Below are 70,550 nucleotides of genomic sequence, written 5' to 3' on the forward strand. Positions count from 1 at the left end.
CTCCTCAAATCTATCTTTCAAAAGATCTTCATATCTACCCACTTCTCACCACGTCCATTTGGTCTGAATCTCCACTGTCTCTTGACCAAGTGCTACAGTCTGAATATTTATGTCCCCCCAAAATTCAGATGTTGAAATTCTAGCCCCCAAAGTGATGGAATGAGAAGGTGGGGTCTTTGGGGAGGTGAGTAAGTCATGAGAGTGAAGTCCTTATAAATGGGATTAGTGCCCTTACAAAGGAGGCCTCTTACACCATGTGAGGACAAGGCAGGAAGGCAGCCTCTGTGAGCCAGGAAATAGTCCATTACCACACACTGAATCCACCAATGCCTTGATCTTGGAATTCCCAGACTTTGTAACTGTGAGAAGTAAATTCCTGTTGTTCATAAGCCACCCAGTCTATGGCATTTTGTTATAGCTGCCTGAATGGACTAAGATGCCAGGAAATGGAGCAGCCTCCTATAGAGCCCACCTGCTTTCCCTGTTGCTCCGGACAACCCACTCTCCACACAGTAGTCAGAGTGATCTTTGACATCACATCCTTGCTTGAAACCTGACAGAGGTTTCCCATCCCCTTTAGAAGAAAACACAACTCTGACTGTGGCTGACAGAGCTCCACGGTGGTGGAGCCTCTGCCCACCTTACCACCCTCACATCCCACCTCTTGACTCCGGACTCACTGCACTCTGGCTGCTGGCTGGCTTGCTGCTCCTGGGCACACCGTCTCATCCTGCCCAGCACCTGCATTGGCCTTATATGACCTATCCGTAGATCTCTGTAAGGCTGGGTCCTCCTGATCCTTCAGATCTATGCAGCCTTCTCAGAGTGGCCACACTATCAGAGGCATCCCCTTGTCTCTTCTTGTCCCAGGCACTCTTGTCAGATTAACCTGTCCTTTCCTGCCATCCAGCACAGATCTCCTCTTGAAGAATATCTTCTGCCTGGTGCGGTGGCTCATGCCTATAATCCCAGCACTTTGGGAGGCCAAAGCGGGTGGATCTCCTGAGGTCAGGAGTTCGAGACCAGCCTGATCAAAATGGTGAAACCCTGTCTCTACTAAAAATACAAAAATTAGCCAGTCGTGGTTGCAGGCACCTGTAGTCTCAGCTACTTGGGAGGCTGAGACAGGAAAATTGCGTAAACCCAGGAGGCAGGGGTTGCAGTGAGCCGAGATCATGCCACTGCTCTCCAGCCTGGGTGACTGAGTGAGACTCCATCTCAAAAAGAAAAAAAAAAAAAAAAAAGAAAGAAAAATCCTTTTTTTTTTTTTTTTTGAGACGGAGTCTTGCTCTGTCGCCCAGGCTGGAGTGCAGTGGCGGGATCTCGGCTCACTGCAAGCTCCGCCTCCCGGGTCCACGCCATTCTCCTGCCTCAGCCTCCCAAGTAGCTGGGACTACAGGCGCCCGCCACTATGCCCGGCTAATTTTTTGTATTTTTAGTAGAGACGGGGTTTCACCGTTTTAGCCGGGATGGTCTCGATCTCCTGACCTCGTGATCCGCCCGCCTTGGCCTCCCAAAGTGCTGGGATTACAGGCGTGAGCCACCGCGCCCGGCCAGAAAAATACCTTTTCATTGTCTGTTTTGCTCCCACAAGAATGTAAGCTCTGAAAAAGCAAGAATATTTTATTCACTTTGCTGTCACCATTACTTAAAACAGAGTCTAGTGTGAGGTGTTCAGTAAATATTTGTGACTCAATGAAACATGGGCAAATGTAGGAGTGAAGACAAGGCATATTTGTGGAGCATCTACTATATTGAGGCCTCTCTGATCTTCCTTAACTGTAATCCTCCAACAGTGCTAGGTAGTGTCAGCTCACTGGGCACAGTGGAGTAAACTGAGTCTCAGAGAAGCTTACTAATGTGTATAAGGATTTGCAATTCTTAACAAACCCATGGATGGCACATTGACTGGAGTGTCATTCCAGGGCTGGGCTCTTCCACTGCACTGTGCAGCAAATGGCAGCCGGGCAGCAGGTGCCTTTCTTTCCTAGCACATGGATCAGTTAGTACTCATTACTGGAGGAATATGTGTATAGATAAAATGTAACTGTGGTATCTGTGAGAGGACCACCAAAAGCTCATAATACAAACTAACCATAAGGACAAAAACTTTTCAAAAGTGACAAGGCAGCCACTCTCCTGGCTGGCTCAGTTGGTGTATGCCACTCACTCTTAGTAATTTTGGGGGTTAGAATAATACTCAGAATTGTAATCCCAGCTATTTGGGAGGCCAAGGTGGGAGGATTGCTTGAGCCAAGGAGTTCGAGGCTGCAGTGAACTATGATCATGCTACTGCACTCCGGCCTGGGTAACAGAATGAGACTCTGTCTCTAAAAAACTCAACCAACCAACCAACCAACAAAACTTGTAATTGTGGATTAGGATGAAGAAGAGCAAATCCTCTTTCTACCATCACAGCTTTTCTAATACTACCTGCTCAGCAAACATTCGGCTCTTGCTGTGTCCATTCTATTTCTCTTACTAGGCAAGGAATTCCCAGTGCCAGGGGCTGTGCTGAATATCCAGGGTGGTCCCACAGCCTGTCTATCCCCAGAGGCCGACATGGGTAAGCATATGGTATGGTTGTGGGATGACTGGATGACATTTTATCCTGTCTCTAATTTCTTTGAAAATCAGAAAGGAGCATGTGGTTCTTGTCATTTCTTTAAGAATGGACCTCATTTGAATTGGTAGAGAGCCCCAGTGTGGGCGAGATAACCCTGTGAGGATAGCCCTTAATGAGCCACTTCAATAAACATTGTATTCTCCATTGACATCTTAGCCTGGACGAAAATCATTCTTCCCTTTGCCAAATGGTGAGTGCACCAAATGTGGCTCCTGACAAAGGTGGTGTCCATATCTAGGATTTACAAGCTGTAGCACCAAGCTCCTTGCAAATCCTAGGTATGGCAAACCCTAGGTATGGCTCCTTAGCTTGTTGGTTATGTTGCCAGCTTGCAAATCCTAGGAGCGTGGTGGTTATGTCCCCAGCCTGCAAATCCTAGGTATGGTGAAACACTAGGTATGATGAAAATTCATACCTATTGTTATGGGTTGATGTGTGTCCCCAGAAAGATATGTTGAAGCCCCAAACCCCAGGACCTCAGAATACAATGCTATTTGGAAATAAGTTATTGCAAATATCATTACTTACATTAACATAAGGTCATACTGGAGCAGGGTGGTCCCTAATGCAATGTGACTGCTGTCCGCCTAAGAAGAGGAACATTTGAGCCTGGAAATACACAGGGAGGATGGTTCTGTGAAGACAGAACAAAAATTGGAGTTATGCTGCCTAAACCAAGGAATGTCTGGGCCACCAAAAGCTGGAAGGGGCAAGGAAGAATCCTTCCCTAGAGGCTCTGAAAGGAATAAAGACCTTGATTTGGACTTTTAGCCTTCAGACAGAAGGCTAAAAGAACTATGAGACAATAAATTACTGTTGTTTTAAACCACCCAGTTTTATGGAAGCCCTAGAAAATGAACATATCTAGAAATAAAAATTTAGGGATAAATCCTACCACTGGCTGGATTGACTCTTCTAGGCAACTCATTTAATCCACAAAAAATGAATGAGTAAACAAAGAAGGAAGGACCCATCTGTCTGTAGTTCCCCGTGTCCAATGGGCTGAAAGAAGAGTCACTGCTGAGCGATATTCCTAGGTTGAGAAACTGGAGAATCATGGAGTATGACACAGTCCTCTATAGGAGTGGAACTCATTGCTGCCAGCTCACTGGAGTTTGTTCCCAGAATAGCTTCTCCATCTTTGGCCAAATATCAGAACTCTATGCATATTTGTCCATGTTTGATACTACCCTCCCTGCCCACTCACTTGCCAACTTGGTCCAGTCTGGTCTCAACCTCCATCATGCTTCCAGCTCATTCAAATCATTATTCCAAAGCACATTTTTGGTCATCTTCTTACTTGACGTTTTAACATCATTAACCACAACCACCTTCTCGAAGCCCTCTCTTTCCTGGGCTTCCTTACCTGTCTAAGCATTCTTCTATGATGTCTTCAGACCTTGTTCTTAAATGTTGAGCTCCTTGGCTTAATCCCTGGGTCTCTTTTCATCTTCCTACTAGGTCATCTCCTCCACACCCCTGACTCCAGGAGCCATCTACACATGACAAGTCCTCAGGTTTCGAGACCCATTTGTTCAGCTACTCATGTGACACCTCCACTGGGGTGCCACAAAAGCTCCTCAAACTCAACATATGCAACACCAGACTCAGCAATGTTTTCCTTAACTCTGGTCTTCCTTGGGGGTTTACTACCTCAGTGAATGTCTTCATCATCCATTTAAATTTGAAAGCCTTAAACCTTAAGTTCATTTCCAATATCTTTGCTTACTTCCTTCTCTCCATTTTTTTCATACAGTCGGAAAGTGTCATTATCTTGATCTCTCTCTCTCTTTTTTTTTTTTTTGTGAGACAGGGTCTCACTCTGTTCCTTAGGCTGGAGTGCGGTGGTGCCATCATAGCTAACTGCTACCTTGATCTCCCGGGCTTAAATGATCCTTCCACCTCAGCCTCCCAAGTAGCTGGGACTACAGGCATGCACCACTGAACATGGCTAATTTTTTTTTCTTTATTTGTTTCATGTAGAGACAGGGCCTCACTATGTTGCCGAGGCTGGTCTCAAACTCCTGGGCTCAAGCAATTCTCTTACCTTGGCCTCCCAAAGTGCTGGGATTATAAGCATGAGCCACTGCACCTGGCCTTGACTTCTTTCTTATCTCTGGAATTTGCCTTCTTACCTCTAACTTCCCTACCATCACTTCTATTCAAATTATTTTTACCCATCTCCTGCCCTCCCACCTCCAAATCCATTTTGTACGTAATTAGCCAGAGCGATCTCTTAAGAACACAGATATTTTCAAGTCACTCCTCTGCCCAACTCCCTTCAGTGATGGTTCATGTTTAGAGTAGCATCAAATTCTTTACATATCCTATGAGACCTTCCTAATCTGTCCTCTTAAGCTCATCCAGTTTCCTTCCACCTCTCTGCTTTTCTTCCCAATGCTGGCTTCCTTATGGTGTCAAATGGCTGCACAGGTCTTTTAGGCTTTATATCCACCTAGCAGTCTGTCCAGCAGGAGAGTGATAGTGGCTTTTAGTAGCTCCCTTAAAAAAGTATTGACCGGCTGGGCACGGTGGCTCACACCTGTAATCCCAGCACTTTGGGAGGCTGAGGTGAGCGGATCACAAGGTCAGGAGTTCGAGACCAGCCTGACTAACATGGTGAAACTCTGTCTTTACTAAAAATAGAATAATTAGGCTACTCAGTGTGCCTTTAATCCCAGCTACTCAGGAGGCTGAGACAGGAGAATCACTTGAACCTGGGAGACGGAGTTTGCAGTGAGCGGAGATCACGCCAATGCACTCCAGCCTGGGCAACAGAGTGAGAGTCCGTCTCAAAAAAAAAAAAAAAGAGTATTGACTTCAGTCTCCTCTTCTCCTTCTCAAGAAACTATGGCAAATCTCCCTTTAGGTCTCGTTGGCATGTATCGCCAATTCCTGAACGAATACCCTGGCTGAGGAAAAGTCATGAATCATTTACATTGGGCCTAAATTATCTGAATGAATGGCCGGTGCATGGAGAATAAGGTTAGCCTGATTGAATTAAAAATAACCAGCATCCACTCCTGGACTGAGGGATAAGGTGAATCCCTTTTCTCTTCCTCTATCACCACACACAAAACTCAACCACCTGGTTTCTCCAGCCTTGTGGATGGGGTAGAAGGAATGGTGGGGAAGTCACAGTGTTCAGTGCTCCTGGACTGACATCCTTCTCCTTTTTATCTGGGTAACTCCTACTCATTGTTCAAAATTCAGCACATTGCTTACTCAGGGAAATCTTCCCTGAACTATTCTCAACCCTCCCACCCATCACCAGTTACACACTGGACCTCTGTTATATACTGACAGACCTCCCTGATCTGCCCCTTTGCAATACCTACCACCACTGTTGTGGGTAATTGATTGTGAAATTACTGTGATGTCTGTATTTCCCCCACCCACATCATGGAATGCAAGCTCGGAGAGGGCAGGGCCTCTCCTGCCTTTTTCATGGCTGTGCCTTTAGCTTGCAGCATTTGAAACATCATAGGTGCTCATTAAAAAAGCATTGAAAAACCAATCAAAGCAATATATAAAATCTATAGATTATCGAAATGTATAAACAGCAAACCCTTCCCTTGTCATGTCTCTAGCCTAGTCATCAATGACAACAATGTCCTCAAATTTATTCCAGTCCTTTTATTCTGTGAATATTTATTTTTGCATGATTGGGCTTATAACGCATACATAATTTTTTATTCTGGGGCCGGGCAAGGTGGCTCATGCTTGTAATTCCAGCACTTTGGGAGGCAGAGGCAGGCAGATCACCTGAGGTCAGGAGTTCGAGACCAACCTGGCCAGAATGATAACACCTGGTCTCTACTAAAAATACAAAAATCAGCTGGGCTTGGTGGTGGGCACCTGTAATCCCAGCTACTCGGGAGGCTGAGGCAGGAGAATAGCTTGAACCTGGGAGGCAGAGGTTACAGTGAGCCTAGATTGCACCATTGCCCTCTAGCCTGGGAGAAAAGAGTGAAATTCCATTTCAAACAACAACAACAAAAATTTTGTATTCTGGGTTTTTAAAAATTGACATCATTAACGCTGATATATTTACAGAACACTGATATATTTACAGAACCATTAATGGACTTATGCAATCTCCTTTCAATTTATGTGTGTGTGTATTTTTGCTCATAAAAAACACTGCAATGAACATCTTTTTGCATAATACCATGTCTGTATTTCAGGCTGGGAATATTCTCGAAGTGGAATTATAAGAACAAAGGACATAATGTATTTTAAACTTTTTCTGTATAAGACACCAGTCGTGCTACTGGGGCATGAAGCACATGCTGTATTTTAAGCCAGAGCATGAACCCAAGATCTATTTGCAAAGCAAATTTAAACCGTCCTTCAAGAGTAATATCTATTTTTAACCTCTGTCTAAGAGTAATCATGATATTCTAAAAAATCCTTTGTATTTGGTTACTATCAAATTCATTACCAGATTATGCAAATCTGAGATTATTCATTTTGATATTCACTGGGACTATTGGAAGATGTATTACACTAACTGATTATAACAATGCTAAAAATATAGTTTTTTTGCTTCTGTCTTTTAAGAAATGATTTCTCTTTTTCCTTGCCACTTGCAAACCCCAATACTTCCTCACTCTTCCTTTTATTTTTTTCTCTCTTCCTTTTCTTCCATCCACTGTGACAAAGTGTGGACCCCCAAGGGCCAAAGACATTTGGTTGCGTTCTGACTAACAGAAAGTTTGGTATTATTTCACAAAAGAGATACAAATAGATCTTTACTGTAAAACAGATTAGCATTCTGTGGGGCTCTGGATGACAGCTTTCTTTTTTTCCCTTTGCTTTTCCTTTCCATCCCCAGCAAAGTGAACCCACAAAATTGTCCTCTGCTTCATTCTCATCTCTTCCCAGCAGAGCTGCAGGACTTGTAGTTGCATGCAGAATAATTATTTTGCCCAGTAAAATTTCCAAAAGATGCATCCTCCATATTGCAGAAAAGTCATTCATCTACTCATTCTTTCCGGAATGTTTAGTATGTGTGTGTTATCAGCCAGGGCCCATGCCTGGCACTGGAGAGACGGATAGGAAAGATCAGTCCCTACCCTCAGGGAGCCTGCAACCTTGTGGGAAGTGGGTAAGGCTCATAGTTAAGAATTACCTCAAATGAGGCAGCATGCTGTCAGAGGGCTGACAGCAGGGTGAGAGGAGGAGGAGGAGGCTCCTGCGGAAGGTCCCCGAGGCTGCGCCATACACAGAGACAGTAATGCATTCCTGTTCTTTGATATCTGGCCACATGCATTTCTGTGCCACACTGTTGGTGGCACACATCCTTACCACTTCATTCAGAAGCCCAGCTCCGAGTTCTCTGATCAAAACTTTGCAGCGTACACTTGAAGGAGCACAGGTTTGGAGCCAGAAAGTTGTGGGTTGGAAGTTCAGCTCTGCCGTTTTCTTGCCCTGTGATCTCAAACAATTAATTAAATTCTTAGTGCCTCAGTTTCCCCCTCTGTAAAATGGGACTAAGGAGGCTGATGCATACAGAGCACTTTGCACTGTGCCTGGAACCTGAAGCCCTCATTATGGGACATGATCACAATGCTGCTTAGTGTAATCGTGCCATGTTGTACCCTGGGCTGCTTTTCAAAGGCTGCGTGTCTGCGAACACTGCCAAAGGGCTGGAGGGGCAACACGTAAACCCCGCCCTCTGTGAACCGGTGGCCTCTCTGGCCACGGAAGCAGACAGGTCATTTAAAAAATGTAATTTTCGCATTGACATTCTTCATGCTAAGTCCGAGGGCAGGCATGTCCCTTCTGCTCAGGGAGAGCTCGGGGCAGTAACCCAGAAAGAAGAGGCAGCCCTCACTTTGCCATTCTGCGCCTGGGCTGCTGACAAAAGAATTGTGCAAATGAACCTTTAAATCCGTAAATAGTGCCCCCACAATGCCGGGAAGAATGCAGCGGCGACAAAGGGCAATATTCACAGTTTATCTCAGGGTGATGGATCTGAATGGACGCATGAACACGGGTTTGTTAGAGAAAGAGCCGGCCACAGCCCCCCGCCGGGAACCCAGTGGCCGCAGTCTGCAGTGCAAACAGTCAGTCTAAATCCTGAACAATTAGGGGAAACCAAGCTGCCATTATCTGAACTTCAACTTGTTCTCATGATTGATATGGGAAATGAAAAGTTGTACACGGCTCGGGGACGGCTCTCCTCGCCCTCACTGCACGCGGGGCCTCGGAGAAGGTGCATAATGTATATTTCATACACACGACATTAGTGGCCTGTGTGCCACCCAGGTTAGCACAGGGATGAGGGCAGCTCTGAGCATCAGATTGTCCCCAGGTCATTTTCTTTGTATGGTACTGGTCTCTGACCAGTCAAATTTCCCTCTTCTATCTGAGTTTTCTGAAAAAAAATCTCACCTGATAACCTCAGTAAAAACTATCAAACTTTGTTCTTGGATGAGACAGGAGTATTTCTTTGTAAGCGAAAACTGCATTAGATATTAGCTTGGCCTCACATTAGATACGGCCTTGGTCCAGTCAGCTAATCTGTCTGCACCTCGGTTTTGTCAGCTATAAAATGGGGATGGAGCCTACTCCTCATAGACATATGTGACTTAATTAGTTTGGCCCCTGGCAAATGCTGGGTACTCAATAGAAAAAAAGAGCCATATTCCCTCATCCAGTATCTTAGAGACTGAGCATTTTCTAAGCACCAAGCACTGCTGGGTGACGAGGGTGGAGCAACTCTGCTTTTGCAGGGCACGCACTGGGGCTTCTGAGCAAGAAGAGACAGACCGGCGCTCCACAGACTGTTGTAAGCTTTTCGGTGTCAGGGGCTGTGGCTTAGTCACTGTGGAGTCTCTAATTTCTGGGCTCAGAGGAGCAGCTTGATCAAGTGCTTGTTTAATGGAAGTGAGGCATGTGCTGTGGGGCAGAGGTGTGGTGCAAGCTGAATGAAGCCTTCCCATGGGCCTTGAAGGATGTTGGGATTTGAGAGGTTGATATGCAGGAGAGGACATTATTCCAAGCTGAAGCCACAGCACCACGAAGCTGGGAAACTGTGCTGCAGAGAATCCTTTGGCTGGAGTGTGGGGTTCGTGGAAGGGAAAGATAGGAGTTGAGGCTGGAAAAACAGGCCAATCATCGGGGGTCTAGAAAGCGAAGATGAAGAGTTTGCCTTTCACCCTGTAAGCAATAGGGAGAGATGAAATGTTCTGGAGCAAGGGAGTGCCATTTGACTCAAGCTGGCTTGCCTGGGGGCAGTGCAGTGGGGCGGGAGTGGCCTGCAAAAGGCAGGGTCAGCAAGGTCTGTGACTCATGGATGTGGGGAGAGAGAGGTCAAAGGTGACTAAGGTTGTGCGCCTTTGGTTCCTTCTGCACCAATTCATTAATTAATGAAACTCCTCTTACTCCTTTCCATCAGAAAGGAATGTGAGCATTCCACACACTAGCTCTTCAGTTGCCAGGAAATTATATAATCAATCCATTAATTAATCACACACACACATATACTTTCAGGGTGGGAAGCCGAGGGTATGTACTTTTCATTATCATTCAATTTTTGCAGCAGACTCATGCAGGAATCACTCTCGCTTACATTTCACAGAGAGGGGAAACTGAGGCCCTGCTATTCTCACTTCTGTTTTCGCAGATAGGTAAACTGAGGCCTGGGATAATTAAATGACTGATCGGCCCAAGCCTGAGCTGGGATTTGAACCAGGTTCTGTGTGATGACAAAGCCATTCACTGTGCTTTACGCTAAAGCGCCTCTGGTGAGGCTGGCCTGGAGGCATGCATAGATTGCACAAAAAGACCTGCACTGGGGCCACCACAGCTGAAACAGAGACTTCCAAGAACCCTCTTCAAAGCAGCCAGAGGCATTCAGCACTGCTCGGCATTCAGGCTGGAAGTATTTCCCCATTGTCTCCACCATCAGAGGTAAGTGACATCTTGAACGCCTCAAGAAGATTAAATAGCCCGGCTCCGTCGGAAAGCTTAAAAAAAAAAAAGACTGAGAGGGAGAGAGAGAGAGAAGAAAGGGGCCAAGTTGGCCATTATGGAGCTGGTCCTTTTTTGTCGGTGAAAGCGCTTTCAAGGAGCACCATTGGAAGAAGCGGCCCAGATAAGAAGACAATGACAGGAGCGGGAGAACTCCGAGAGGAACCCGGGGCTGGGCGCCGTGAATGCGGATTACTGCGGCTGGGGGCCGCCAAAGAAAAGGGGAATCCTGGTCAGGATGAAAATGAGGAATTACTTTTTTTCCCTTCCCCTCTGAGACTCCAGTTCACTGCGCAGCAACAATGCATGATGGGGGGCACTTGACATGCCCCTCTTCCAGGCCATGTTGGCGCCCCATGTGGGGCTCCCGGGGAACAAGGGCGGTGCAAACCCAAACAAAGCCGATTTTAACCCAATAAACTCACCCCACATTCTCCAATAGAAACGATGAAAGCTTGGGCTGCTGAATATCTGCCACTACCCAAACACACGGGACAAATAAGAAGTTTGGATTTGCAGATGTTTGAACATATGTAAACTTCATCTTCTATAAAATAATTCCTTCCTTCCTTCCTTCTTTCCTTTTAAAGTTTATTTACTTCCGTTTTTTTCTTTCTTTTCTCTCTCTCTCTTTTTTTCTTTCTTTCTAGGCTTTTGATGAGAGGAATACCAGGGGCTTTGGCAGCACTATTTGCAACTTTCTTGAAACAGCTTGTAGAATTCTAGTAGGTGATTAAGGTGGGATCCCCTGAGCAGGAAGAGATCGAATTTGCTCACTTCCTGGGAACATATGAAAAACCATACACTTTTAAAATGTAGTTTGTCTGAAGCTACCTCTGAATCAAGACCTTGTACACTCAACATGTACTTACGTCCAAAGAGATGAGGTGGTGAGAGAGCGTTAGACTCTGTCAGGGGCTCTGGGTTCAAGTCTGCCAACAACTTCCTGGTGGTTTTGGAAGAATCACTTTGATACTCAGTTTCAGGTCTCCTACACGGCCTTGAGTGCCTTGTTTCCCGGATAATGTAGTTAGTTGACACCTTGTGGATGACGCAGTTCACACAATGGATTTTCTACATCTCCATCTTGTATGGCATACAGTAGGTGCTTCATAAATACACGTGTGAATGAATTCTGCTTGATCCTGCCTCCCCACAAGAAAACTGAGTAAAATAATCATTGCAAAATTGGTTTTCAAACTGTAAGTGCATTTTTTCAAATGTGAGATATAATGTTTATTTTTCTATTTTTATGTGAAAGTAATTTTAAAAATATTTAGTAATGAGGATTTATAGAGCCCAAGTCCTTGTATGAAATTGAGCCCAGTGAAAATTAAAAGTAATTTTCATTTACAGAGTCATTAATCGTTTTAAAATCTCATACTATCTTAAATATAAGCACGTGGCAGGTGTTGAAATAAGAAATGCAGTGGCAACCTAAGTGATGAACGTGGGAAATCCTCATCTCTCTACAGACCTATGCAGGTATACAGGCATTTGGTGTCTCATGCATCCCGGAATAATATCAGCTTTTATATCTAGTTTTCACTTGTCTTTTTAAATTTGGATTATCGGCTGGGCGCGGTGGCTCATGCCTGTAATCCCAGCACTTTGGGAAGCCAAGGCGGGCAGATCACCTGAGGTCGGGAGTTCAAGACCAGCCTGACCAACATGGAGAAACCCCATCTCTAATAAAAATACAAAATTAGCCGGTGTGGTGGCGCATGCCTGTAATCCCAGCTACTGGGGAGGCTGAGGCAGAAGAATCGCTTGAACCCGGGAGGCAGAGGTTGCGGTGAGCCGAGATCACGCCATCGCACTCTAGCCTGGGCAACAAGAGCGAAACTTTGTCTCAAAATAAATAAATAATAAACAAATAAATAAATTTGGATTATTCTTTTTTTTTTCTTCCCTGCTCTTCCCTTTCCTCCTCTTCCTTTCCCTTCCTGCTCCTTTCTCATTTCCTCCCTCCTTTCCTTCTTTAACTGTTAGAATTAGAGCCCGCATGCCTATCAGTATTTAAGATCATGGAGGAAAGACAGTTGGGCAACTTCATGTGAAGCACGTTTCCCTCACTTCAGAATCCCTCCCTCTTGGAAGTGAACACAAGGACTTGGATGGTTCAGCTTCACTCTGAGGGTCTCTTGCCAGGAATGTCTGTCCTTCCCAGGTAGAGGAGAACAGCCTCACAGCTGCTCCGGGAGGCCCTGGATTTGCTCTCACAGGAATTCAAGGCTGGGATCCTCCTGAAACAGGCAACCATGTGGCTAGGGGAAGGGGAAATGAGCTGTATCAGAACCAGCATCTCATTGCACCCCTCTAGCTGAGGCCCTGAGTGGGAGACCCAGAACTACTTTGGGCTCGGTTTCCTAGGATAAGAATACCAATGCCTCAGGAGAGGACAAGTGAGCTGGTGTTTCTGAAAGCTCTGCGGAGTGCTCACTAAAACAAGAGCGACGTGTGGAACAGGCGGTGTGGCTATCTCATCCTCAGCACAAGTGCTCATGCATGGTGTCTGTGGATCTGAATCTGGCCCCACCACTTAACTAGGTACTGAGTCTCCTGTGCCCCAGTCTCTTCAACTGTGCAGTGAGCTACTAACAGCATTCTCTTCACGACTGCAGGAAGGGTGTAGAGATAACACAAGTAAGGATCTTAGTAGAGTGCCTGGCACCCTCAACATGAATGTTAGTCATTTAAAAAAATTCCTTGACCAAGTAGTAAGGAGGAAAGTGGGAGAAAGGGCAGTATCCAGGAGAGAAGATTAGCTGAAAAAAATGGACTTCTCTCAGTTGAGATCTCCTAAAGAAGACTTTCCCAAGGATGCTCAGGATTTCATTGGCTCTCAAATGCTGCTGCAAGGGGAAATAGAGTATCTCATCTTCCCCGGCTCCCACCCCATGCTCTAGAATTGTAGGTGGAATCACTGAAGAAAGAAGGACTTTGTGCCCATTCCTGACTCAGATGAGGTGGGTCTAGGCTGTACGAGCGTTGGGAGAGGACAAGAAGAGGGAGGATCATCTCTATTAAAATTTTAAAATGTTTCACTAGGTTTGTTTTGAAAATTCCTTTCCCTTTGATATTCAGCATGTTTAGCTGTTGGCTTTCCCTAGGTTAGGCAGTGGAGACAAACACTGCCCCTCCCTAAATCCCAAGAGCTCACACCAGCTAAGACTCATTGCTCACTCATATTTACTGTGGGCAACAGGTTTGCTAGAATTCTACTTTGCTCCATGTATCTTTAAAAAAAAGCTTTCTGTTTTTTTGTTGACCAAATTTTACAATGGTAAAAATATTAATCTTACAACCAGGAGGTATTGAGCACTTGTTATGTAGAAATCAACCTTGAGTTTCAAATGTTGCCGCCACTGGTGAAACTTCTCATGGGAAACTCCTATTACAGTTGATGTTCCAGGTGACATGTTAAATAGCAAGAACCAATCTACTGTGCTTCCAGATTACTATATTTTACACTAAGTACACTACCTACAAATTAAATAAAATGGAAGCAGTTAACTTATAAGATTCATATTTTATACTCTACACTTCTAACATATTATACTAACAATTATAGCCTATCATGTTTCTAATTGAGCCATTGTATAATCTCTTAATAGAATAATACTAAAAAGACACAATAAACACACATTTTTGTGGAGAGAGACAAAAAACATCTTGCAGTTGTCCTGGATCTTCAAAGTGGACACAATGGAAGGTGGATCAACTTGGATGGGGAGCCGCTTCTGTTTCCAGGTGGTGTGGACACAAGATGGAAGCTAGCAGCTGCTGCTGAGGTGTTGCTGGTTGCCATGGGATCCTAGTGCCAGGCCAGAAAGGACCCTTTGTAGAGGAAACTTTGGGGGATCTTTGTCTTTGCTATTAGAAGAAGGGGAAGCACTGGTTGTCCTTATCTGAGGAACTTCTCTCTGGAACCTCATGGAATATCAGAACCCGGCTGCTCCCCTCGCATGTAAGGTGGTTGAATCAAGAGCAGCAGTTGAGCTTCTGCCTGTACAAGGAGCACCATGACAAGCTGAGAACCTGCTTGTTGAGAGACCTCAAAGGGTGGCAAGTGGTCAGCACTGGGCACCAGACCACGTGTTCCACATCACAGCCTGATGCTGTCCTTTACCAGGGATCTCGCCATGGCAAGTAGTGTGTAGTGTGCCCTTGGGCCTCTGCCAAATGCCTCATTGGTAATTTCAAGGATGGAAGGATACTTTTACAGATCTTTACATTCTTGCTCAATCAATTTCTTTCTTTCATTTTTTTTTTTTTTTTTTTTTTGAGATGGAGTCTTGCTCTGTTGCTTAGGCTGGAGGGCAGTAGTGCAATCTCGGCTCACTGCAACCTCCGCCTCCCGGGTTCAAGTGATTCTCATGCATCAACCTCCCCAGTAGCTGGGATTACAAGCATGCACTACCACGCCCAGTTAATTTTTTGTATTTTTAGTAGAGACGGGGTTTTGCCACATTGGCCAGGCTGGTCTTGAACTCCTGACCTCAGATGATCCACCTGCCTCGGCATCCCAAAGTGCTGGGATTACAGATGTGAGCAGCCACACCCGGCCTCAATCGATTCCTTTGTGATATATCTATATTTATTTATTTATTTATTTATTTATTTATTTATTTATTTATTTTTGAGACGGAGTCTCGCTCCTTCACCCAGGCCGGAGTGCAGTGGCGGGATCTCGGCTCACTGCAAGCTCCGCCTCCCGGGTTCACGCCATTCTCCTGCTTCAGCCTCCCGAGTAGCTGGGACTACAGGCGCCCGCCACTGCGCCCGGCTAATTTTTTGTATTTTTAGTAGAGACGGGGTTTCATCGTGTTAGCCAGGATGGTCTCTATCTCCTGACCTTGTGATCCGCCCGCCTCGGCCTTCCAAAGTGCTGGGATAACAGGCGTGAGCCACCGCGCCTGGCCTATTTTCTTTTCTTATGTTATTGTGGTTTTTCAGCTAACAAAGCTCTCATCCCAAAATCATGAACTTTTCTTTCTTGGGAAATAAGAAGGTTTTCATAATAGTTATTCTTCCAAATTTTTCTGAAATAATGTTGGCTTGAATTTTATAGGTACATAACTCTTCAGATGCATTCTAATGTTTTCTTCTGCATTGGAAAGATTCTTTTTTATTTTTACAGGGCAAATTCTCTATAGATTGGATATGGGGTAAACATTTCTTTTTCTCAATGAGATTTAGAAAGAAACAGATGTTTTTGCAGGAGCTTTTGTGACTCCTTTTCTGACTGTTTACTGGCTGCACTGAAGCTTTCTTGGTTTGGGACTTTGCATGTGCTCTTTAAGTGCATTGATTATTTTGGTTTCTTTAGTTAATTTCATGTACATTTTGTTTATTTTGTTTTGCAGAGTTTAAAAATAAGTATATATACTCCACCCCATAAATTAGTTCCTTCGAAACACTTCTGGAATTATCTTGTAAGAGATCACCATTAGATGCCATTCATATATTCAATTCCAGGTTCTCATGATCTGTGTTGTCTTGCTCAAGAACAGCAGCCCATTTGTTTATCACTAGCAAGTGTTCACTTAGAATCTTGACATGATTCTTTTTGTTAAGAACTTGCTCCACAGGCAGTCTAGAGATTTTTTTAAATTAAATTTTTTTTTTTTAAATTTTTTGGGAGACAAGTTCTCACTCTGCTGCCCAGGTTGGAGTGCAGTGGCATGATTGCAGCTCACTTCAGCTTTGACATCCCAGGCTTAAGTGATTCCCCGACCTCAGCCTCCCAGGCAGCTGGGACCACAGGTGTGTACCACCACTCCTGGCTAATTTTTCTATTTTTTGTAGAGTTTAGATCTTGCCATGTTGCCCAGCCTGGTCTTAAACTCCCGAGATCAGGTGATCCTCCCACTTTGGCCTCCCAAAGTGCTGGGATTATAGGCTTGAGCCACCGCTCCCAGCCCAGTCTAGAGTTTTCCGAGATTTTTTTTTCTCTTTAGTAACTTTGTTCACTCCATTTTTGAGATTCTTGTGAAAGCAGCTTCATGCGTCTTTGAAGACTGGAATTTTCCTCCAAAGTCTCTGTTAGTGCTCCTGAAGCTGTTCTCCATACTTCTGAGGGATTTTGAAGAATGTTTTGCTTGTAGCCACTTGTTAGATTTGCTTAGTTGAGTCTTCTAAGGACTGGGACTTGCTTGTAATCTCAGTCATCAGCTGAACTTCCTGTAAACATGTAGATTTCTGTTCTTTTTCATGTTTCTCTGTAATAATCTATTCTAAGACCAAGTAGAGAGTTAGAGCTTTCCAACTCTTTATTCGTGGTTTTCACATTTGCTATTTATGATAGTTTGTTCTTGAGTCTGACATCTAGGATAGTGGATTTAAGGTCTCCAAATTCTCTTGCAATGTGGCAAAACCTTTCAAAAATATGATGCCTTTCTTTTGAAAGGACAGAGACTCCAGTGGCCAGTTCTTTGTCTCCCCTAGCATAGAAACTCAAAGTTTTAAGCATAGGAACTCCCACTATGATGATAAAAGCTGTCATCTCCCATACAGCCTCCTTGGGGATGCTGCATTGTCTGGCATAGAGTCTCCAGGCCAAGCATCACACAGAGGATCAAGGCCAAAGAGGATCCTCTGGGGCTCTCAAGATCTCTGCCATATCTCCTCCGGTTGCCAGGACCCTGCTGGCCATAACAGATGTCAGAGCTAGCTCCATGGTGAGCACACTGTGCAGGACCCCCTCAGTCCTGGCACTAGGGATGACTTCAGTGGAGGTGAGGGAGGAGACACGAAAAACAGTGTCCCCCGCCTTCCCATATCCTGACTCACAGGACAGTGATCATATCACATGACCTTAGGGATACATTCTAGGTTTGGCAGGCCAGAGGGAATGGCAGGTGGCTCCAGCCATCTTTGGCCTTTGGCTCTGAGAAATAAAAAAAGACTGATATGTTTTCACACCAGTAATCATTCTGGGTCTTCACTGCTCCTCTTTCTCATCTCTCCTTTTTAAAATTGAGATGACATTCTATAATATATGGCCAGGTGCAGTGGCTCACATCTGTAATCCCAGCATTTTGGGAGTCTGAGGTGGGAGAACCTTCAGGCCAGGAGTTCAAGACCAACCTGGGCAACATAGTGAGACCCTGTCTCTACATAAAAAAAATAAAAAATAAAAAAAGACATTTATATAACATAATGTTATATTATATATATGTTAAATATTAAAGTGAACAATGTAGTGGCATTTAATACATTCACGGTGCTGTACAACCACCACCTCCATCTAGTTGGAGAACATTTTCATCATAACAAAAGAAAAACCCCAAACCCATTAATAGTTGATCCCTATTCCCCTCTTCCCTCACCCCCTGGCAGCCACTGATCTGTGATCTGTCTCTGTGGATTTCCCTATTCTGAATATTTCACATAAAAGAAATCATACAATACATGATCTTCTGTGTTTGGCTTCTTTCATTTAACATTAGTTTTGAGATTCATTCACTTTGTAGCCCATATCAGCACTTCCTTTCTTTTATGGCTAAATAATACTCCATTACATGTGTATTATTTGTTTATCCATCCATTCATTGGTGAACATACCTGCTGTTTCTACCTTTTGGCTATTCTAAATAGTGCTGCTATAAGCATGTGTGTATATGTATTTGTTTTAGTACTAGTTTTTAATATTTGGACCAGGGATGTCCTGGTGGAACTGCTGGGTCATAGGATAATTCTACATTAATTTTTTTGAGGAATCACAAAATTATTTTTCACAGTGGCTATATCAGTTTATAACTTCACCAGCAATATACCAGTGTTCCAATCTTTCCACATCTTTACTAACACTTTCTATTTTTTATTTTACTTATTTTTTTTTTTGAGAAGGAATTTCACTCTTGTTGCCCAAGTTGGAGTGCAATGGCGCGATCTCAGCTCACTGCAACCTCCGCCTCCCAGGTTCAAACGATTCTCCTGCTTCACTCTCCCCAGTAGCTGGGATTACAGGCTGCACCACCACACCTGGCTAATTTTTTTTGTATTTTTAATAGAGACGAGGTGTCACCATGTTGGACAGGCTGGTCTCGAACTCCTGACCTCAGGTGATCTGCCCACCTCAGCCTCCCAAAGTGCTGGGATTACAAGCATGAGCCACCACTCCCAGGCTTTATTTTCTATTTTTTAATTACAGCCATCCTAGTGAATGTGAAGTAGTATCTCACTGAGGTTTTGATTTGCATTTTTCTATGACAATGAACAATGTTTCATGTGCTTGTTGGCTGTTTGTATATCCTTTTTGGAGAAATACCAATTCATGTCCTTTGCCCATTTTTAAAGTGGATTGCATGTCTTTTTGTTGTTTAGTTGTAAAGATGTGGGTTTTTCTTTTGAGACGGAGTCTCGCTGTCGCCTAGGCTGGAGTGCAGAGGCATGATCTCGGCTGACTGCAATCCCCACCTCCTGGCATCAAGAAGTTCTCCTGCCTCAGCCTTCCAAGTAGCTGGGTTTACAGATGCCCACCACCATGCCTGGCTGGTTTTTGTATTTTTAGTAGACACGGGGTTTTACCATGTTGGCCGGGCTGGTCTGGAACTCCTAACCTTAAGTGATCTACCTGTCTCTGCCTCTCAAAGTGCTGGGATTGCAGGCATAAGCCGCCATGCCCGGCCCAAAGTTTCTTTATATGTGCTGGATACTAGGCCCGTAACAGATATACAATTTGTAAATATTTTCTCTCATTTTGAAGATTTTCTTTTCACTTTCTTGATAATGTCCTTTGTGTATTTTTTGATAATGTCCTTTGATACACAAAAGTTTTTAAGTTTGATGAAGTTCAATTTACCTATTATTTTCTTTTGTTGTTCATTCATTTTGTGTCCTATGTAGGAATCTATTGCCAAATTCAAGGTGATAAAGATTTACCCCTATGTTTCCTTCTAAGAGTTTTATTGTTTTAGCCCTGATATTTAGCTAAACTTAATTGATTTATTAAGTTTAATTTTCCTATGTGGTATGAAGTCATTTATCTTCTTTAGTTCAGGATCCAAGTGAAAGGGGCATCTTCTATCTGGGACATGCCATTCTCATGACAGAGGAAAAAGACAAAAAACTGACACATACAATGACTTTAAAACTTCACTCAGAGGTGGTATATAGTGTATCTGCTCTCACTGCACTGGCAAAGTCTGAGGTCAATGAGGCATTGGCTATTCTCCTCCCTAAGGGAATTATTGAAACCCCCCCAGGCAATGGCAAGAATGAAACATCTCTTACAGGGGAGAGAGAAACAGATATTTGGGAACAATAATAAAATCTACTATAGATGCCCTAGAAATTATAAAACATGGATCAGAAAACTAGAATTCAGAGTACAAATATCTACAGGGAACTTTTGAACATTGCACATCTAGCTCTATAATCCATTTTCTGAAACTGCTGGGGTCAGATGGCTTCGTAGTTCAATTTTTTTTTTTATTTTTAGAAGAGAAATATAGTCCATACGTATAATATACCGTATAACACTCCCAGCGGGATCCAGGCCAGTATCTTGTAATTAATACATTATTATTTTTTGCAGTAAAACAGACAACTCTCTACTAAGTAAAATTTTGCTGCTAAAATTGTAAAAGTACATTTAGATCAAGTCAGATCTTGCTGCCAAATAAGCTTAAAAAGCAACAAAAAAAATTCTTCTTCCCCTGATTTTTTTTTTTTTTTTGGACAGAGCCTCACCTGTTGCCTAGGCTGGAGTACAGTGGTGCGAGGCTGGAGTACAGTGGTGCGAGCATGGCTCATTGCAGCCTTGACCTACTGGGCTAAAGAGACCCTGCTCCCTCATGCTCCTGTGTAACTGGGACCACAGGCATGTGCCACCACGCCTGGCTAATTTTTTGTTTTGGTGGAGATTGGTGGTGGTGGGAGGGGTTTGTCTCACTATCTTGTCTAAGCTGGTCTTGAACTCCTGGGCCCAAGGGATCCTCCTGCCTTGGCCTTCCAAAATGCTGGGGTTACATTCTCCTCTTTTTTTTTTTTTTTTTTTTTTTTGAGACAAGGTCTCGCTCTGTCACTCAGGCTGGAATGCAGTGGCATGATCAAGGCTCCCTGCAGACTTGACCTCGTGGGCTCAACTGATCCTCCCACCTCAGCCTCCCCAGTAGTTTGGACTAGAAACGGGTTTTCATCATGTTGCGCAGGCTGATCTCAAGCTCTTGGGCTCAAGCGATATGCATGCTTCCACCTCCCAAAGTACTGGGATTACAAGGTCTCCAGCTTTTTACTATTTATTTATTTATTTATTTATTTATTTTGACAGAGTCTTGCTCTGTTGCCCAGGCTGGAGTGCAGTGGCATGATGTCAGCTCACTGCAACCTCTGCCTCCCAGGTTCAAGTGATTCTCCTGCCTCAGCCTCCCGAGTAGCTGGGATTACAAGCATGTACCACCACGCCCAGCTAATTTTTGTATTTTTAGTAGAGACAGGGTTTCACCATGTTGGCCAGGCTGGTCTTGAAATGCTGACTTCAAGTGACCCGCCCTTCTCAGGCCCCCAAAGTGCTGGGATTACAGGCATGAGCCACCTCGCCCGGCCTCCTGCTTTTTTAAAGGGCTTTTTGGACTTCAAATTGTACGTGAGGAATTGTCGGCTTGTATTTTGGAGAGCCAGGCACATTTCTTAAAATAATTTAGGAGAACCAATCAACAACCACATACCTTCTTTTTTCTAGATGGTAATCAGACAAAACTTCTTCTAGATAGCTGAATGACTTATAAGACATCCTTTTTTTGTCAGGTACTATTTGTCAGCAGTTGGACATTTTAGGTGGCCCTGTGTTTCTACCCTGCACAAAGCTCTCTGTAAGGGGTCTTTGGGGAAGACCAAGAAGCATGTGGCCTGCTCCTTGTCCTCACTCATGACCTGCTTGGTGAGAGCAGATAGTGACAAGCAAGGTTGTTTTATGGCACGTGGGTGGGTAGCTGGGGCTATGAGAAAACTTCAGATGGGTGAAGGCTGATCAGGGAAGGTTCCTGGAGGAGGGCAGAGAGGCTCTCTGAGCATTCCAGGTGGGGAGAAACCCCTGGAGAAAAAGTCTGGAAGCAGGAGGACCCAGGCAGGCACCTGCAGGGAGGCTGAGGCTGTGGAGTGGAGAAGCTCCAGTGCTGCCAGCCTGGCTCAGGAGCCTGTTTGTCTGTTTTCAATGTTTATGGGATAGAACAGCTTCTTTACAGTGATCTCTTTTTAATGGAGTTATTATAGAGCAAAAGACGTGTTTACCGGAAAGTTTAATTAAAATGTACTTCCTTGGGAATTATGTCCCAGGAGCAAATGAGTTTAAGCAGGTCACTTGGCACACACCCGTCCGGAGGTGCTGATCTCATTCCGGACTCCAGGGAGAGGTGTGGGAGGGGGTCTGAGCAAGGCAGGAGAGGAAGTGAGGTGGGGGCAGGGGAGGCAGCGAAGGGCAAGTGTGTTTGCTGTTCCTGTAGGAGCTTGTCTCGGGCAGACTTTCCAGGCTGTGGGGAAGCAATTGCTCCTCCTGCCTGGGAGCCAGCCTTCTGCAAGGGGCTTGAGACACAGTAGACAGCTGCTTCTGTGATCTCCAAGTGAATTTTCCAGACAAATGATTCCTGCCTGCCTGATGATAAGTCAGGCTCTTCCACCTTGTTACCTAGGGTACCTTCTTCAGCCCTGCAGGGGCCTTTGAAATTTGAAAATTGCTACTAAAGCTGTCAAAGAGTTCACTCTGGTGGAGGATGAGATGAGAAAGACAAGACAGCCCCAGCAAATGAATCCATCAGCAGGGCCTTGCTGGGTGTGAAGAGGTCCTTGGTCCTAACCAAGGTACAAGGAGATATAAGGCACAGCTTTTGCCCTTGATTCTCTCTCTTGTTGGAAAAGCAAGAAGGTCTAGAAACATTTATTAAGTCCTCAACATGGTCTGGCCCTCTTCAGCATGATAGTGGTCTAAACCCCAAAATAACTGCCAAACGATTGGTTTAGCATCCGTGGTGCCATTTTGGAGAATTCTGAACAAGGCACGATGGGTGCAAAGTGATGGGGTTGGCGAGTGGTGGGTCTGAGCCTGGATCTCGGGTTCTTTGATGTGAGTTTGCACCATGATCTCCCAGCAGGATTTCCAAATGGGAACTGAGGCACAGGAAACATGTTTCCTTACTTGGATGTTTTTAGGCTTTACATACTCTGTTTTTCCTGCAGAAAGTCCTCCCCTGCCTTCTCTTTCTAAGGACTCGTGGACAAAGGCCCGCCTTCCAGAAGAATTCTGCAAAGACTTCCAGACAGTGTAGGAGACCTGCTCACACCACATCCCAGCTGCACACACTCCTGTTCATTTTCCTTTATTTGTTGTCACTGCCACTAATCTGATCTTTCCAAGAGCACTGCAGGCATGCTGCCCAGTGCCTGGCATAGAGAGGTGCTCAGGAACTTGCCAGTTGAGGTGGCCTTCCGGGCACTCTGTTGCTGTGGATCACTGTCTATTGGTGATCAGTGGCAGGCCTTGGACTCCAGCCTGTCTGAGGTTGTTCCCAGGTGTCAGCGTCTGCAGGACCCTGATTCTCGCACGTAGCTGCCATGGCCGGGAAGCCAGGCGTGGTCTGGCTGAAGACACTCGGTCTGTGTTCTGAATGTCGGCATTCCTGATGACGGAGGACGCTTCAGGCTTCTCTCTCATGTTGTGGTCTGAGAGAAGGGAGAAGGGAGAGTACTCTTGGGGTCTGGGGTAGGGTAGAACTCAGGCCAAGGAGAATCTCAGGCAGGGCTAGCAGAGATGGGAGCTCTTTTGTGGAGGGCTGGGACCGAAGGGAACAATGCTGGGGGCAGTTGGGCAGCAAGAGAAGCACCATCCAGATGGGGCCCAGGACAGCCACAGGGCAGGTTGACAATTCTGACCAGGAGTGGGTAGAGTCCCAGCGCTCCACCCCCTTGTCCCAGTCAGAGTCCTCCCTGGCCTCTGAGAGCTTCCTGTCTAGTTCTCCCATACCAGGATCACGCCTGCTGCAGATGTGGTTGCCAGAGGCCTCTTCTGAAATTGCAGAACGTGCCATTCTCCTGCTGAAATCCCCTGACAGCGCCGTGGTCTGCGGATGTGGTGGGGTCTCAAGGTGGAATAACAACAAATCCTGCCGGGGAAGGCGCTTTTGAGTAGGCCACGTGCAGGCTGAGTCCTGAAGGTCCTCTGAGTCCTGAAGGTGGATGTTTATGTCAGCAGCAAGTGACACACTGGGGAGGCAGAGTGGGAAGCAAGGCTCTCCCTGGCAGAGAAATGGGGCAAAAGCATAAAGCCAGCAGCCAAGCCTGGTGAAGGAGCGCCAAGAATGCGGGAGCCGAAATCCGAGGGTGGGGAGGTGGGAGATGTGGTTAGGACTCAGGAGGCAGAGGTACCAGGAGTGGACCCCAAAGGGTCTCGTGTGATCACTGAAGTTCACATCAGTGAGGAGCCCTGAAAGATGTTTTTTGTGTTTTGTTTTGTTTTTTCCTGTTATAATATTGCATGTAAAATACAATTGGAGGCGGGGGGAGGAAAATGAGGCTCTAGCTGTATTTGGCTTTCTAGCCCTGTTTTTTCCATTCACCAAGACCTTGTGAGCATTTCACACAATCTGAAAATCCTTCATGCACATTTCTGTGACTGTGTAATTGTCTCTAAAACAGATGTGTCAAAGAGTGTTTACTGTTTTTCTAGTTTTTGATATTTAAGTTGTTTTCCCTTTTTTTTTTTTTTTTTGAGATGGAGTCTCACTCTGTCATCCAGGCTGGAGTTCAGTGGTGTGATCTCGGCCCACTTCATCCTCTGCCTCCTGGGTTCAAGTGATTCTCCTGCCTCAGCCTCCTGAGTAGTTGGGACTATAGGCATGCCCAGCTAATTTTTGTATTAGATGGGATTTTGCCATGTTGGTTAGGCTGGTCTCAAACTCCTGACCTCAAGTGATCTGCCTGCCTCAGCCTCCCGAAGTGCTGGGGTTGCAGGAGTGAGCCACTGTACCTAACCTGTTTTCACATTTTAGCAGTAAAAATAATGTGGTAATAAATACCCTATACATATATCTTTAATTTGCATCTCTATTTTCCTAGAATGGATTTTTAGAAGGAAAATTCCTGGATAAAGAGACATGGACACTTTTAAAGCTGTTAATACCTGTTGTTGAATTGCTTTCTCAAAATGTTCCACACATTTCATGTTCTCTACTTGGCAGGACACTATAATGCCTGTCTCATTGTATCCTCATGATCAATGAGACTGATGATTTTATAAAGAAGTAGATATTTTGAGAGGGGAAAAAAAGTATTTAGTTAAAATTAGACTTTCCTTGATTTTTGAAGTGAAAACATTTTCAGATATTTATTTACCTTATTATGTATTTCTTCTGCAAATGGTTCTCTTCCTTTGCCCAAATTTTATTGGATAATTTTTCTTATTTATTTAGAAAAAGGCTTTGTATAATATGTTCAACATGCTAACCCTTTATAGTTGTTGACTTTTTTTTTCAGTTTCCTATTTGCTTTTTAATTTTATGGATGTTATAATGTAAATATCTAGATGGTAGCTCAATAGACCTTAACAACCTCAAGTTGGTGGAGCCAAGGATGTAGGGAGGGAAAAGGAAGCCCAAGATGACTTGCAGGTTTCTGTGTTGGACACTGGGGAGATGGTGGGAGCCTCAGATGATTCAGGAGGCTCAGAAGGAAGGCATGCTGTACTGCATTGAACATGCCTGCAAAAATTCTCAGCTGAGATGTTTGAGAAAGAGTTAGGGATAACATCTGAACCTCAGTCATTATATGCAGCCAAGAGTGTTTATTGAAAGAATGAATGGATATTTTGATTTAAATCTCACCAAAGGCCAATGCAGTGGCTTGCGCCCATAATCCCGGCACTTTGGGAGGCTGAGGCAGGAGGATTGCTTGAGCCCAGGAGTTCGAGACCAGCCTGGGCAACATGGGGACACCATGTCTCTATAAAAAATAAAGTTAAAAATTAGCGCTGGGAGCAGTGGCTCACGCCTGTAGTCCCAGCACTTTGGGAGGCTGAGGTGGGCAGATCACCTGAAGTCAGGAGTTCAAGACCAGCCTGGCCAATGTAGTGAAACCCTGTCTCTACTAAAAATATAAAAATTAGCTGGGTGAGGTGGTGGGCACCTATAATCCCAGCTTCTTGGGAGGCTGAGGCAGGAGAATTGCTTGAACCTGGGAGGTGGATGTTGCAGTGAGCCGAAATCACGCTATTGTACTCCTGGGCAACAGGAGCAAAATTCTGTCTAAAAAAAAAAAAAAAAAAAAAAAAAAAAAAATTAGCTGGGCGTGGTGGTGCATGCCTGTAGTCCCAGCTACTGGGGAGGCTGAGGTGGGAGGATCACCTGAACCCAGGAGTTTGAGGCTGCAGTGAATCATGATCCCGCCACTGCACTGTAGCCTGGGTGGTGACAGAATGAGATCTTGTCTCAAAATAAATAAATAAATAAATAAATAAACCTTGATGGAGAGTTCTGGGAGGAGACATAAGCTGTGAGTTTGTGTCAGAATCAGAACTAGAGCCCAAGTCTCCCTCCTCCTGTTTCCATGCTTGTTCCTTAGAATCAGATGCAGTGTGGAAGGAGAAGAATCAAGCCAGTGAGATAACTTATTTTTTCAACTTCATTTTCCTTTTCTTTTTTTTTTTTTAAATAAAAATCTGATCTCCACACTCCTCTCCAACCTGTAATTGGCTTCTTCTTCCCCATAGGGAGATGGGCCATGTTTTGGATACCTCAAGCCAGATTAACTTTGGAGACGGGCAGAGGAATGTATTAAATGTTTATCATAACACATCTGCTCTCCATCTGCATTCAGTAATTTAGTCTTTTCTACAACAAGTGGTGTTAATATGGCGTAATTGACTTTTCCATTACACTAGATTAATTAATAGGAATCAATATGTTAGAAACATTAACAAGGTACAGCACATTTAAAACCTTCAACAATTAGTACTCATTCCCTTGCATTTCTATCACTAAGGGGGAAAAGCCACCACCAGCAGCACCACCAATAACAACAACGTGCCTGAAAACTCTGTTTTTCATGAAGAAAGGTCAGAGCGTTTTGGTTTGTTTTTTGCTTCTGCTTTGTAACCTGGCAAAATCAGATAAAACCATATAGTATTTTATTTTATAGCATGCCTATAATTTGGTGTCACTGGCATGAAAATGCTCCTCCCCTGGAAAATTCCTAAAATAAGGGTCTTTTCCTTGGGGCTGGATCACTTTGAAAGGTATTTGTCATGGAGGATCTACAGGACGGTGTAGGGGGGCCAGGAATGTGTCCCCGCAGGTTGCCAGACTCTTTGTCAATCTGCTGTCCTGCCGCCTTCCATTGTGGCCTCCCATTGCCCTGGGGAACAGGGAAGGAACTTTCCCTTGCAGATCAGCTGCCCTTACGGAGCATCCGGTCAAGAGGTGCCTCTCTCTGCATCCTGCTCCATCTGCAGAATGGTTGCAGCCAGACGCAGGTCTCCATGAGGAGGGGATCAGAACCTGGCATAGCTGCCTGCTCATCATAGTCTGAAAAAAATCCACAATTGAGTCTCAGCCACGCTCCCTCATCACTCCTGTTGAACATCATGGCAGTGATGGAGGGGGTGAAACTGAGTCCCAGAGAGGAAAGAGACCAGTGTGAGATCTCCTGACAATTAGAGACAGATCCTTGGGGAGAACCCAGATCTCCTTCAGCTCAAAAACTATCACTTGAAAATAAATGTTGAGAGGGTCCACTCACAGCAATCTCCATGTAATACTAATTTTTGGTTCAAGGATCACTTCCAGAAAGCACGGTGTGATCCCGGCCTTACAAATAGTATTACTAAAAATGTCTTGGGGGGTGCAATGTGTATGATTGAATTTCCGATGTGTTTATTTTGCTCTGTTTGATTTTTCTTAGTTATTTCAAACTGGGAAATTACAGTTCAGGACTCAAAGGCACAAAGTGGTGAAGAAGGAAGGGTCTGAAGGAATATCCCTGTGCCCGTGGCCCATGTATCTGGGCCTAGGCAGGCTGGGCTGGGGCTGTGGGATGAGGCCTGGCCAGCTGGCTGCTTTGGGGACCGCCAGCCCCTCTCGGGCCTCCTCAGCGTTGCCTGGAGACCGTGCAACAATGCTTCCCGAGCAGCCCAGCGATGATCTTTTCTGAAGTGGCAGCCCCTTCAATTATTTTATTTCCATTATATTACGTTAATTAAATCAGCAAAAAGAACAGAGCACATGCATGTCCAAAGTGGAGTGGCTGTGAAGGGTTAATCGAAATGGCCCTGGCTGCTGCTGGGTGAGCAGGAGCCGCCAGCCAAGGACAGACCATATTCCATCGGGCCCAGCCAGGGTGAACATCAGGAAGCATGGTGGGCCTCGCCTGGGCCTGCATGTTGGTCTCTGTTTCTACAGTGCTCCTGGACCCCTGGCTGCCTCTGGTGGGTGCAGATGCAGCTGGAGCACCTGGCTGGGGGCTGTAGGGAAGGGACCCTGTGGCCCTATGAAAGACAGCTTAGCACCGCAGCCAGACTCCGTAGAAGCACATCCGCCAACGTGACGTGGCACAGTTGACTGCCAGGAACGAAAGATGTTGTGGATAAATCATCTGAATGCTCTCAGGCAATGCTTTTTTAAAACACCAGGGCGCTTTGCTGTAAAATCTTATACTGACTTTCCCAAATAAAAACCAAATAAGAACAGGGCTGCTTCCATAGGAGACAAAAGTGGGGTAACGGCAACCTCTCTCGTGCTCCACCTTTGATGAGGAGCACAGCTTGGAAAGTAATGCTTTAGCTTGAGCCCAGGAGTTCAAGACCAGTCTGGGCAACATAGTGAGACCCCCACCTCTACAAAAAAAAAAATTAGCCGGGCATGGCGGCACTCGCCTGTAGTCCCAGCTACTCGGGAGGCTGAGGTGGGAGGATTGCTTGAGCCCAGGAGGTAGAGGCTGTAGTGAGCCATGATCATGCCACTGTATTCCAGCCTGGGCCACTGAGTGAGACCCTGTCTCAAAACAAACAAACAAACAAACACAAAAACTAGTGCTTTAGAGCACCCTTAGGTGTAGCAAAACCAGGGGTTTTATCTGGGCTGCTGGTTTTGGGCTTCTGACAACATAGCTCTCCTATTCTAATGTTCCAACACCTGCAAACATGGGCTTTAGGACTGGGGATTTCTGTGGTTGAAAACAAAAGTTGCCCTCCTGCCTCAATTTACTTGCCTGTATAATGAACATAAAACAATATATGGCTTCCTGGGCTCATAAACTTTAAGAAGTGATGCATAAAGGCTGCTTCCCTGTCTGTCATAAACTCTTTGGGGAAGGTGATCAGCCTACTTCTTGAGGGTGTCTTTGTGTTTTTGTAAACACAGTGCTCAGAATATCATCCTTCCACCTCTTCTCTTACAGATGGGCAGTAAGGTTGCTGTTTGAGGCTATTACTTCACTCTTGGGCTTCTACCGAGACCTGTCTAGGAGCCCGAGGATCTGCACCATCTGATTCTGGTCTTGTTTCTAACTTACTATGAGACAGGAGACCGCCCCTCCGGTCTCTGGCCTGTGATTTCTTCCTCACTCAGTGAAGGAGTTACTGTCAATGATCTCCTAGGTTCCTCCGCAGCTGTGGCATCCTCTCATTTGAATACCATCAATAAAAATAGCAATGCAATGCCTTATGTTTAAAAGGCAACCGAGCAATTACTCTAAAGTTTATTTCCTGCTCCCTCCAATGTTGCAAATCTCCTCAGTTTTAAAATTAAGTTGTAAATGAGATTTGAGTTCCACATCACTTGCTTTGTTCTCTCTCCAAGAGAAAGAGTTGAATCACCAGTTCAAAGCAAACTTACACATAACTGAAATTCAAAGGCGGTTGGAGGGATTTTCTTTCTCCTAATCTTGGTTACTGGGTTCGCCATGTGATTAACCTTCCACAGCCACCACTGTGAAGAAGTGAGTCCCTGATCCAACACTGGCAGTCACCGCCCCAGGGTTTAAAGGACAAAGTCCAGCATCAGCTCCATCACCTTCAATGTCCTAGAAATAATAGAAAACAGTTTAAAAAGTGCTCACTGTGGGCCAGGTATTTTACATATATGACATTTTTAAAGACTTCTCTGGACTATTCTTTGAGGTAGATATTTTTACACCCACTTTACTGATCATGAAACTGAGGCACAGATAGTTTAAGTAACTTGCTCAAGATCTTACAATTTCACCAGATCTTGTAAATCTGGTGGGTGATGGACCAGGGGTCCAGCCCAAGCTGTCTGCTTCCTCAGTGCTTTGCTCTTGATCCCTGAACTTGACTCACATATAACCCCTGTGGAAAAGAAAGGGCTGAGAGATCTTCTGGTCGTACTTCCCTTGTGATGCTCGAATCTCCTGCAAGGCCTCCTGCATGGACATACTCCCAGAGATGAGGAATCCCTTCCCTTTGAAGACAATCAGTCATTCATTCAGTTGACAAACAGGCACAGGCCCCATGTGAGGTCCAGACCCTGTGCTCAGTACTGGGCCATAAGGATGAATGCATCACAGTTCCTCCTGCTGGGGACCTGTGGCCTTGAACAGCTCTGTCTGCCAGAAAACTCGGCCTTTACTGAACTGGAAAAGATGTCCCTGTAACTAAAGGGTCTGTGTGATTACTGCTTAAACCAGGACACTGCTGAGAGTGAACAGGGACTCATAATAATTATGTTTCGGGGACAGGCAGAAACGGGGCCTGTACCCTGCAAACAGGGACACAAGGAAGCAACCTACACACCACATCCTGAGTGCTTGTCTGGCTTTGGGTCCACACATCAGCCCTTCTGACATCTGAAGACCATTGTCTTGCTGGCTCAGAGCCCTCCTCTTCTCCAGCCCTCTCCCAGTTCCTTAAATGATTCTTCATCTCCTTAGTTTGGATCCCTGCCCCCAACATTCTCTCTCTCCTTGGGATCATGTATGAAATTCTCTGTGTGGCTTCCTGGTCCTTCCCGGATCTGGCCTGATTCAGTTGGGAGAGAAGGAATCTTCCCCTTCTTGGGGAAAGAAGAGGGCTGACATTGTGACAGTCTGGGATTCTGACAGAATGTGGAGGGTGGAGGTGAGAACAATGTCACAGTGCTCTGTGTTTAGCAGCAGGGCAGTGCTCAGAAATTCAAGATGAAATGATTTGGGAGAGAGGTCAGAGAAATATGTTTCACTAGTATTCCTCAGGCTTTGAAAACTTTGGAAAAAAGCATTTATTTTTAGGTGAGATTTTTCCTTTAACGCATCAGCCTTGAGACCATAAATCTTTATTTATTCACTTAGACAACAAACATTGATTGACTAGCAGTTACTTGCAGGCTACACACATAATATAGTCTCTGCTTTCAAAGAACTCAGCATTTAGGTGGTGACAGGGTGGTGAACAGAGTGGCTGAGTGCTCTGATAACAGGTGCCACGAGAGAGGGAGCATCTACTTATCTCTTCAGGGGGTGTCAGGCTTCACAGAATAGATATTTGCTGAACTGTTTCTCAGAGGATGAGCAGAAATTTTCCTGGCAGGGAAGGGGCATGAGAACACCCCAGGCAGAAGGAGCAGCATGTACAGGAGATGAGGGACATGTGTGTTCAGGTGGCTCCTGGTGACTGGTGGCGGGTGGAAGTTACAGGAGATGCAGGATGGAGAGGCGGGACTTTGATGCCACTCAAAGCACTTGGCTCTGTACTGGGAGAGACCTGGACCTTCATGAACCACTTTGCAACACAGAACATTGGTGGGTGGATTCTGATGTCCATGCAATTAATTCAAGTGAGCTCCAGCATGAAGCACCCAGGAGAAAATGCTTTTAATTGAGAGACATGTTTTTCAAATGTTGCTCAGCTGCCAGCTCCTGTGTGCTCTGGCAGGAATGGCAAGTGATACTTAGCTTTCTTCAAGCTCCATTAATCTGCCCATTTCTTTTGCTTCAAATCCCACTTCAAACACACAGCGGCTCCTCACACTCATAATGAAATAAATGATTTATAATCCTGTTGGGAGCCAGCAAGCCTCCTGTCTGGTGGTTCAGGTGGTTAGGGCAGGCTGGGTTGATCCAGGTGACCTTTCAGAGTGCATCAGAGGGCAGACAGTGGCTCTCCTCACCTTCCCAAACACAGTCTTACACAGGCATGCACACACATGCACACATACATACATACTTGGCTGCATGGACCTTGCCCTGTCTTTACTCCTTTCTCGTGACCATGTGGGTTCCCCTGGGAAAGCCCAGTGACTTGGTCAAAGGACAGTGTTCCAGTGGCTTCTGTGGAGTAAGCCACTGAGTGCTGAGTGCCACTTTATATGCCCAGTACCTAAGTTCATAATATTATGTGACATAAAAAGATGCCAGGCCGGGGGCGGTGGCTCACGCCTGTAATCCCAGCACTTTGGGAGGCCGAGGAGGGCGGATCATGAGGTCAGGAGTTCGAGACCAGTCTGGCCAACGTAGTGAAACCCCATCTCTACTAAAAATACAAAAAATTAGCTGGGTGTGGTGGTGGACACCTATAATCCCAGCTACTTGGGAGGCTGAGGCAGGAGAATCACGTGAACCTGGGAGGTGGAGGTTGCAGTGAGCCGAGATCGTGCCATTGCACTCCAGCCTGGGCAACAGTGAGAGACTCTGTCTCAAAAAAAACAAAAACAAAACAAAAAAAACCAGGTGTCTTCTCCCTTTTCAGTGAGGGGAAAACCTGAGCTACAGAAAGGTTAAGTGACAGGCACCAGTTTGCATTAAACTAGTAGTTGGTAGAATGAGGATGTGAACCTCTGACAGTTCCAATGCCAGTTCAAGGACCTGGCCTCTTTCACTCTACCCCAGGTTCTATCAGGCAGGCACCACTGGCTCACCTCCTGTTGTCCAGAACTGAGATTGGGATGAAGCATCTGAATCTATGCCATTGCTTATAGAAAAGGTTTTGAAGTTGGGATCAGAGGTAGAGTTCATTGATTCACTTGTTCACCAGCCTCTTCTGAGTGCCTGCTGGAGACAGGTCAGAAAAATATGTTTCACTGGCATTTCTCAGGCTTGGAAAGCTTTGGAAAAACATATTTGATTTTAGGTGAGATTTTTCTTTTAACCTTGGATGACTTTGCATCCTGGGCTGGGGATGAGGAATAGAAATAATGCAGCTCCCACTCTCAGCACGTTAGTCTCCAGAAAGAGAAGTGCGGGATCTATCCGCAGGCTACAGTGTGATCAAGGGGAACCTCAAGCAAGGGAGAGGGGCTCTGAGACCTGAGGAAGTCAGGCCCCGGGTCTGAAGGACTCCCCAGAGTAATGACTTTGCAGCAGAGTCCTGATGGCTGGAGTTCCCCAGCTAAGCAAGGCCGGGAAGGGTGTTCCAGGCAGAGGGAACGGCGGTGTGAGGGCAGAGTGCTCAGAAGGAACGAGAAAGCTGGGGAGGGTGGCCAGATAGTTTATTGTTCAAATTGGAGTTTTTTTCTACCAAATTTTTAGATTGACAAATGTTATACCACATAGGAGTTGAAAAAATAGTACCATGAGTACTTGTATGCTTTTTGGTTTTTTTTAGACAGTCTCGCTCTGTCTCTCAGGCTGGAGTGCAGTGGTGTGATCTCTGCTCACTGCAACCTCCACCTCCCAGGTTCAAGCAATTCTCCTGCCTTAGCCTCCCAAGTAGCTGGGACTACAGGCGCATGCCACCACACCTGGCTAATTTTTGTATTTTTAGTAAAGACAGGGTTTCACTATGTTGGCCAGGCTGGTCTTGAACTCCTGACCTCAGGTGATTTGCCCACCTTGGCCTCCCGAAATGCTGGGATTACAGGTGTGAGCCACTGCACCTGGCCACTTGTATACTCTTTATCTAGATCCAGCAATTATTAACATCTTCCTGTATTTGTTTTACTTTTCCTCTATATGCGTTGTGTGTGTGTGTGTGTCGGCGGGGGGTGCTTTCTGTATGTATACATTTTTTTCTGAACTATTTGAAGGTAGGTTGCAGGCTTGACACTTTACCCCTAAAATGTATCATTTATCTGTAAAATGACAATAGCTTTATTTCAGTGTCATAAAAATAAGGAAGAGGATACAGTATGTACAAAAAGTCTGACATGATACCTTGAATATAGCAGCCACGCAATCAAAGTTAACACTGAGCATCTAGCGAGGGCTAGCTATGGACCAGCACTTCCCGCAGAAAATCTCATAACCACTTGCTGGAGAGGTATTGCCACTCCCATTTCACAGGAGGAGAGAACTGAGGCTCAGGGCGGAGGATGACTTGCCCATGGTCTCACAGCTATTAAGTAATGAAGCTACAGTTCCAGCCCAAGTTTGTTTTACTCCATAGCCTGTGTTCATTCTTTTTTCTTTCTTTCTTTCTTTTTGTTTTTGAGTTGGAGTTTCGCTCTGTCACCCAGGCTGGAGTGCAGTGGTGTGATCTCTGTGCACTGCAACCTCTGCTTCCTGGGTTCAAGTGATTCTCCTGCCTCAGCCTCCCAAGTAGTTGGGAATACAGACACCTACCACCACGCCTGGCTAATTTTTGTATTTTTAGTAGAGACAGCGTTTCACTATGTTGGCCAGGCTGGTCTTGAACTCCTCGAAATCCTGACCTCAGTGATCCACCCTCCTTTGCTTCCCAAAATGCTGGGATTACAGACATGAGCCACCACGCCTGGCCCATTCTTTTTTTTTTTTTCTTTTTGAGACAGGGTTTCACTCTGTCACCCAGGCTGGAGGGCAGTGGCGTGATCTCTGCATACTGCAACCTCCGCCTCCCAGGTTCAAGCCATTCTCCCACCTCCACCTCCCAAGTAGCTGGGACTACAGGTGCATGACACCATGCCTGGCTAATTTTTGTATTCTTTTGTAGAGGCGGGGTTTCACCATGTTGGCTAGGCTGGTCTCGAACTCCTGACCTCAAGAGATCCACTTGCCTCGGCCTCCCGAAGTGCTGAGATTACAGGCATGAGCCACCATGCCTGGCAAAAGCCTGTGTTCATTCTACTGCCTCTGGGTAGATATGAATTCTCTCACCTTGAGCTTGGGATTCAGTTTCTATGCAGGGGGAAATGGACCCAAACTCACTTTGGCTTGACTCGAGGTTTCTTCCTCAATCTTATGTTGATTATTACACTGTAGCTAGAGAGACTTATTATACACGGAACAGAAAAATGAAGAACAATTTGCTTTAGAAATTCCTCTAAAATCCTTTATATGTCAATGAAAACTGCTCATAAACACATATCACATTCTTATGAAAATATTTGAGCAGTCAGAAAGATAGTGCAAAAGGATACTGTACTGAGAATTAGGGCACCAGCTCTAATTGGCTGTTTCAACTTGAACTATTCCTTTCCCTCTCTCAGCCTCAATTTCCTATTCTGTAGAATGGGGATGAAAAATCCTAACTTGTCTACCTGCAGAGTGTTGAAGGAATTAAAAGACGTGATGAAGGCAAAAGCAATTAGTAAACTCTGCAATGCAGCACATAAGGGAGGGGTTGTTGATAGACCTCCTGGATTGCGAAGGGAAGCAGAGAACCTCCCTCTAGCTGGTATGCAGCTGCAATCTCAATCTGGAACAATGTTATCAACTTTTGAGATGTTTCCTTATTTCCTTCAGGGAAGTGGGGGGAAAATAATTTTTGGCTTAGACCTTAGACAGTACTTAGTGATCGTGACCTCCTAAATATGCCTCCTTGAGTGTAAGCATCCCCAACTCATAAGTTCCAATGGGGCAGACACTTCGCCTTGTTCACTGCTGCAGCCCTAGCACCTAAAACAATGTTAAGCCTGTAGTATATGCTCAATAAATATTTATGGAATAGGCCACTCACGGTGGCTCACGCCTGTAATCCCATAACTTTGGGAGGCTGAGGCAGGTGGATCACCTGAGGTCAGGAGTTTGAGATCAGCCTGACCAATATGGTGAAACCCCGTCTCTACTAAAAATACAAAAATTAGCCTGCCGTGGTGGTGGGTGCCTGTAATCCCAGCTACTTGGGAGGCTGACACAGAAGAATCACTTGAACCCAGGAGGTGGAGATTGCAGTGAGCTGAGATTGTGCCACTGCATTCCAGCCTGGGCAACAAAAACGAAACTCCATCTCAAAAAAAAAATTATGGAATAAATTGATCAAATGATTAGCCATAACTCACACTGAGAGACACATGAGAGAGGGCAGGGAGACTTTTCATATCTGTATCCACAGTGCTGAGCATCACATGACACAAAGCCTTGGAATGATTGGAGGATTTGCTTAGTCATTATTATATCCCAACCTTGACGTGAACCTAAAGGTTCAAACTATGATTACATTTCATTTTAGTACCAGTGGTATTTTCTTTAAGCAATGCAAATTAAAGCTGTATCAGTCAGCTTTTGTTAGACTATCGTTAGTAACAAATACCATCAAAATGTCAGTGGACTATAAAAAAAAATGCAGGGTGCAGGGGCTCATGCCTGAAATCTGAGAGCTTTGAGAGGCTGAGGAGGGAGATCTCTTGAAGCCAGGAGTTCAAGACCAGCCTAGGGAACATAAGGAGACCCCTGCCTCTACAAACAATAAGAGAAAACACTAGCTGGGCATGATGCTACATGCCTGTAGTCCCAGCTATTCTTTGGGAGGTTAAGGCAAGAGGATCACTTAAGCCCAGGAGTTTGAGGTTGCAGTGAGCTCTGACCTTGCCACTGCAATGTAGCCTGGGTAACAGTGTGAGACCCTGTCTGTAAAATAAATAAATAAATACAAAATGAAAACAATTTTTTTATTATTGTTTTTTAGGTCATCAAGTCAGCTGAGGCTCTGATCCAGTACTTTCTCATTCTGAGGCTGAAAGTATAGCCCCTGATCTTGATTTTGTGGCAGAGGGGAAAACAAAGAAATGGCCAAACCAGGCAGTGAATCTCGCAACCTCTGTTAGATGTGATAGCATCACTTCTGCTCATGTTCCACTGGCAAAGCAGGTCATGTGACCAAGCCTGATGTGGGTGTGGGTGGGGTGGATATTACTCACGAAGGGGCTCTGCAAGGCATGTGGTAGGGGGTGGGGCTGCTCAGTTCTCCTCTAGGCAGAGAGCGCGCAATCAACCACCCTGGCCTTCAAAACACTTTGACTTCTTTGAAGGCCAAAGTTTTGGCCTCTCATGAGATCCCAGAATCCCAGAATGTCTGGCTAGAGGAGGCTTTGAGATGAAGCCACCGTGATTACAAATCAGGAAGCTGAAATACAGGGAATAGAAAGGACCTCATCGTGGATTTTACAGATGCTATTGGAACATTGAAAATGTTCCCCCAATTTTATGACGTTGACATAAGAACTACAGGCTGGCCATGGGAATGGTGGGGGCCTGGAATCCCAGCTACTCTGGAGGCTGAGGTGAAAGAATCACTTGAGCCCAGGAATTAGAGGCTTCAGGGAGCCATGATTACGCCACTGCACTCCAGTCTGGGTGACAGAGCAAGATCCCAACTCTAAAAAAAAAAATAAACCAACTACCAAAGTCAATGTTGCTTTAAAAGTTGTACAGAACAGAGAATGAAAGTGCCCTCTTCACTGGACTTACCTGCATCTCCCACTGCCTAGCACAACTTTTGGCCCCGAGGGTACAAATAATGGACAGCATATGGCTGCTTTCCTCATGGAGCCCATATAGAGTCCAGGGGACAAGAGATGAAACCTACAATGACAGCATAACACGATACACTCAGGAAGTATGGAGGCACAGAATGGGGTGGCCCCAACCAAGATTCAGGATGAGAAAAGGCTTTCTGAAGAAGAGACTGTTGGAGAAACAGCCAAGGCTGAGATGTGCAAAGAAAGTATGGTGCATCTGGGAATAGTGAGCAGTTGAAGGGCCTTAGGCATTGTGCAAAGAGTCTGGAAGGGCAGCCACTGAAGGGTCAGGTGTTTCTTTCAGAAGCATTGACCTGGCATCCTTCTGAAGAGGATGTGTTGGGGGGTGCCAGAGACTGCCCTGGGCCCCAGTTGGAGTTCTCCTGTGGGATCCTAACAGTGATGACATCTTACATTTGTGCCTACTCCCACTCGCCCATGTACACACAGGCGGGCATCTGATGGGATCCCCATAACACCTTGTGTGCCAGAACTGTGGTCCGTGTTTTGCAGATGAGGGAACTGAGACTTGAAGAAATGAAGGAACACGCACAAGAGAACACACGGGAAGTAAGGAACCACACTGACATGCTCTCCGCAGGCCTGCTTGACTGCATAGCCCCTCTTCTTCCCAGCTGCCCTCTGCCCTTCCCCTGGTAGGTGGTGGAGACTGCCAGTTACACCCAGGGCTGATTGTCCTTAATTCATAAACGGTCCCTCCCACCCAGCCTTCTGATCTGCCATTTGTAGGATTTTGTTTCACTAGAAAATACCTTGGCACACAGGAAATGCTCAAAAAGTATTTGTGGAGTGAAGGAAGGATGGAATCTGAGCTGCACAGATTACTGTGCATTGGGTCCCTTCTGTCATTCCGGGGTATGGATTTAGCAAGGGGGCTGGTCAGAGTGAGGCCTTGATTTTAAAGGGTGCAGTTGTACTTTGTTTATTTTATTTTATTTTTTTTGAGGTGGAGTCTCACTCTGTCGCCTAGGCTGGAGTGCAGTGGTGCGATCTTCGCTCACTGCAACCTCCGCCTCCTGGGTTCAAACGATTCTCCTGCCTCAGCCTCCCAAATAACTGGGACTACAGGTGTGTGCCACCATGCCAGGCTAATTTTTTGTATTTTTAGTAGAAATGGGGTTTCACCGTGTTAGCCAGGATGGTCTTGATCTCCTGACCTCATGACCTGCCCGCCTCAGCTTCCCAAAGTGCTGGGATTACAGGTGTGAGCCACTGCACCCAGCCTTTGTTTATTTTTTAATTAAACTTTTCAATGTTGAGATAATTGTTGATTCACACCATGGGTTCAAATCCCCATTCCACCACCTGCGTGCTGGGGAGATCTTGGGTGTGTGGCTTAAATTCTGTTCTGTCACCTGGGGAAACAGGGATCTGAATGGTGTCTACAGCATCAGGCTATCCCCAGCCAGAGTCCTTGTCACCTATGGGCTGCCCCAGGAATACCCTAATAAACATGGTTATCAGCCTTGTGCCTTTCAACCCCATCGCCTCTGACGCAGAGGCCCTGCCGGGAAACAGCACAGTGCAGAGGTCATGGAGCTTGGATCTGAACAATCTGAGTAGGAAGTGGATTCTGCCCTGTATTCGCTGGGCGACCTTGGTCTTTCTGAACTTCCATCAAACGGTGTAACAGAGCCTTCCCTGAGGGTTGCTGTGAGAATGAAGAGCGGATGTATGTTATGTACCTTCTGGGTTGTAGGAGTGGCACAAATGAGCGATGCCCGTTCACCTCTATCCTCTTTCTGGAGCTGGCTTTCCCACTACTCCTTTCTCCTCACAGCCCTGCCGGTGCCCAGCCACCCTTCTCTGTTCTTCGCTGGTTAATCCATAAGGTGGTAATGACTGACAATGGCTTTTGCATTTTAATAAGGGGCTTCATGCCTTACTCCAAAAAGAGGGCCAAATTATCATTTTTGGCACCTGAGTCACTAAGGGAGAGGTTTGTTTGTGCGTGTGGGAGGGCAGGAACCCGGGACACCTCACTGTGTGGGTGCATCAGCTACCCCACCCATGCCAGGGCCTCCACTGGTTCACATTACACATTTTTTTGCCAGTGAGAAACCAAGGCTCGGGTTACCCCTTCCCATGCTGCCAGGGCCCCTTGTTCAGTGCATAACCTGCTCAGCTGTCCAAGGCCAACCTGCAGCTGTGTCCAGGCCGCATCTGGCTCTGGGGTCCCCGTTATCTCCCTGTCGCCCCCACCACTTCCCCACTCATGAGCAGTAGACTCCTGAGGCCCTGCAGACTGGCCACGGCTGCTACTGGAACGGCTGCTTCCTTCCGGGCCCAGCCAGTCACCCTGCTGGAGATGAGTGGCCTCCAAGCCCCATAAAACTTGCTGCTGATCTCTTGGTTCCAGTGACTTTCCTCCTGTAGCCTCAGGACTTTCTGGAGCTCATTTGTCTAAAGAAAGAAGGGCAGGCTTTGTCCCTCCTGGGCTTATTCTCACCGAGTACTCAGCCCACCTTTCCAGCAGCTGCCATCAAGGCTGTGGTGTGAATAGGCCTCCTCTTTCCCCCTCCCTCGTAGGGAGGGCTGGGAGCAGCTCACCCACACAGGGATGGTGGCAGAGTCTCAGCCAGCCATTGAGTGACACTGGGCACTTGTTGAGGGCCTCCCCATTCTGTCTGCCTGTCTCATATGGCTGTAAGAGGGAGTCAGGGAAGTTGCTAGGTAGTGAATGCTTTATCATTTCTAAAGTCTAGTGTAATAGTCAGTACCAATAATTACCTCAAAATCCAGACACTTAGGCATTTCTCCTTTAGAAGAGCTACTGAAATAACAGCCCCAATTAATAATATTTCTAATTATGAATTATTAACGATGGATGTGATTGCCAGCATTTGTTTTCCAGAAGGCCGGAATGAGCTTGCTGTCAGAAGAGACTGCAACACTTGACTTTAAATTCTTAAGAACTGAAGATTGTGTCTCCTTGGACATATGTAGTCTTGTGTGGCCCCAGTGTTGGTCTAACAGGCCTCAGAGGACTCCCTCTCACCTTCTGGCTAAATCCTTCACTTAGGATTGATATCTATTCTCAAGAAAAAAAACAGACCCATTTTTTCATCAAGAATAATGATTTTGTAGGGCAGTTTCCTTTTGCAAACAGTATTATGAACCATGTTTTCCAGTAATGACTATCTTTCTCTTGAAGGCACTGAAGGAGGAATCAGTCAGGCACACGTTTACCATCGCCCGCTGGCCTGGCCTCTCTCGGAGACCTGAATTAGATTTGAGTGATGTTTGTTGTGTGCCAGGCCTCTGCTAGGCTCCGTGGAAGATATGGAAATAGATCATGACAGTTCTTGCCTTTGGGGAGTTCGCTGTCTAGTAAGGGACACAGAATGTATCCGGAAATGGTTATAACAGAATTAAAAAGCACTTTGAGAGCAGGGGCTGGGGTAATGGGGGAGGCATGGATGGTTGATTATTTTTAATTAGAAGGTTTGGAAAATTCTTCCTAGGAGAAGAGGCACTGGAGATGGGCCTTGGAGAATGTGAGGATTTTAGGAATTGGACAGGGTGAAGTGAGTATGAAGGAAATTTCAAGAAAAGGAAGGTACTAGCAAGATGTAGACTGGGCAAGGCCAAGGCATATTTGGTGAATGGTAGGCCTTCAGGGATGGCTGGTGGGTCGGGCCTTTGGGAGACTATGGGGTCAGGCGGCATGAAATGAAAACATACTGTGTCCAGGCTAGGAGGGTCTTGAGGGTGTGGAATGAATCCACCCGCTCACACCTTCCTCGTGTTCCAGGTGCTGTTCCATGCACTGAGGATTCCAAAGAGAAATAATCCACAACCAGACTTACAGATAAGTTCGAGAAATAAACCCTGTTTTGCAACCCAGAGCACATTGTTCAGTATGAGTTTCGATACATATAAGAATAAATATTATGATACCAAAAAAAAAATAAAATAAAATAAAGAAAGAAATAATTCACAGCTAGGTGTGGTGGTTCATGCCTGTAATCCCAGCACTTTGGGAAGCCGAGGCGGGTGGATCACTTGAGGTCAGGAGTTCAAGACCAGCCTGGCCAACAGGGTGAAATCTCATCTCTACCAAAAGTACAAAAATTAGCCAGGCGTGGTGGCACACACCTGTAATCCCAGCTACTTGGGAGGCTGAGTCAGAAGAATCGCTTGAACCTGGGAGGCAGAGGTTGCAGTGAGCAGAGATTGCACCACTGTACACCAGCCTAGGTGACAGAGCCAGACTCCATCTCAAAAAAAAAAAAAAAATCACAATCCTGTCCTCAAAGAGCCTACAGTTTATTGTGGCACATAAAACACTAAAGAATTGTAAGGATGTGACAGGATCAATCCTATCTATGATGGACATAAGGTCAGAGGAGGTCGTAAGATATAAGGTCAACTACTCTGACCTGGGAAAGAGAGTTGGGGGAAGCTGTACAGAAAAAAAGACCACATTTGGCTTGAGTCTTGAACTGCTATCAAGCAGTTCAATTGAGTTTTCCTTGAATTTAATCCAGAAGTTAGTCCAGTAGTTCTCAACTGAGGGTAATTTTGCCCCCTGGAAACATTTATCAATGTCAGGGGACATTTTTGATCATCGTGACTTGGTGGTGAGGGTGGTGCTACTAGTGTCTCATGGATGGAGGCCAGGGATGCTGCTGTACCTCCTAAAATGCACAGGGCAGCCCGCACGGCATGGAAGGATCTGGCCCAAAAGTCAATCGCGCTGAGATTGAGAAACCTTGTGTTGAAGTACATGTCAAACTCCACCACGTTGGGAACTGGGAGATGGTCGAGTAGCCAACAGCTTCCTGTGGCTTTGGGCAGGTCCCAGCTGTTTCTGGTGGGCCTCATGCTATGGACTGAATGTGCCCCCTCAGAATTCATGTTGAAGCCCTAAACCTCTGTGTAATAGTATTTGGAGGTGGGGCCTTTGGAAGAAATTAGGGTTAGATTAGGTCATGATGGGACTAATGGCCTTATAAAAAGAGAAAGAGGTGCAAGATATCTCCCTCCCTCCCTGCCCCCGCCACCATCCCCGCAGCCTTCAGAACCGTAGGGGCTAAATGTCTATGGTTTCTGCCCTTCAGTCTACAGCATTCTGTGATTCTATGATAGCAGAGGGAGCATATTGATTTCCTCTATCTGGTCATGAGTCTGTGAAGCTGGATGTTCTTTTACACTTGTCTCACCTCTCTAGGACATCATGAGAGGGTTGTTCAATGAATGTTCAGCTCACTCATCTTCTGGCAGGGCGTGGTTTTCATCTATCTGCAGAGTTCTGCCTCATACATTTATGGAGTTTCTAGAGGCAGCTTTATAAAGCATGTTGGATGAGGTGTTTTGTTGTTTGTTGGGTATAGTGGATTATTTATATTGCTGGATAACTATGTGACCCAGAGAAAAATATGCAGTATTATGCAATATTAGGATCTCTCTCTCTCACCCCACCCAGCCACATTTTCTTCACACTGTCACTCAGTCCTGGTCACATACAGAAACCACTTTCATGGCTAGAGAGACCCTTCCCCTTGACTCAGCCTCTGACAGCCTCTCACTGCCCATCAGCTCTGGCCTTATCCCCTGGGCCTGACTTTCCCGGCCCTCCACAGCCTAACTCCAGGGACAGCTCTGCCTCATCTGGATGCCTCCTTCCCTCAGGCCGTGCCAGAGACTTGCTTCAGCCACAGCAAAACCACCATTGTTCCCCAAAAGAACACCCCTAGAGGGAAGAGACTGTGCTTAATTGCTCTAAAAGCCCAGTTCAGCAAAGACCCAGTGAATAAATGACAGACAAATGAATGCACACTTTAAAGAGGCTTTTAGAATTCATGAGAGGCCACATGTCGAGGAGGTTGGTGATAGGAAGGCAGTGGCACCCGTGGACAGAAACAGGGGAAAACATTTCCTCCACGAGGCAAAGAGGCCGTCTCTGTGTTGGCAAATTTGAGATGTCACTCTGCAGAGATGGAACCTGACCTCTAGGGATGTCAGTTTAGCATCTCCGTGGTTACTTCTCTGTGATTCCGCTGGCTTTCCAGTGTGGTTGGGAGATGGCTGCGTAGCTTCAAGCTCCACACCCACACAGCTTCACTGAACAGCAGGAGGGTGTGTATCAGTGAGCTGCTGTCATGAAAGCACTGAGTAACAAACCACCCCAAACTCAGTGACCTATAACAAATGCAACAGACCATTTATTTTTCTTTCTCTGCAGTCTACCTGTGGGTCAGCCAGGACTGTTCTGCTTCAGGCTGAGGCGAGGCTGAGCTCGTCTCTGAGGCTTCAGGTAGGTTCAGGTCTGTTCCGCAGTCATCCTAATTTTCTTGTACTCACCAGCAACCCAGCATGTTGATTGCATGACAGATTCAGGGAGCAAATGGTAAGACCAAGCCTGTGAGAACATCGAAAGTCTGTTTCATGTCTGCTCACATGCTATTGGCCAAGCAAGGCATCTGCCCATGTCTGGGCAGATGCCTTGCTTGGCCAATAGGACATGATGGTGGGCTGGCATGTGCATCATACCCTGAGGGGAGGGGAGGGGAATAGGAGCATCAATACTCTCTGAACAATCATCTCATCTATCACCGGGGTAGGATGTGTTCCTGAAACCCTCGGCCAGAGTTCCCCAGGGAAACTTACGTCATACTGACTAGAACCGAGTCTCGTGCCCAGCCCCAAACCAATCACTGGCAAAGAAGGATGGGCTCACTGTGAGGGATTAGACCAATTGTCATTTGGCCCTGGGCCAGGACCCTCTTCCTGTGAACACTGAATGGAGTTGGGCTCCTGTCAGCAAGGCATTGGCAGGGAATGACTATCGAGTAAGCAACCAATGTATGCCCCAGCCGCCAGCTCTGATCAGGGTGAGGTCACTTTTCCTCTTTGGGCCCAGAGTAGCATGGAAAAGTCTCTGTGGGCCTTGCAGGGTGTTGGAAGTGTGCCCACACAAGTCTTTCCAGGTGCCACTCGCTGAAATACCTTCACTCGCTCCGTCCCCAAGAGGCAGACCAGCCAGTGCACTCCCACCTCAGACGCTGGCTCACCAGGCAGCTCCTTCTGTGGGTGTGTCTGTCCTTACAGGATCCCTGGAGCAAAGGTTGCCCTCGCCAGGCACTGGCTGGCAGCTCCACGGCACAGGTGTCACATCAGGCCTGCTGCACTTGCCCCTGCTTGCCCAGGGACTTCCCTTCTAACAACGAGATCTGACAGCATCTCTAAGTTGGTAAGAACCTGGATGGCTAAACAGCCTTGGATTATTCTACCCTCAGCCTGCCTCTCTGGGCTTCAGATTGTTCATTAGAAATATTCTGGGAGATGATAGGAATTCTCACACAATTTCCCTTGCAGGAAAGTGGATTTTCTCATGGCAATGGCTATCTTGGGGGAGTAGGGGCATAAGCATTCAGCCCCTCCCGAGCAGCCAGGCTGTTTCTGGGCATCCCTCTCCATATCTGGTCCCTGAAGCTCTGGGATCCTCCTGTGAAGGCCTGGGCAGAGCATCCAAGGCAGGCAGGGGCCTTGGATTCTAACCCTAGCAAGGCCTGGACATTGCTGTGTGAAGAGGCTTTGTAGGGCCTGAAGCTTTTGCATTTGGGGAGTTTTTTCTTAAAAAAGAAAAAAAAAGGTAGAACATAATTTATAAATGCCCAACTAGGTAAGAGCTGTGCTGGTTAATTGTATGTGTCAACTTGGCTGGGCCACAGTGCCCAGATATTTGGTCAACCATTATTCTGGCTTTTCCTGTGAAGGTGTTTTGTGAATGAGATTAACATTTAAATTGGTGAACTCTGAGTAATGCAGATTGCCCTCCATAATGTGGGTGGACCTCACCCAATTAGCTGAAGGCCTGGCCACTCCCGAGGAGGAAGAAGCTCTGCCAGCAGGCAGCCTTCAGACTTGAACTGCAACTCTTCTGTGGGTCTCCAGCCTGCTGCCACACCCTGCGGAGTTTGTACTCCCAAGCCTCCACAGTCATATGGGCCAGTTGCTTAAAATCTCTTTCTGTCTGTCTCTTTTTCTCTATGTCTCTCTCTTTCTCCCTGTCTGTCTCTTTTTCTCTGTCCCTCTGCCTCCTTCTCTTTCTCTCTGTGTCTCTGTCTCTCTTTCTCTCTCCATCTTTATCTCTCTCCCTCTCTCCATCTCTGTCTTTCTGTATGGTCATCTCTCTCTGTGCTCTGTGTGTGTCTCTCTCTCTGTTTCTCTGCCTCTCTCTCCATCTCTCTTTTTCTCCCTCACTCTCTGATAATCTCTCTCTCTCTTTTTCTCTCTGTCTCTCTCTCTCTTTTTCTCTGCACGCACACGCATCTTGTTGCATCTGTTTCACAGAAGAATGCTGCCTGACACAGGGCCTTGGAAAGACCCCACGCTATCAGAGGCCCGATGCCCAAGGTCCATTAACTTCTCTGTGGAATCATCCCTGGGAGCCGGGGTGCGCTCCCGATGCTGGTCCTCCACAGTCCCTCTCTAAGATGGTGAGGGTCTGCCCCGAGCTTGGCCTTGGTGCTGAGACCCTACACACAGACTGCAGGTCCCTGAGCACTCCCAGATAGTCAAGCATCAGGGTCCCCAGCCCTGCCTCTGGCCATCCCCCCACCTGCAGCCCATGCACACGAGGTGAAGAAGCAGCAAGAGGCACACAGAGGGCCACCTTCTCACACCAGGATCCTTCAGCGGCTCAAGAACCCAAAGTCACCCCAGACCCCAGGCCTGGCCATCTTTCCCTTTCCCTCAGCTGAGTTCTGATCAGCTTGCTCCTTTCCAAGTACCATTACCTGCCACTTATGGGCTGCAAAAAGAAATATATGGCAGTTCATAGATTTTCAGACATAATAAAACACGCTTGTCAAGGCCAGATTGTTGTCTGCTTGTCACTGCTAATGAGAATGTACCTCCTCTGGAGGCATTTTGAAGGGGTCGGAGCCCTGGCATGGAGCTGGGGAGCTGGGTGCTGGTTGCAGGGGAGCCACTAACTGGTCAGTGGCCTTGGTCAGTCCCATCTCCCAGGTGGCTCTCCACTGAGTACCTGGGCTTTGCTGGATGATCCATGGTCCTTGCAGTTGTGCCATCCACTGGATAGACTTTGCAACTTGCTCTGCTGCCCCCATGTGCTTGGTGACCTGGCCCTTTTGAGAAGACAGTGGGGATGGGGAAGACTTTGGGCATTGAATTGGGAACTCATTTTGTCTTGGGTGGATTCACCAAGAGGTCAAACACACTGGACAAGCAAACAAACAAGCAAATGAATAAATGCACTAATTTGAATTTTTTACAAGCACTGCTCCTGTGCTTTGGGGTGTGAGTTGATGTGTGCACACGTAGAAGCGGGGGTGGAAAGGAAGTGACCCTTGCTTGGTTTAGTTGCATTATGCAGGGACCCCTTTGGGCAATCCTCCGCAAGCAGCCAGCTTACGGGATGCGGGAGAGGGTCATTGGGCCTTCATCATCAGAGGAAGAATTCCTCCGTCTGGCTGAAGAGGAGACAGTGCATGAAAAATGGTGGCAAGGGGTCAGGAGGGGAAGGCAAGTGAGAAAACACTTTCATCTATTATCCCGGGGTCAATGGGCTCCCTCCCATCAGGGAACCTTGGGGCCGATGAATGGCCCATTGCAGGAGGTGCGGCATTGTGTAGACCGGGAGCCCACGTCACAATCCCCCAGCTCAGGACAATAGTGCCTAAGAAAGTGGTGGGTGGCTCGCCTCCCAGGAGCTGCTTCTTCTTATCAAAGGGCTTTTACCAGGAACGCCCCAGCCTGCTTAGGAAGGAGGGAGAGCTGTTTGTCCAATAATGCGAAGGCATTTCAGACTCATTCCAAATTCTCCGTCATGGCGATTAGGTTGGCCCGTATTGAATTTCCTCCAGAACCAGTGTAGGTTTCTCAGCTGTTGCCGCTCCCTAAAAGCCACACATATTCTTTGAGTTGTGTAATTTTTGTTTGAAGAACAACACATTCCTATTTAAAAAGAAGTCCAAATCCTTATGCTGAAAAAAAGACATGCATTCCCTCCAAAGAAGATGCCTGGAGGGCCACATATGTCCAGGCTGCAGTGGGTATGCAGCACAGGAGCTGGCTCCTGGTTTGGGCAAAACCATGGTCTTACCTTCTTCCTGGCACCTCCTTATCAATAACCCATAATTACATGTTTTAAAATATCCTGCAAATTAGTTGTGAGTCTGGCATTGTGACTACCCTTATTGAGTTGGGGTTGGTTTGCTTTCAGGGTTTCCAGAAATATGTCACCCAAATAGAGAGAATGTGATATCCTGGTTGTACCTGATGTTCTCTGCTACCCTAAGCTTTAGAAGTGGGCAGTGGCCAGAGATGTGATTTTGTGGTGTTGTTTTCACATCTGGCATGGGGCCTTGAATCTCAGATCTCAAAATGAGCCTGCCTGGCACAAAGCAACCCTCGATTTCAGATCCAGAACTAATACTTGCATAGAGACCCCCTGGGCTGCAAGGCTTTTCTGGTGAGCAAAACTGACTGTCCACAGGCAGGGATTTTGGGAGAACTGGTCCTTAGGGCCCCAGACCTTGTAAATGGCTTTCCTGCATTTTCAGTTGGCAATTTACTTAGGAAGTCAGTTGAGTGGCAGGCCCTGCACAAGGAGCTGAAAAAACAAAAAGAAAGAGGAGGTGGTCTCTGCCCGTGTTGGGGACAAATTAATAGATAGATGAATGCAAACATCTGTGGTTAGCATTATGAAAGAGCTACACATGAGGTACATACGCTACACTGTAAGCACTTGAAGCAACAACAACAGTGATTTATTTCTAGAGTATGGTAGAGTCTATGGTAGAGTACTTGGTTGAATAGTGCCATCCTAAATTCATGTCCACCCAGAACATCAGAATGTGACCTTATTTGGAAATAGGGTTGTTGCAGGTGTAATTTGTTAGATAGGGTCACCCTAGACTAGGGTGGGCCCTAAGTCCAACCACCGTGGTCCTCATAAGAAGGCCATGTGAAGACAGAGGCAGGGGTTGGAGTGATGTAGTTGCAAGCTGAGGATTGCTGGCCACCACCACAGGGGAGATGCAGGGAGCAGATTCTCCCTTGAAGCCTCCGGAAGGTACAGACCCTCAGGACGCCCTGTTTTCTGACTTCTGGCCTCCTGAACTGTGAGAGAATAAGTGTCTGTTGTTTTCAGCCATCATGTTTGTGGTCATTTGTTACAGCAATCCTAGGAAACTAATACACATGGTGTGTTGTCAATTACATTTCACTGGCAGCACTGAATGAGAGTTTCCACAGTTGGATGGAGTGGGAGCTGGGTTATGGGCTAACCATGGAGACATTTGGAGCTGGGGACCACAGGTAAAGGAGGAAATGGGAACAGAGAAGAATGAAAGCACACAGAATCTTCTGCCCTGTGGGTGGCATATGCCAGGAATGAAGAGGGCACGTGGGAGTGTGGGAAGGTGGGACTGGCCAAGTGAAGAAGGACAGCTCAGAAAGACTTGGTGAGACATACTAAGGAGTTTAGGTTTTATCCTTTCCCTACCTTCCTTCCTATTTTTTTTTTTTTTTTTAAATCAAATCAGTGATCTCTGTCACATAGGCATCCTACAGAATAGCAAAAGTTTCATGGATGTTGCAAGGAAAAACAAAAGTTGCTGGCTCCTCTGTGATACAATATTGCACAGAAAAACTAAACACAAAGAGGTGCCAGATGCCAGTAGTGTGATGTGTATGATTTTAAAAAGAAAATCATTAATAAATAGTATTTCTTAGAGTCATTTATTTACCTTTTCCACAAAATACAAGGCAAGAAAACCCACACACACACACACACAAACAAAAATAGCTTTCTTCGTTGGAAGGAATTTCTGATGCTGCAGATGGATTGTTGTGGTCTTTCTGTCTCCTCTCTTCTCACTGTGCTGTAAACTCCTACATCAGGGACCTTCTCTGATTCAGCAATGCATGGATGAATGGTAGGCACTAGTGTACTGTGGAGTACAGAGGCAACTGGGTAGTGTGGCCACGAAAGACCTTCCATAGGAGAGCGGATCTGAGCTCCAGCAGGATCTAAGAATAGGGTAGATAGAAGAGGGAGAGGAGGGGAATATTCTACCTATGGGAAATGTCATGAACTAAGGCACAGAAACAGTTTGTGTAAGGTGTGTCTAGAAGGAGGAAAGTGTAACTGCCCAATAAGTTCTCCTTATCAACTGCCTAGAGAGAGCCAATTTATCAAGACAAGGGAATTGTCATAGAGAAAGAGTTTAATTCATGCAGAGCTGACTGTACAGGAGACTTGAGTTTTATTATTATTCAAATTAGTCTCCCTGAGAATTTGGGGACTGGAGTTTTTAAGGTTAATTTAGTGGGTATGGGGCTAGTGAGTCGAGAGTGCTGATTGTTTTGCTAGAAGATGAAATCATAGGGAGTCGAAGCTGTCCTCTTGTGCTGAGTTAGTTCCCTGGGTGGGGGCCACAGGACTGGTTGGCAGGTCCAGGTGGGGCCATCTGGTTGTCAGAAATGCAAAATCTTGAAAAGATATCTCAAAAGGCCAGTCTTAGGTTCTTCAAAAGTGATGTTATCTTCAAGAGTAATTGGGAGAAGTTGAAAATCTTATGACCTCCAGAATAAAGGCTGGTGGTTATTTAGAACCTAAGCCCCTCTCATCCTGACTTGGTGGCCTTTAATTAGTTTTACAAGAACAGTTTAGTTTTGGGGAAGGACTATTATTTAAACTATAAACTAAATTTGTTTCAAAGTTAGCTTAGCCCATGCCCAGGATTGAGAAAACACAACCAACCTGTGATGCTAGAGACAAGATGGAGTCAGCCATGTCAGTTTATCTCACTGCCATAATTTCCTCAGCTGTGACTTTTGCAAAGCTGGTTTCAAAAGGAGACATGGCCATGGGAGACAAAATGGGAAGAGTTTATTAGAGCCCTACTGGTGATAGCGACAGGAGGCAGGTAATTTCTTAGGCAGACAGGGCTAGGTCCCCAGTGAAATTCAACCTTCGAGCAAAGGATAATCTAAGCCTGAAACCCAAGCTGTGAGCTCTGGATAAATCCGTGGGCCAGATTGAGAACTCCCATTCCCATTTGGCATGCTGTCTCCAGATTGGTCCTTATCCTTTACCTATTTTACATATACCTACCCTTCCCCAATTTATCCTCTACGCTTTTGTGCCTATTTCTGAATGGTGCTTTTTCAAGCACATCCACAGACCAATCAGCATGCACTTCCCCATTTCAAGTCCATAAAACTCCTAGACTCAGCCTTGTGGCAAGCAACCGACCTTTGGGTCCCCTCTCACTGTCCAGAGCTTTTCTGTTGCTCAATAAATTCTACTTTGCCTTACTCTCTCTCCAGTGTATCCATACCCCATTCTTATCAGTCGTAGGACAAGAACTTGGAACTTGGTGAACTACAGCAGTGAAAGAGCTGCAACACTTAATGTGCAGGCAGGAGACTTAAGAATTCTTCCAATAAAGAATTGAGCCATTGATAGTTTTTGAGCAAGCCAACTTGATTTAATTCAAGTTCTTAAGATGGCAGGACCTGAGAAGTTCAGCTGATGACCAGACTTTGTGGTCTGATGGGAGAGATGTCAAATACCCCAGGGCTCCCTTATGCCATGTTCCCCCATGTCAATTACCTTCTAGGAGAAGCTGGGGCTTGTGTCCTCACATGCTTCTTCCAAAGGGTTTCTCTAACAACCCCACTGGTCAAGATGTCACCAGAACTTGCTGCCACCCATTCTGCAGATATGGTTGTCTGCTTCTTCCCCTGCCCTGTGCCTCGTTCTGGGGTCTCAGAGCAGTTGGGGTGGTGCTAGGCCCTCTGGGACCTGCTCATGTGTGTGCCCTCAGAAATGGAGATGCAGTAGGAATCACTGGGGGTCAGGAGACCTGGGGTACCAATTGTCTCTCCCTGCTTATAGAACCATCTCAAAACTCAGTTGAAAAAAACAGTTCTTTTGATTGCTACTTCTTGCATTGCTGAGAGCTGACTGGGCTCACCTCTGGGTCTACTACAGTCACCATCAGTAGTAACAGGAACCGGAATCACCTGAAGGTTCTGTCACTCACTTGTGTGGTGCCTGAGCTGTAAAGACTCAAACATTGGGAGCTGAAACAGCTGGAGCCACACCATTTTCTCAGGCCCTTCAGGAAGTCTTCTCAGAGCTAAGCCTGTAATGACCAATTTGTCTTTCAGTAAAGCTCAGAGGACAAGTTACCCCCAAGCTAAGGAAGCTGAATTATCAAGGCTCATCATTTGCAAGTCCAAGACATATATTATGGTATAAGTACTGGGCCCCATTCGAGGTTTCTCCTTTCCTACACTCTTTCTTGCACAGGCAGTAGGATCATTGCACTAGAAATTTGGTTATAAGCATGTCACTCCTTAATTTGCTGAAAGTACCATGAAATTTCCTACAAAGCTTAAAAACTCAAATGCCTTTGGGCTATGGAGTCATCACAAAGTTGTGAAGTGGCCACAGTAGGATCACAGGGGTGAGGACTTCATTTAACTAAAGAACACCCTAAAGGCATTCACTTTCTTTTGGATACCAGATGATAATTGCTATGGATCAGATTCAGCCTGCAGGAGGCAGTGGGTTTGTGACCTTGACTTAGAGAGAAAAATATCCAACACATCACCTCTGTATTCAGGATCCACCACCCACAGTTACCCTCTCAAACCTACTGCCCATAACCACACTGCCACCCCTACACTGTAGGGATTATCTAAATTTGTCTGGCAGTATTTGTGCTTCCTTCCTCCTTGATCCCAGTTCTGCTTTCCACTGATTGGAGAGATGTCAGACACACCACTGCTCCCTTGTGCCACGTTCCTCTGTGTCAATAACCCCCAGGAGAAGCTGGGGCACGTGTCCCCAAAGTCTTCTTTCAAAGGATTTCTCTTTCTCCAGGTAGCAGAATCTTACCTGACTGTCATAGTCCAGCTCAGATCTCATCTTCTAGAAACTTCCCTGATCTCCAAGATCCTTATTGTCAGTCTGCATAATGAATTCATCATGGAGCCTTTGGGGTTTCTCTTCTACCATTGTCTTGAAGTATTGGGAAAGTGTGGGTTGTTGTTTTTTGCCTCCCCTCTTCATAACTAGGGTGCAGTGGTATGATCATAGCTTACTGCAACCTCGAACTCTTGGGCCCAAATGATCCTCTCACCTCAGCCTCCCTAGTAGCTGGAACTAGAGGTGTGCATCACCATGCCTGACTAACTTTTAAAATTTTTTGTAGAGATGAGGTTTTGCTATGTTTCCCAGGCTGGTGTCGAACTTTGGCCTCAAGCAATCATCCCACACAACCTCCCAAATTTCTAGGATTAAAGGCATGAGACATCCTGCCTGCCCCTGCAACATAGCTTTATCAGTTGCTTTTTCTAACTGGACTTTGGGTGTGGTGTTATTTTGCTTATATCAAGGGACATCCTTGATGCTACTCTAGCTGTCCTGACACCGGTGGTCTGCAGAGTCCTTTGGCGCTTAATGTGTTTATCTGACTTTGCTCCCTCTCTGGTTGTGTGTGTGTCCTTCTCCTGCCACTCCACTGTAAGCTCCTGGGCCAGGCCCCATGTCTCCTCAGCTGATGGTGTCCTTATAATTTCTTAGCCAGGGCTGAGCACCTTGTAGATGCTCAGTGTTTTCTGATTTGTTGATTTGTTTATGAGCAGGGAAATGTTTGGGTCCGTGCCAAATTGTAATGGGATAGTAATTAGCTTCTGGAAGAGATTCTGATTGTCTCAAGCCCACCAGTCCCTGGGAAGTCTTTGTGGCTTGAGTAGCTGGGTGAATGGTGGGGCTTTGATTAAAAATGAGAGACTGGAGGAAGAACAGGCTTGGTGATGGAGGAAGAGACAATAAAATTTTTTGGTTTAGAAATATGTGAATTTGAGATCACTGTTAGCTGTCCTAGGGGAAAGGTCAAGTGGGCTATTGATATATGAGCCAAAAGCTTAGAAGACTGGCTTGAGCTGGAGAAAGGAATTGGGACTCTGTAGTTGGAAGGCAATTTGCTTTTCAATATTCATTTTCCCATTTTCTTACTAATAAGAATTCCACTCAGATAATAGTTTGCATCCCTCAGGCTCTCTTGCAGCTAGGTGTGGCCGTGTTTTGGCAAATGAAACATAATCACAGGGAATACTCCTGGAAACAGAGCTGGCTCCCTGTGTTTCCCCTTCCTCCATCCTGATGTTTGGAATGTGGCTGTGATGAGCGGTGCTCTGTCAATATTCTTGTATCAGGAGGATGCGGGCTGTAGGGGAGAAAAAGTAATAGCTCGTCTTCACCTATTGCAAGGGTCATGGCTGACATCCCTGTAACAAAAGACAGATTAATAAGAGAAAAGCATAACAAATTTATTTAACTAAAGTTTTAAGTGACATAGGAATCTTCAGGAATGAGGACTCAAAGACCCAGGGAAAACTGGGTAATTTTATGATAAGTCTGATGAAAGAAATGTATAGTTATGGAGAAACATGATTGGACAGAAAAAGGAATAACCTAATGGTAATAAACTGGGTAAACTTCAGCAAGGCCTGTTTGTTTAGACCTTTCCTGTGTCTTTGTATGACATTATTTGCCTCTGGATGTTGGGCAAAACCCCTCTAGAATAAGGGGAGGTATGCCCTACTTTTAGGGGAGGTACTTCAGAGAATTTCTTTATAACTATACTTCAGGGGAGAAAGGCTGGAGAAGGGCAGAGTGACCTTGCTTCTGCGCTTTTCTCAATTGCCAATGTGCCATATTTTGGGGTATTGAGTTCTGAGCCTCTGCAGGGCCATTTCTTAGAGATGGTGAAGGTGGATAACTGAGAAAATCTATCTACTTGATGATTGTGTTACCTCTATACTCGGCTCAGATACTTATACCTGGACTTCTTTCATATGGGAGATGCTTTAGTCTGTCCTCATGCTCCTAATAAAGACATATTTGAGACCAGGTAATTTATAGAGGAAAGAGGTTTAATTGATTTATAGTTCAGCACGACTGGGGAGGCCTTAAGAAACTTACAATTACGATGGAAGGGGAAGCAAACACGTCCTTCTTCACATGGCGGCAGCAAGGAGAAATGCCGAGCAAAAGGGGGTAAAGCCCCTCATAAAACTGCTAGATCTCATGAGAACTCACTATATCACAAGAAGAGCAGCATAGGGGTAACTGCCCCCATGATTCAATTACCTCGACTGGGCCCCTCCCACAATACCTAGGGATTATGGGAACTACAATTCAAGATGAGATTTGGTGGGGCACAGCCAAACCATATCAGGAGAAAAGTAAACTTTTATATTTATATTTTATTTTAAATTTTATTTTCAAAATAACTTACTACTATTCTGTTCTCCACCAGTATAGGTTTGTCATTTTGAGAATGTAATAGAAATGGAATCATATACTATATAACTTTTGAGACCGGCTGCTTTCACTCAGCAAAATTAACATTTAACATTCATACATGTTGCTGTGTCAATCAATAGCTTGCTCCTTTCATTCCTGAGTAGTATTCCATTGCAGGGATGTACAACAGTTTGTTTTTCCATTCAAATGTTGAAGGACATTTGAATTGTTTACAGTTTTTGGCAATTATAAATAGAGCTACTAGAGACATTCAAAGACTTTTGCCTGAATTTGCATTTTTATTTCTCTAGGGTAAGTACCCAGGAATGGGACTGTTGGTTCACATGGTAAGTGTATGTTTAACTTTATAAGAAACTGTGAAACTGTTTTCCAGAGTGCCTGTATCATTTTACACCCCAACTGGCAATGAATGAGAGAACCATTTGCTTTGCCTCCTCATCGGTTTTGATATTGTCAGAATTTTGCATTTTATCCATTCTAGTGGGTATGTATGTTACCTCATCGTGGTTTTAATTTGCATTTCCCTTGTGGCTAATAATGAAGATTATCTTTTCATGTGCTTATTTGCCATCCATATATCTTTAGTGAAATGTCTGTTTAGCTCTTTTGCGCATTTTAAAATTAGATTGTTTTCTTACTTTGAGTTTTGAGAATTTTTTATATAGTCTAAATACAAATCATTTGTTAGATACATGATTTAAAAATATTTTCTCCCAGTCTATTACTTGCCTTTCATTTTTGTAATAGTTTCTGTCACAGAGCAAAACTTTTGTGTGTTTTTTTGTTGTTATTATTTTATTTTATTTCATTTTTTTGAGATAGGTGTCTCTCTGTTTCCCACCCTGGAGTACAGTGGCACGATCTTGGCTCACTGCAACCTCTGCCTCCAAGGTTCAAGCGGTTCTTGTGCCTCAGCTGCCCAAGTAGCTGGGACTACAAGCATGCACCACCACACCTGGCTAATTTTTGTATTTTTAGTAGAGGCAGGGTTTCACCCTGTTGGCCAGGCTGGTCTTGAACTCCTGGCCTCAAGTGATCCACCCACCTCGCCTTTGGGATTACAGGCGTGAGCCACCACACCTGGCTTGCAGAGCAAAAGTTTTTATCTTTGATGAAGTCCAATTTGTCAATTTTTATTTTATGGATCATCCTTTTGATTTTAATGTCTATTGTTTTACTGTTTATAGTTCCCCTGAGCAGATTAATGTCTATTTTTTTCAGGTGCTATTTTTCAGGTCTTTGTGACTCAGAGAAAATCTAATTTTGATTAGACATGGTACCAGCACAGATACAGTATTCGGAGAAATAGAATGAAGTGAGATTGTGACTCACTCAGTTTGGGAAATGGGAAAACCTCAACTGTGGCTTGTGTCTGTAGGTTGCATCTTTTCACCTTGAGGTTTTCAAATGAGGTTTTCCCATTTCCCAAACTGGTATACTTTCTACCTGCTATTCATTGCTCTGTCAGAGAACATCAGCATCAGAAACCCAAAGAGGTGCTAGCAACCTGCACTAGATGAAATGTTCCAGGCTTGATCTTTGCTTTTACATTATCATGCGACAAAAGTTTATTGAGCACCTATTATATGTTAGGTACACCTATACATGTAATGTATTATGCCATGCTGTATAAGGCATCAAAGTCTTTTACATTCTAGAGTATAGTCAGTAAACAAATAAATATTATAGCATGTCCAAGAGTGGTAAGTTTGATTAAGATGGTGACTTTGGGTGATGTGACCACACTTCTCTGGACTGAGTGGTTCAGAGATGGCCTCTCAGCAGGTTTTTTTTTCTCCTTACAGCACTGTCACCTCCTCCAAGTCCCACACTCAGGACTGGCTTTATAAAAGTAAACCAGTAAACCAGTGATGTCCCAGGGCCCTAAGCTCACAAAGGCCTTGTCCTTGGAGAAGAGAACCGTATTTTCCTTAATGCTTTCTTGTTACTGTCTTGAAGTTCTTTCTTTTTGAACAAGGGGCCCCACATTTTCATTTTGTGGCAAAGTAGGGAGCATGTCTTGCCTAGACACTTGTCCAGACAGAAAAACAAACAAAACCAGCAACATCTTTATATACCTTTGTCTATCTTGGTGAACAAATTGTGCCACTTATATTGATTCCACAAAAAATAGATGCTTAAGATGCATCCCCCTCTTCAAAAATTCACTGGACCAAGAGTCCATGTGGAGTTGTTAGGTGGACGCCATGTCTACCATTCTTTACTGCCCCTCTTGCTGCCTCTACAAATCTCTTTTGCTTGGTTAGACTTTACATAACAGAATTGTAAACCTCCAATTCATAAATGCTACAAGTGTTTGTCATTGATGGCAAAGGTGAATTCCGTCACCAGGAGCACATTTAAAGAAGGCTGTATCCAGCAGAGAGTGCTGGTCATTTTACATACAGCCATGCAGTACATAGCGTTGTTTTGGTCCACAGTGGTCCGACTATATGACAGTGGTACCATAAGATTATCACACCGTATTTCAACTTTACCTTTTCTATATTTAGACACATTTAGATACACACAATATTTAGCATTGTGTTATGATTGCCTACAGTATTCAATATAGTTGCATGTTGCACAGGTTTGTGGCCTAGGAACAATGGCTATGCCATATAGTTTAGGTGTGTAGCAATGATATTTACCATCTAGGTTTGTGTAAGTATATTCCATGATATTTGCACAATGATAAAATTGCCTAAGGATGCATATTTCAGAATGTATCCCCATAGTCAACTGATACATAACTGTATTTATTTGCATTTTATCCTCACAAGGGCTCATTTTAGAGATGTGAGAACTACAACTCAGAGAAGCTAAGTTATTTTTTTTTTCATAAACATACAGCTAGTAAGTGAGGACAATTCTTGTGTGCCTTAAGTACCTGGCAGGGTATTCTGATATTGCTGGTTTGAATTTCCGATTTTCTCTGTTGAAGAGGCGTGGGCATTTTATACATCTTTAATCGTCTTTTGGATATCACAAGCAATAGTTTCTGAGAAAGCTATTATTCTCTTCCATATTGATATTTTGAACATCCTTGCTGTATTGCTAAGTGTGATTGTAGGATCAAGAGTTGACCGTCTCCGAGTGGAATATCTGAAGCGGTGCTATCACCCCTTCCAGTGATGGAGAGTCATGTGAAGAAAGCTGTTCATGAAGCTAGGAGTCTCTTTCTCTGCTTATAAAAGAAGGCTTGTAGATTCTTCTGTTTGGGCTCATAACTGCTCTGGAAGAAGGCGGAATCGGGCAGAACTGATGCAGGCCTAGGAATTCTGGGAAGCGGAAGCAGCGGCGTAGGCCCACGCAGTCTGGCCACTCCGCCCTGCCCTTCACCCAGATTCCTCCCTGCTCCCTGGGTGCTTTTGGAGACTAGCTTCCGGAGCCTGACACATGTTCCTTTGTCTGGCCCCAGCTGTTAGAATCTGTCTTCATTCATTAAGCAGGAAGGGAGTTTTCAGAACTGCTTCTGCAGTCTGATGTCATGGGGCAGCCACACTCAAACCTCGGCAACTTCAAATTAGAGATGTCAAAATACGCAATGGAGACCTGACTGAGCACCCTCTAATCCTCGGCCATGGTGCTGGATGCCTCCCCTCCCCGATAATGACTGGTCCTAGGGCCAATCTGCACCGTGGGTGCCATTATCATTTTACAGAAAAGGAAACTGAGGCTCAGAAATGCTGTGAGGCAGCTCATAGCTCTATACTTAGAAAGGCAGGATCTGAGCCCAGGTCGGTGTGACTACAAGGCTGGCTCTCAGAACACCGCACTCACCGTCTTTCCTACCAACAGAGAGCTGCAGCCATCTTTCCTGCTATTAAAAGAAAAATCATAAAAGGGCTTGTCTTTTAGAAAATAACCATGCCGTCTTTGGGGAGAACACAGGTTTCTGTCCCAAAGCCTGGCTCACCTCCCTGCCGGGAAGGGCCTCCACGCTCAGCCCAGGACTCAGGGTATGCACCATATTGTCACCGATAATTGTACAGACCCATTCATCAGCAGGAATCCTATTTCAAACAGCTCTCCGACTCTAACGGCACGAAAAGCGTGAACTAAGCACAGTTTAATTAATTCTGATCTCACAGACAGAGGCTGCCCCATCAGAGACGACGGTGCACAGACACGAGGCAGGAAAAATTTCTCCAGCCTCAGAAGCAGGAGTGCATTCAAATGATCCCTTCATTCCTTCAAGATGGATAATTTGTTTTTTAGTAAATTCATAGGACACGTTTGTTGGAACCGTCACTGGCTCTCATCTTTCTGGGAAGGTGTACCTTTTAACCTAGAGAGCAGAAAAGCCTCTGATCTCGCTCCCTCTGACAGAAAGAAATGAGCCTCTTTGCTTTTAGTCTAATAATAGTATCTCCAATTCATGTAGATTTTTATGGTAAATCTTAAACATCATAGAAAATCCATATCCACAGTCCAATCACCAAGTCACCTTGGAGGAAAAGGAGGGGGGGAAATAGCATTATTTGAATTTCAAGGAAAGAAATACACCAGGAGAGCTGGGCATGCTTCATCTTTCTTCTACCAAGGAGCTCAGAGGCCTCCATGCCCTGAGACAGTCCCAGCTTCTCAGTGCCAAAGAGAAATGAGGGTAATACACACAGATGGAGTCCCTGGGACCCAGAAGGGTGGGCTCTGCCCAGAGTTAGCTGACTCCAGGAAATCGGCATGGTTCTGCTCCAAAAGGACCTCAATGACACTTCCCTACTGCTGCAGTGAGGAAGGTCGAGCCCATTTTATAGGGGGAGCTACCAAGACACAGAGAAGGTAGGCCATTGATACAGGGTCACACAAGTAGTGTGGCAGGGTCAGAGATGTCTCCATAATCCAGCTGGACCACTAGCTTTTGAGCAACTCCTTTCCTCTCTCCAAGTCCCCGTTGCCCCACATGTAAAACGAGAAGGCAGAACTCTCCTGAACACTAGATACCTTTTATTAACAGTGGTGCCTGTACCACGAAAGCAGTAATTCTTCTGGGAGTGAAACCTGCATGTTTGATACCTTGGTCAAGGGGAGGGAGGGAGGACAGAAGAGGGAGGATCAGAGTTCAATTTTCACTCCATTCCTTCATTTACTTATCTACTATGTTTCTAGCGTTGTGTTCAGAGGTGAGAACTCAGCGATGACAAAGATACTGGCCTCCTTCTTGAGGGGCTCACAGTCTTCTAGAGAAAACAGACAACGAAGTATGAAACCAGGGCCAGGCGGTGGTTCATGCCTGTAGTCCCAGCACTTTGGGAGGCCGAAGCAGGCAGATCACCTGAGGTCAGGAGTTCGAGACCAACCAATATGATGAAACCCCGTCTCTGCTAAAAATACAAAAATTAGCCAGGCTTGGAGGCATGTGCCTGTAATCCCAGCTACTCGGGAGGCTGAGACAGGAGAATTGCTTGAACCTGGGAGGCAGAGGTTGCAGTGAGCCGAGATCGCCCCATTGCACTCCAGCCTGGGCAACAAGAGCAAAACTCCATGTCAAAAAAAAAGAAAAAAAAAGTATGAAACCAGGCAGGTGCAGTGACTCATGCCCGTAATCTCAGTGACTTGGGAGGCTGAGGTGGGAGGATGGCTTGAGGCTAGCAGTTTGAGACCATCCTGGGCAACAAAACCAGACGCCCATCTCTACAAAAAAAATTTAAAAAATCAGCCAAGCATGGTGGCACATGCCTGTAGTCCCAGCTACTTGGGAGTCTGAGGCAGGAGTTCGAGGCTGCAGTGAGGGTGCCACTGCACTCCAGCCTGGGTGACAGAGCTGAGATTCTGATTCAAAAAAAAAAAAGAAAGAAAAAAGAAAAGAAAAGAAAAGAATGATAGAAATGTACACAAGGAGCTTTGGGAACAGAGGAGAGAGAGCAACTATCTCTGCCTGACCTTGAGTAAGTCATTTAAGTAATTCTGGTCCTCATCTTTAACATGGAATAGTCACAACTTGCACTTCACAGAGTTGTAATTCATGGTGCTTGTGTGAGGAACTCAGTGGGTATATAAAGGATCTGAAGTGGCCTAGGGCTTTCTCCAGAGTCCCTGGATTCGTCTAGGCCATATTGGCCCACAGCTTTCTCCATCTATTCACCAGCAGCCCAGCCAGCAGGGAACCTCGGGGAGCCCTGCGCCCTCTTCAGGCTGTCCTCCTGCCATACATTTACTAGTCTTCCCTGATTTGCCCCCATCAAGTTTTCTCTCTAGAGTATACTGGTGCATTTGGCCTTTTCCTTAGGCAGTTCAGAGGTAGGAGTGGATAAAAGCTGGAGCTCTGTAGTGTCAGGCAGACATTGGCTCAAATCCAGCTTTGCTCCTCAGCTAGATGCTAAATCTGGGGAAAGTTACTTAACGTCTCTGAGCCTCTGTTTCCTCACCTGTACGGGAGGGATAATGAGAGTGCTTCTCGGTAGGGCTGTGAGGATTGAATGAGGGGATCGGTCAGCTCCTCAGACCCAAGATCCTCTTGGGGTGGTGGTGGTGCGGGGATGGGTCCTTTACTTGCTCAATTAAAGTCCTGAGCAAGTACCAGGACCGGTGAGTGCTAAATGTTGGTAATGTTCTCCCTCCTCCTTCTGTTCCTCCCCCTCCCCCCTTCTCCCTCCCCCCTCATTGTTATTACTAAATGCAAGGTCAAGTGTGGCAGGGCTCTCACCCTGTTCGGTTTTGCACATGCTAAGATGGGGTCCCCCAGGACCATGTTCAGGGTAAGAGGGAATTGCAGGGGTCCTGGAGGCACGCTAAGGCTAAGGTGGGAGTTTAAATCCATACCAGCTGTGTGATTGTGAGCAAATTGCTTGCCCTCTCTGGGCCTAAGCTTCCCCATTGGTAAGATGGGGATACTGACACTTTCTCACAGGTTTGTTGTGAGGAGTAAACGAGATCATCTAAGTTCAGGGCATGGCAAGTCATGGGCACTGCCTTCTCTTCCCTGTCCAGAGGCTCAATGCCCGCTACACAGAACAAGCAGCAGCTTGTTAATGTCCCGACAAGCATCACTTGTGCTTTCACCGGGAGTCATGCCCCTAGGCCGCAGTGTCTTTGCTGCCTGTCTTCTGTAACTCAACCACCGCCCAGGAGGGCCATGGGTCTGTGGGGCTTGCCCAGTACCCAGGTGCCAACTGGCCTGCTGGTGGGGGCATCTATGGGCTAAGACTGCATCTTTAGATAACACTTTCCAGATAAGCCCTTTTCTCTTATGGGTATTTCGTATCAGCCCTGTGAGTTAGGTGCTCAATAATAACAAAGATGGCTGGGTGTGGTGGTTCATGCCTGTAATCCCAGCACTTTGGGAGGCCGGGGCGGGCAGATCGTGAGGTCAGGAGTTCAAGACCAGCCTGGCACACATACTGAAACCCTGTCTCTACTAAAAATACAAAAAAAAAAAAAAAAAAAAAAAATTAGCCAGGCGTGGTGACTGGCACCTGTAGTCCCAGCTACTTGGGAGGCTGAGGCAGGAGAATTGCTTGAACCCAGGAGGTGGAGGTTGCAGTGAGCTGAGATTGCAACACTGTGCTCCAGCCTGGGTGACAGAGCAAGACTCTGTCTCAAAAATAAAAATAAAATAAAATAAATAATAACAAAGATGACAGTAATAATAGTGACCAACAAATGTTGAGGATCCCGCCTGCCAGGTACTGTGCTAAGCCTGTCACTGCCTGACAGGATGCAGGGTGGCTTGCAGCAGACTTTCTTCTTTTTCCATTTTTATTTTTTTTTTGAGACGAGGTCTTGCCCTGTCACCCAGAATGGAGTGCAGTGGTGCCATCACAGCTCCCTGCAGCCTTGATCTCCCAGGCTCAAGTTATCCTCCCACCTCAGCCTCCTGAGTAGGTGGGACTACAGGTTTGTGCCACCATACTCAGCTAATTTTTTTTTTCTTTTTTGTTTTTTTTGAGACGGAGTCTCGCTGTGTCGCCCAGGCTGGAGTGCAGTGGTGCGATCTCGGCTCACTGCAAGCTTCGCCTCCTGGGTTCATGCCGTTCTCCTGCCTCAGCCTCCTGAGTAGCTGGGACTACAGGTGCCTGCCACCACGCCCGGCTAATTTTTTTTGTATTCTTAGTAGAAACGGGGTTTCACCGTGTTAGCCAGGCTGGTCTCATTCTCCTGACCTCGTGATCCACCGGCCTTGGCCTCCCAAAGTGCTGGGATTACAGGTGTGAGCCACCGCGCCCGGCCAGCTAATTTTTTTATTTTTTGAAGAGATGGAGTCTCACTATGTTGCCCAAGCTGGTTTCAAACTCCTGGGATGAAACAATCTTCCTGTCTCAGCCTCCCAAAGTGCTGGGATTACAGGTGTGAGCCACTGTGTCTGGCCAACAAACTTTTAAGGTAGAGTTTATCGGCCCCATTTCACAGAGAGGACTTGAAGGCTCCAAACAAGATGCTAAGTGACTTCAGAAGCTAAAGAGCTCACGCCGGCCACAGCTGGGAGCTTCATCCAGGTCTGGCTTTCTTCCAGCCTCATGCTCTTTTGTAAATCTGCACCGGCTTTCCTAGGTAAAGAAGAAAAAAGAGCACAAGGCTGGGGTTAGGATGAAAAGCCGTAGTCTCTGATCCTTAGGTGCATCGAATGATTTGTTTTATCATTAGACTTCCTGAACGAGGTCCTGAAACCCATGTTAGCAAAAGTCAGTTTCCTGGAGCCACCTCATAGTTCACCACCAGCAGAGGCCCTCAGGGCCCATTGTCCGTCACCAGGAGGGGCTCTCAGGCCCTTGCTGAGACCCACTTCCTCCCTGTGCTGCACATTCTTCCCAAAATCCATGCCTACCCTGAGACCCTCACGCACCCTGTGGTCCTCACAGCCCCATGATCCACATCCTCCCTGTGATCCATCTCCTCTCCATGATCCTTGCCCATCCTGTGGTCCATGTTGTCCCTGTGACCTACATCCATGTTTTGCTCAACATCCTCCCCATGATCCACATCCTCCCCATGATCCACAATCACCAGTGATCCACATCTATTCCATGATCCACATCCTCTCCATGCTCCACCTCCTCCCTGTGCCCCATGTCCAATCCGTGATCCACATCCACCCCGTGATCCATGTCCACCCCAAGATCCACATCCTCCCCATGATCCACATTCTCCCCGTGATCCATATCCACCTCGTGATCCACATCCACCCAATGATTTACATCTTCCCCATGATCCACATCCTCCCTATGATCCACATCCTCCCTGTGATCCAAGTCCACCCCGTGATCCACATCCACCCTATTCCCCATGTCCATCCCATGGTCCACATCAATCCGATGATCCACATTCTCCCCATGATCCATATCCTCCCTGTGATCCACATCCACCCCATGATCCACATCTTCCCTATGATCCACATCTTCCCCATGATCCACATCCTCCCCGTGATCTACATCCTCCCTGTGACCCACATTTACCCCATGATTCACATGCTCCCCATGATCCACATCCTCCTTGTGATCCACATCCAACCTGTGATGCACATCTTTCCTATGATCGACGTCCTCCTTGTAATCTAAACTCTAGCTCCCCACAAAAGCCTGCTCTGATCATGGTAGGGAGGGTAGCTGTTTCTTCTCTCGATAAAGCCTGTGGGCAGTTGAGACTGGATTTAACCCTGCTCTAGGGAGGACCAACACTGAGCAGTGAACAGCATCTTCCATGACACTGGTGCATCTCCCCTTCCTGCCTTTTCTGTGCTGTTCCCCTGCCCAAAATCTTCCCCAGTTCTGCTCTGCTGGCCAAGACCTGCACCATTCCCCAAGGCATTCCACATGCTGCCTCTTTCCAGGAAGCACCCCTGGGCCCTCCAAGTCAGGTAAGGACCCTACTCTGTGCCGGTACGGTCCTGGCCTCTGGCAATGGCAGCCTCTGGACTACTAAGTCATGTGACTGTCTCTTCTGTCAGACTGTGAGCCCATTGAGGGCAGAAGCCAGTCTTAGTCATCTATGTGTCCAGGAACCTCAGAACAATAGCTGGGGCTAATCAGACAGGACTAGCTCTGCTGCAGGAATGAATAAACCCTGAAATCCTGCTGGCTAAGCACAAAGCAGGTTCATTTGTTGCTCATGTTAAAGTTGGGCGATGGTCATGCAGTTAGCCTCAGTCATGTTGCTTTAAGCATTGCCATCAGAAATGGCTTCCTCCCTTCCCAGTGAAGGGAAGAGATAGCTGGAGAAACACATGGGATGATGTTAAGCCAGACCTGGAAGTGGCACGTGTCACTTCCACCCATCCCATTATCCAGAACCAGCCACACAACCCATCCCAGCTGCAAGGGAGGCTGGGAAACATTGAGGAGCATCTGGGCCTTGGATGAGCACCCGGATGAGAGGTTGGCTTCCACTCGATTTTAGGAAGCCCTTCCTAACAATCAGAGATCGTGATGGAAGAAGAGACTCACAACTGGCTAGCCGATGGAAATTAAGTTGCTTCCCTTCACCTCAGCCAGAGACTTGAGTTCAGACAAAAATCAGCTTCTTGAAAACAAGAGGCCGGGCCCTGGAAACTCCCGTTTAGCCCTGTCAGTCTTGAAGAAGCCTGGTGTTCCCAGCTCTCGGCATCCTTTGTCCTCTGTGAGCTCCCTTAGCCTGGAGAGGTGACTTCTTTATTCTTGGGAACTGCTATTTATAACTTCCAAAGGACCCCTACTCCTTTGCTTCTGAGGCTCAGAAAACGAGTCTGCCCTCCCCAGCCTCCCTCCCCCAACACCAGGCCTCTCTGCCCCCAGAGCAATCCCGTAAATAAAGGATGAAAGGCCCCGTAATTATTACCATTCGAAAACACAGAGACTGTCAAAACCAGGAGTCCAACAAAAGCCTTTACATAAATCACAGCTGATACAATGGCTCTTGGCTGAAGGGGAGAGGGGCTTAGAGTCTCAGCGCTGCTGAAAGAAGGTTTGTGTCTGGGGGAGGAATTGTCAGAGCAGTCCCTGGGGAAGAGACGAGGCCTGATGTCTGAACAGAGGGTGAGCCCGTCATCCTGCTGGGGACGACAGAGGCCATGGAAGGGAATGAGAGTGAAAATCTGGAGGCAGACTCCAGATGTGACATCTCCATGGGGCGGGATGGTCCAGATATCTGGGGCCTGTGCAGGTCACGCTCCATCACAGTCCACAGTCCACAGTCCACAGTCTATCCTGGCAGGGCAGTCCCTCCTAGGAGGGCATGCTGTCTTGCAGAGGTGCCAGGCAAGGGCAGTCCTCACCCAGTGAGTCACGGACATTAAGGGCTCTGGGCTCCAACAGAGGGGAGGTCTGAGTGGGCTGAGCTGCTCCCAGAAGGCTTCTGAAAGGCAAATGTGCTAGGCAGGGAAGGCTGTTTTCTGACAGGCAGAGGGGAGACTAGGACTCTGTGGGGTGGAGTGGTGTGGCTGCATCAGCTCAGGTTCCTTGAGAACGTGTCCACAAAACTGGAATTCCATGGTGGCCCTGTTGAGGAGCCCCGTCCCTGAGGAATGACAGAGACCTCTTCAGGGAGCAGCAAATTCCAGAAAAGCAGGGAAATTGGTAAGATATTTCATATCTCTGGGCAAAATTATTCCTTTTGAATGAACCATTCAGTGGCACATCAAGAATTCAGTGGCATTTAGCAAATGCTGGTGGCTCCTCTTACGTGCCATGCACTGCTCGACTCCGACTGCTCCTTCCTTTGAAGATGAATAAGACATTGTCCTTAAGATATTTAGAGTCCAGGGAAGGAGACAGACACAGAAACCAGAGCTATAAGGCAGGGTGACTAGTGCAGACAGACAGCTGCCCAGAGGCAGAGCCGCACAGCAGGGAGAGGCTGTGGCTCTGGAGCTGAGCCTCCTGGGTTTACGTCCCACCCTGCTGCTGTTGGCTTGATGACCTGGGCGAATCATCTACCTCTCTGGGCTTCAATCACATCCGAATATTAATGGCGGTTATGGGGATTGAAGGAGAATCAGCACAATGTCTGCTATCCAGTCACTGCTCTGTATTAGCCTCGCCTTAAATTGCTCGAATAGTAAGCAAGGGTTTATAAAGCATCTGTGTGCTAATCCCATCCTAAAGTGACAGGGATCAATTTAACCTCCTCATTTAAAAGATGAGGAGACAGGCTCAAAGGGCAAAGCCGACTCACCCAGGCTCACACAACCAGAGTGGCAGAGCCTCAGGGCTTGCCCTGCACAGCGTAGCTTCTGTTCTGAGAGGAATGCACCTGGGTTTTGTGTCTTTGGTGCTGGGGTGGTGAATGGGAGGCTCTGACCGATGGCAGAGTTCCCAGGGGATCCTTCAGGCAGCCGGGGGGCCTTTCTTATGGCAGGGCTCTGAAGCAAGTCCTGGCTGACCTTTTCTTGAAGCTGAGCTCTTCTGCCAAGACCCTTGGCCCTGCCCTTGGCCCCTGTAGAAATGCACACCTGTAAGCCTGTAATACCTTCTCCAGATCACAGCAACTAGGGAACTGCTGGAAGCCCACGTGGCTCAGGTCTACTCCTCACTCCTTGAGGATCCACGTGGCCCTTGGGTGGATCCACACTTCTGGGGATGGTGCGGTCCCAGCTGATCTCCCTGGGGGTCCAGTTAGCCTCATCCTCCTTCACCCAGGGTGGCTGCATGTCAGCACCTGCTCTACCTTCTACCTTAATGGCGTCCCCTAGGCTATCTGTCAGGGGAGTCTATGCAAAGGGGCCCCTTTGAACTTGCCTGTGCCACTCCACTTACCCCGGGCAGTTACCAGCAAGCCACAGCCTGGTGTTCAGAATTAAAGCAGGACTAAGGCGGGTACATGGTAGCTCCCCAAACAACATACCTCTAGATCCCCATGAGTGATCTGGGGCAGGCAGTGTCCCTGGAGGGGTGTATGTGTGGGGAGCACACAGAACAGCAAATCCTTCCTGAAAGCAGGATTGATGGGGACAGGAGCATCAGAGGAAGCTGGAGGACTCCATGTGGGCCCGAGAAGTCAGGCGAAAGGGAAGGAAAGGGCTTGTAGGCACTACCAAGGCTCAGATATTAGATATAGCCCTACAAGTGGCCACCCAGTTACATTAAAGTGAGTGCCCTCACCCTGCCTGCCAGAAGAGGGCCAGGCTGCAGTGCTGGCTGGGAGAGTATCCCTCCATAGAGGATATATCCTGGGCTGGTAGCATAGTGTTTTTCCAACTATGGGTGTAACTCATTAGTGGGTCCTGATGTCAATTTGATATATTAACCTCTGCGTTTAAAAATATAGAGGAGTGACCAGGCGTGGTGGCTCACACCTGCAATCCCAGCACTTTGGGAGGCCAAGGCAGGTGGATCACTTGAGGTCAGGAGTTCGAGACCAGCCTGGGCAAAAAGGTGAAACCCCGTCTCTACTAAAAATACAAAAATTAACCAGGCTTGGTGTCTGGCACCTGTAATCCTAGCTACTCAGGAGGCTGAGGCAGGAGAATCACCTGAACCCAGGAGGCAGAGGTTGCAGTGAGCTGAAATTGTGCCATTGCACTCTAGCCTGGGAGACAGAGTGAGACTCCATCCCCAACAAAATTAAATTAAAAAAATAAATAGAGGAGTATACAATAGAATAGAAAATGAAGTGCATTGCACACTGCAAGGCGCACATCATTTCAGTAAACTTTTGTGTATGTAGACCTATAGTGCAATATTACACAAAATAATTTTTATTGTATGGTTATTAATGTTGGAAATTCTGCTGTGGTATTTCAGTCTCTGAAATAGACTCAGCCCTGTGCTCGGGCAGAACGGGGTTCAAATGGCTGGTCCAGGCCCCTGGCTAAGTTGCTCACTCTTGAACCTCAGCTTCCACATCTGTTAGGTGAGGCTAATGTCACAGGCCTGACAGGACCTCTGTGAGGGTCCCAGGAGATGAAGCATATTAAGTGGGTTGGTGCACCGAGCAGGCTCACTAAATACTCACTCCCTGACCCTTTTCCCCACCCAAACTGTGGTGGAGAAGGAGTGTTTCATGGTGGGCAGCCCAGGTGCCAGTCCCCCCTCTTCCCCAGTGATGGGGTACCATTACCCCCATGACAGCCCATCTTGGTGCCAGGTTGAACTGCCAATTGCTCTATTTGAGGTCCCTATGCCCTGTCTCCACTGAAGTTAAGGTCCACTCCCCATTTTTATATGGGGACTGTAGACGCTGCGCATCAGGTACCCTCCTCCTCCTTCCCCTGGTGCATCAGACAGAACCCGGTATTGAGGCTTTGGGGGCAGGGAGAGGGGCAGGGCTGCTACAGGACATCTGTCCGTCCGTCTGTCTGTGAAGCTGCACCGGCGATTGGACCACCCTCTGCCCGCCTGTTCTTTCCCCTTCACGCCACCTGACAGCCTTACACAGAAAGCCAGCCTGGCCAGACCTGCCCCCTGAGTTGGTGGCACGGGGGAAGATGAGGGAATTAACTTCTGGCCCGCTGACAGTGGTGCAGCCTGCCAAAGCCGCCCGGGTAATTTGGTTCCTTTCCTTTGTTGACTTGGTGCCAGCGCACAAGAGCGGATTAAGCAGGGAAATTCTGCATGGAGAACTCTCCCCCTTGGCGCTCCAATCCCATTGTCTCCTGAGAATGACAGCCGCTGGTGGTGCCAACGCACACCGCTTCACTGGCACGTCCCCAAACAGATCAGCTTCCCATTCCTGAAAAGAGGGATTTGTTAAAGAACTGGAGTTAAAAGAAAGAAGGAGAGGCAGGAGAGGACAGGCTGCGTAGTAAAAGTTACGCCTGGTTTGTTAATTAAAGGAGCAAGGTCCCCTAATGCTAATGCTGATCCCTGCAGGGGACGTTGGTTCTTCTCAAATTCACCTCCTTTGGGGGATGATTTCAATTGGGCCCACACTTCCTGCGCCTGGGCATTGGGCTGTGTGCTGGTTGGTGAGGTGGAGATGAACAGCCAGCTCCTTTAAGAGACATGCATCAGTCCTTCTCTGTTTTCCAGAACACAGACACCTATGCAAAAACCTGGGATAATCGCGGGTAATATTTATTGAGTGCCAACTATGCGGCAGGCACTGTTCTAAGCATTTGATTCACATCAGCTAATTTAATGATTCTAATAACCTCATGAGGTCTGTATTATTGTTATTCTTATATTCCTGCTTTAATGATGGCAAACGTATGTATAAACAGTGGTGAGCTGTCCGTGTTAACAATTGCTCTCTGGAAAAATATAAAAAAACCAGCTCTGAGCATTGCAGCATTTGCCACTTTCTGTGGTGTCCACACTCCTACCACACTCGAGTACCAGCTTCCCATGGGAGGTCCCTGAACACAGAGCTGGGGGCAGTCACGACTTCAGTGCACAAGCAGGATCCCTGACGCCAATGGGTGACAAGAAACTTTTCCAAACTCATGCAGTTAAGTGGTGGAGCCAAGATTTGTACGCGGGTCACCTGGTTCCTGAGCCTCTTCTCTCAACTGCTGTACTGCTCAGCCTCTGATGACAGACAGAAAGAACATGAGGCCTCAGGGAGTTCTGAAGGTGAGAGAGGTATGGGACACGCCAGCACCTCTCAGTTCCTGCCTCACTGACAGTCCTCCTTCCTGGGACCCCGCCCCGCCCCGCCCCACCCCACCCCACCCCACCCCACCCCATGTTGTTCTCCTCCCTTACCAGCACTTGAGCCCGATAACTTCCGGTTCAAGAAATCCGGATGTACCACAACACACTTTCTGAGGCAGAACGTAAAAGGTAGAGCCACGTTTGGTATCCGAGGTAAACAATTTTTGTAGCCGCTAATGAAATCTTTAAATCCTCTCTTTGTACATCGTTTTCATTTTATTATCACAGCATGTTTGTGAGAAATACTTTAAAATTCTTCAGCCTAAGAGTAAAAAAAGCCCCCCCGCCCCACCCCCCGCTCCACTGTCAGTTTTCTCCCTTCTGTGTCTTGCATACTGGCTGATTGACTTTGTCCACTCCAGGTATCCTAACATCTTAACAGTCTCTTTGCTGGAAAGAAATCTTCAGTGGCTCCCATTACCTACGGATCCAGCCTGGCTTTTTAGTCCAGCATTCAAGACCTGTCAAGCTCTTCTGCATCCTCTCGTATGCATGTGATAGACAGGCACTCCACCTAGCGA

At 46.4% G+C, this 70,550-nt stretch overlaps 2 long non-coding RNA genes and 1 pseudogene across 3 annotated transcripts, besides 6 other annotated features; 2 read left to right on the plus strand and 1 right to left on the minus strand.

The window, feature by feature from the left end:
- Positions 10,270-10,875: an enhancer, noted in NCBI's record as "NANOG-H3K27ac-H3K4me1 hESC enhancer chr2:16349737-16350342 (GRCh37/hg19 assembly coordinates)". NCBI's record gives its function as "activates a minimal SCP1, AML or CMV promoter by ChIP-STARR-seq in naive and primed H9 embryonic stem cells {active_cell/tissue: H9 hESC(naive and primed)}" and the evidence as "EXISTENCE:reporter gene assay evidence [ECO:0000049][PMID:30033119]".
- Positions 27,826-28,482: an enhancer, noted in NCBI's record as "H3K4me1 hESC enhancer chr2:16367293-16367949 (GRCh37/hg19 assembly coordinates)". NCBI's record gives its function as "activates a minimal SCP1, AML or CMV promoter by ChIP-STARR-seq in naive H9 embryonic stem cells {active_cell/tissue: H9 hESC(naive)}" and the evidence as "EXISTENCE:reporter gene assay evidence [ECO:0000049][PMID:30033119]".
- Positions 38,555-39,754: an enhancer, noted in NCBI's record as "P300/CBP strongly-dependent group 1 enhancer chr2:16378022-16379221 (GRCh37/hg19 assembly coordinates)". NCBI's record gives its function as "activates an origin of replication core promoter dependent on BRD2, BRD4, P300/CBP, MED14 and CDK7 cofactors, with strong dependence on P300/CBP, by STARR-seq in HCT116 cells {active_cell/tissue: HCT116}" and the evidence as "EXISTENCE:reporter gene assay evidence [ECO:0000049][PMID:35650434]".
- Positions 41,004-41,096, plus strand: LOC124900535 (uncharacterized; annotated as a pseudogene).
- Positions 41,097-43,346: 2,250 nt separating this feature from the next.
- LOC105373443 (uncharacterized) lies at positions 43,347-46,755 on the minus strand. 2 transcript variants are annotated; one of them, XR_939751.2, is made up of 3 exons: positions 46,586-46,755; positions 46,199-46,298; positions 43,347-43,567 (listed from the first exon to the last, which is right to left on the minus strand). It is a non-coding gene; the product is annotated as an uncharacterized LOC105373443 (long non-coding RNA). The 2 variants fall into 2 exon arrangements; XR_001739183.1 differs by having other exon boundaries at positions 46,199-46,755.
- Positions 43,714-44,215: an enhancer, noted in NCBI's record as "H3K4me1 hESC enhancer chr2:16383181-16383682 (GRCh37/hg19 assembly coordinates)". NCBI's record gives its function as "activates a minimal SCP1, AML or CMV promoter by ChIP-STARR-seq in naive H9 embryonic stem cells {active_cell/tissue: H9 hESC(naive)}" and the evidence as "EXISTENCE:reporter gene assay evidence [ECO:0000049][PMID:30033119]".
- Positions 44,111-46,027, plus strand: LOC124908049 (uncharacterized). Its single transcript, XR_007088649.1, has 2 exons — positions 44,111-44,398; positions 45,502-46,027. It is a non-coding gene; the product is annotated as an uncharacterized LOC124908049 (long non-coding RNA).
- Positions 44,984-45,603: an enhancer, noted in NCBI's record as "H3K4me1 hESC enhancer chr2:16384451-16385070 (GRCh37/hg19 assembly coordinates)". NCBI's record gives its function as "activates a minimal SCP1, AML or CMV promoter by ChIP-STARR-seq in naive H9 embryonic stem cells {active_cell/tissue: H9 hESC(naive)}" and the evidence as "EXISTENCE:reporter gene assay evidence [ECO:0000049][PMID:30033119]".
- Positions 57,696-58,197: an enhancer, noted in NCBI's record as "H3K27ac hESC enhancer chr2:16397163-16397664 (GRCh37/hg19 assembly coordinates)". NCBI's record gives its function as "activates a minimal SCP1, AML or CMV promoter by ChIP-STARR-seq in primed H9 embryonic stem cells {active_cell/tissue: H9 hESC(primed)}" and the evidence as "EXISTENCE:reporter gene assay evidence [ECO:0000049][PMID:30033119]".

This window comes from Homo sapiens, chromosome 2, assembly GCF_000001405.40.
Source record: "Homo sapiens chromosome 2, GRCh38.p14 Primary Assembly".
Classification (NCBI taxonomy): Eukaryota; Metazoa; Chordata; class Mammalia; order Primates; family Hominidae; genus Homo; species Homo sapiens.